This window comes from Musca autumnalis, unplaced genomic scaffold (assembly GCF_047663935.1).
Source record: "Musca autumnalis isolate F117 unplaced genomic scaffold, ASM4766393v1 scaffold_3, whole genome shotgun sequence".
NCBI classification, from domain to species: Eukaryota; Metazoa; Arthropoda; class Insecta; order Diptera; family Muscidae; genus Musca; species Musca autumnalis.
Genome location: NW_027411866.1, coordinates 146,928,583 through 146,989,530, shown reverse-complemented (window position 1 = coordinate 146,989,530; position 60,948 = coordinate 146,928,583). Strand labels below are relative to the sequence as shown.

The window sequence follows — 60,948 nt, the reverse complement described above, 5'->3', positions numbered from 1 at the left end:
TACTTTTTTTTGCCATAATGTACCTCATCGAAATAATGGTTTTAGGGCCAGAAAACTTGGAATCGATTTAGCTATGTCCGTTCGTCTGGATAGCCACCTGGAGAGCACGATAATTCTCTAACAGATCAACCAATTCGGTCCAAAATTTGGCCTTAGTAATATTTTGATCAACTTTCAGAGGCAAGTCTATATTTCCAGAGAAAATGGCCCGAAAGCTGTAAAGAACACCTAAGGCCATCTTATCGCAATTATCGAGCCTTATATATACAAAATTCGAAGATGTTGCTTTTCGGTCTACTTCTGGTATTTTCCCCCAATTTTCAAGAATTTCAGCTAAAGTGGTATGCGCGAGTTTTCTTCAACGGGGCAACAGATTTGGTCCAAACTTTGGATTTAGTAGTATTTTTTCCAAACATAGTTTTTGCTCGAAAATGGGCCATACTGGGGTACTTCCCTCACAAACCTTCAAAATAGTTATTTAAGTGCAGTTTAAGGTCTATTTGAGGATCTTTAGAAATTTTTACTGAAGGTATTCCTTGTGTTTAGAGCGGTATTATGTTTTTCGTGGGCAAGTCCATATTTCCAGACATAAGTGTCAAAAGGTGAAAATTATACTGTGACGAACTGAAATGACTAATGGGCGCAATATCTTTTAAAAGAAATCTCTCCCAAAATAAGATATATTCCCAAAATGAACTATGTCGGTCCGGTCCATTTCTCCATACCTCCTCCGCAACACTTGTGATCAATGATACAAATCCATATTTTGTTTGCAAGTTCATATGTACGTCCGAAAATGCCTACAAATTTCTGATAGGAGAGATTAATGCAAAGTTTTTGTGTTTTAGGATTTTGGCTGTGTAGCCGCTATTCGATCTGTCTATAGATGCGAGTTGCAATTCACACAGGCTCGGCGTATATTCCTATGCGCAAAGTCCAGTGGTACTTGTTAAGATTTTGACTAAGAAGAACCTTTTTCCGATCAGTTTTTAGATTTCGTTTGTCGTCACAAGGTCCTTTACCGAAGGAGGAAAAATTAACATTTCTAGAAATGTGCATCCATTGAAAGTACTTCCCAAAATACAATTGCTGTGGGTTTCTATGACGGTTTCTTCTGGTTTTATTCAAAGAGTAATCGACAGAAAAATCAATGAAAATGTAATTTCATTGTAATTTTGAAATATTGGAAATAATATGTAATAAATCAATATCTATATATCAGGAAAAATGCCTAAAATTGTCTTTTCAATTTCAAAAAAATCAAAAAAAAATTTTGGTACTACATCAATGATTTTTGGTACATAGATAAAAAAAAAATCTGCATTCCAAATCTGTTTTCGTTACTAACTTTGATCGTTGCGCGCAAAAGCTATGACCGTTTTAATTATGATAATTAGAAAAAATTCTAAAAAAATCGCGACTTAATATAGTAAGCTGTTATATCCTATTATCTTTAACTGAATTCGTAACCTTTGCGATGATGCAAAAAATAATCGCAAAATCTCAATGGATTCGCGAAAAATCAAATTTGTTAAATAATTTCACGTATTTACAAACATATTTTTGAAACAATAGCTCTCATACTTACGAAAAATATATAACAAAATTATAACAGCATCCAGACATTTTGAGGAATAAAATGAAACCTAAGTTGTGAAGGTTGGAGCTATAGTATTCATGTTATTTGCAAAAATACGAAGAAAATATTAGGGAAAAAATTAAAATCATATTATTCTAATTTTATTTTTTATGGTTTTATAGGCAAAGTTGGAGAAAAAATGTTTGAGTTCTTCGGCATTTTCGTGAAAATTTCACGCAATAATGATGATATTCCGTTGTAACAAATTGTTCGCTTATAGTTTTCCTATTGGATAATATTATTAGAACCTAATATTAAATCACAAGGAATTCCAGTTGTGGCATAACGTTAAAATAATGTTATATTGAATATTATAACATTTAAGACACATATAAACCGCGTAATTATGAAAATGACATGATGCGCATCCGATTTTCCAACACAGCGAATCAATTCCTCTTATTTGATGTACAGTTTGTCAAATTCTATTTGGCGGTCACGATGTAGCATCTGCTGCATATTAGGGTGCAAAATACTGTAAAATGGTCATAATTTCCGCGAAGTTCATTTACATTTTATGCGCATCCGATTTCAATAATCACCATTAAAAAATACATAATTCTATGCCCTTTCAAGAACCGTGGATGTAGCATCGCACTCAATTTTTAGAAAAAATCTATTATATCTCTGGATTTACGAGAGTTTTTAAATATCTGTTTTCGCACAGTTTAAACACGCATATCGATCTATTTATTTAAGTAGAACTGACACATCCAAAACGCGTTTTAATATGCGATATTTTCAAAATAATTTTTTGCAAATTTTCGAAATTTGAGGGGTATCATATCCGTCGATTTTACGCGTCGCGGCTTGTTAGATTCAGAACGTAAAAAAACTAAATTTACGCGGGTTTCCACGGAAATCGAATGACGTTTGTAAATTTTAAACCAAAAAAATAGGTTTTTGAGAAAAATTTACGCACAAAATTTTCGTGTTTAGGCGCAGATTACTGTGATCCTGTGAGGGCTACACCCTCATGTTATACATTAAAAAATGCGAAATCGCGAGTACTACAATACAATAATAAGCATTTAGGGAAATCCAACTGCGCGTCCCGATTAGAGCAAAAATTCAAAAAAACCCCATTTTTCAGGTTTCAAAATGTCAGCATCCGTTTGAGGTAGATACAGTGGATATATTAAAAAATCATACATTAGAAACTTCAACTCTGAAGTGTACTCTTTAACTTCTCCTTTGAGCATTAAGCTCTACATTGTGTTGTAAAACCACTAATTGGAAAATAACATAATGAAACTCGTTTAATTCAACGGTTTTTTCCGATTTTTTTACATTAATACGACCACAGCTTCCGCTCAAATTATTATTTTAAGAAACCCCTCGGTGAATCGGGCTAAAACAGTTTATTTTACCGAAACGCGGTTAAAAGTTATGGTATAGTAAAACTGATCGCGAGTTACAATACCCCATACCTCAGTTTCAACATAAGTTAATTTTCTACAAAAAGCTTGATATGTATGTATATAAAATTGAAATTTGTTTGTCTGTTTGTTTGTTTGTGCCTTATAGACTCGAAAACCGCTGAACAGATCTTACTGAAATGTTTAGGGTACATTGCTACATGGCCTGGAATGAAAATAGGCTATATCATTTTTTGAAATTTCGCGTTGATCTGGAGATATAGCATCAAAACCGGAGGAACCTCCAAAAAAATTAGATTTTGTATGCAAATATCTTTAGAACTGTTACAGATATAATCTCCAAATTTTGTATGCGTGACGGAGTTTGATGTAGAAGTAAATTTACCAAAATTATATTCAAATCGGTTCAGATTTGGATATACCTCCCACATACATATATTTTCGGCCGATTTCCTTATTTTATGTACCAAACATGCTATTTATGTCCAATTTCGATGAAATTTGGAATGTATGACGAAACTTGGTCTGGAAATAAACGTGCCAATTTATATCAAAATCGGTTCAGATTTGGATATAGCTCCCATACACATATATTTTCGGCCGACTTCCTTATTTTATGCACCAAACACGCTATATATGTCCAATTACGCTGAAATTTTGAATTTCTCACGGAATTTGTTCTAGAAATAAATGTGCCAGATTATATTGAGATTGATTCAGATTTGGATATTGCTTCCATACACATATATTTTCGGCCGATTTCCTTATTTTATGCACCAAACACGCTATATATGTCCAATTTCGCTGAAATTTGGAGGGTCTGACGGAATTTGTTCTAGAAATAAACGTGCTAAATTATATAGATATCGGTTCAGATTTGAATATAGCTCCCATATATATTTTCGCCGATTTCCTGTATTTTATGCACCAAGCACGCTATATATGTCCAATTTCGCTGAAATTTGAAATGTGTAACGGAATTTGGTCTAGACATCAATGTGCCGAATTTTATCGAAATCGGTTCAGATTTGGATATAGCTTCCATATATATTTTTGGCCGATTTTCCGCATTTGATGCACCAAACACGCTATATACGTCCAATTTCGCTGAAATTTGGAATGTGTAACGGAATTTGGTATAGGCATAAATGTGCCGAACTATATCGAAAACGGTTCAGATTTGGATATAGCTCCAATATATATTTTCGGCCGATTTTCCACATTTTATGCACCAAACACGCTGTATATGTTCAATTTCGCTGAAATTTGTTCCAGAAATAAATGTGCTAACTTATATAGAGATCGGTTCAGATTTGAATATAGCTCCCATATATATTTTCGGCCGATTTTCTGTAGTTTATGCACCAAGCACGCTATATATGTCCAATTTCGCTGAAATTTGGAATGTGTTACAGAACTTGGTCTAGAAATAAATGTGCCAAATTATATCGAAATCGGTTAAGATTTGGATATAGCTCCTGTATATATTTTCGGCCGATTTCCTGTATTTTATGAACCAAACTCGCTATTTATGTCCAATATCTGCGAAATTTGGAATGCGTAACGGGATTTGGTCTAGACATAAATGTGCCAAATCATATCGAAATCGGTTCAGATTTGGATATTGCTCCTATCTATATTTTAGGCCGATTTTCTGTATTTGATGCTCTAAACACGCTATATGTGTTCAATGTCGCTGAAATTTGGGATGTCTGACGGAATTTGTTCTAAATATAAATGTGCCAAATTCTATCGAGACCGGTTCAGATTTGGACACACTACATATTTCACTGAAATTTGGAAAGCGTGACGCAATTCGTTCTAGAAATAAATGGGACATATTATACCGAAATCGGTTCAGATTAGAATATAGCTCTCATATATATTTTCGGCTGATTTTCCGTATTTTATGCACAAAATGTGAATGTAAGACGGGATTTGGTCTAAAAATAAATATGACAAATTATATCGAGAGCGGTTCATATAGGAATATAGCTACCCATATATATTTTCGGTCGATTTAATGTTTTTGATACGTATGTTCAATTTCAATGAAATTTTGAAGACTAAGCAGTCAGTAAAAGTCATCATTATTTACAGAAGTACTTATAGTTGGGAAGGAATTGACCAAGGATATAGCTCCCACATATATTTTCGGCCGATTTTCCGCATTTGATGCACAAAACACGCTATATACGTCCAATTTCGCTGAAATTTGGAATGTGTAACGGAATTTGGTCTAGGCATGAATGTGCCGAATTACATCGAAAACGGTTCAGATTTGGATATAGCTCCAATATATATTTTCGGCCGATATTCCACATTTTATGCACCAAACACGCTGTATATGTTCAATTTCGCTGAAATTTGGAGGGTCTGACGGAATTTGTTCCAGAAATAAATGTGCTAACTTATATAGAGATCGGTTCAGATTTGAATATAGCTCCCATATATATTTTCGGCCGATTTTCTGTAGTTTATGCACCAAGCACGCTTGTATGTCCAATTTCGCTGAAATTTGGAATGTGTTACAGAACTTGGTCTAGAAATAAATGTGCCAAATTATATCGAAATCGGTTCAGATTTGGATAAAGCTCCTGTATATGTTTTCTGCCGATTTCCTGTATTTTATGAACAAAACTCGCTATTTATGTCCAATTTCTGTGAAATTTGGAATGCGTAACGGAATTTGGTCTAGACATAAATGTGCCAAATCATATCGAAATCGGTTCAGATTTGGATATTGCTCCTATCTATATTTTAGACCGATTTTCTGTATTTGATGCTCTAAACACGCTATATGTGTTCAATGTCGCTGAAATTTGGGATGTCTGACGGAATTTGTTCTAAATATAAATGTGCCAAATTATATCGAGACCGGTTCAGATTTGGACACACTATACACATATGTCCAATTTCACTGAAATTTGGAAAGCTTGACGGAATTCGGCCTAGAAATAAATGGGACAAATTATATCGAAATCGGTTCAGATTTGAATATAGCTCCCATATATATTTTCGGCTGATTTTCTGTATTTTATGCACAAAACACGCTATGTATGTTCAATTTCAATGAAATTTGGAAAGTGAGACGGGATTTGGTCTAAAAATAAATTTGACAAATTATATCGAGATCGGCGCATATAGAAATATAGCTTCCATACATTTTCGGTCGATTTCATGTTTTTGTTACGTATGTTCAATTTCAATGAAATTCTGAAGACTTAGCAGTCAGTAGAAGTCATCATTATTTACACAAGTACTTATAGTTGGGAAGGAATTGATCAAGGCTACAGCTATTAAGTATCATATATTTTAGAAATACTTCTTAAGATTTATGTTTTATTGTGATATATCTAAATCATTAGGAATACTTATAGGCGGAAAGGCTTTCGGAGGAGTGTTACCTCCTGAAACATACAAAAATACCATAGTAGCTCCATAACAACCCTGAATAGGTATATAACGCCTTCATATCTCCTATATTTATTCGTTAAAATATTAAAAACGGTTATATAATTATGGCATTCCATTATATTTTATCGTAGTCGGGGCAGCAAAGCGCACCGGGTTCAGCTAGTAAATATATAAAGTAGAAAAATGTTTGTACGTTTGTTGGTTTGAAATTTATGGACTCAAAAACCGCTGAACCGATCTTCCTGAAATTTTCAGAGTATATAACTACATGGCCTAAATGTAACATAGGCTATAAAAATTATAGCATCAGAATCGGAGGTACCTCCAAAAAATTTAGATTTTTTATGCAAATATCTATAGAATGGTAACAGATAATGTCTCCAAATTGGATGTGTGCAGGAATTTGTCTAGAAATAAATTTGCCAAATTATATTGAAATCGGTTCAGATTTGGATATAGCGCCCATATATACTTTCGGCCGATTTCATGTATTTTATGCATTAAACACGCTATGTATGTCCAATTTCAATGAAATTTGGAATGTGTGACGGAATTGGGTCAAGAAATAAATTTTTCAAATTATACTGAAATCGGTTCAGATTTGGATATAGCTCCCATGTATATTTTCGTCATGTATTTGATGTACCAAACACGCTTTATATACCCGATTTTAATGAAAGTTGCAATGAGTGACGAAAATCGGCCTACAAATAAATTTGTCAAAATATATTTAACCTTATTCGGGGTAGCGATGCCCACCGGTTTCAGCTAGTAAAATATAAACATTGACCTCAAGCTCAAAAATCTTGATTTTATTAACCTTTCGAACAAAACATAAAAATTCGGCAGAAAAATCCTTTTGTCAAATAGTACACGGGCCAGTGTACTATTCTATGGGTGCTATATGAAAACGTTAACCTATAAACACAAAATACCAACACAAAATACCAAATTGCAACCAATGCTGTGGTCAAATGAGACTAACACATTCAAAATATCCTTAAATGACGCGTACTATAAATGGGGCGTTATATGGGGGCTATACCAAAACGTGGACCTATATAAAAAAATTTTGGTAGTCAAATGGGACAAATGTCTTAAAAATTCTTTAAAACGGCGATGCTTCACGCGTCACTTTGTATGGGGGCTTTACGAAAACGTGGACTTACATAGCCCGCGTTGAATACCAAAAGTCCTTCGTACATACAATAGATTTGACCACAATTTCATCAACCTACTTCAAACCTTTTGGATGCTAGAGTGATTTCCACAGACGGACATATGGACGGACATGGCTATATCGATGTAGAATTGCACGCTGATCAAGAATATATATAGTTTGTGGGGTCTACAATGATTATTTCGGGTAGTTACAAACGGAATGACAAACTTAAGGTAGAGAGTATAAAAAAATAAAAAAATTTAAATTGGTTTGTGCATGACCTTTTTCAATGTTTGTAATGTAATAAACGTTATTTTAGTTATTACTCGTAGTAGGCTTAAGTTTAATCATTCGTGCAACAGGAAATAATTTTTGAGACATTTTTCCCTTTCGTTAATTTTTTCATAAAAATATTCTTTTAAATCGATTTTTGCGAGAACTTTTTTATATTTCAATGGAAACGTTATTTTAGTGATTAATAGGCAGAAATTCATTCATCCGTGGTACAGGAAATCATTTTTAGGTAATAATGTGGAAAAGTCATAACCCTAGTGTATATACCCAGCAAAAAAGTCCTCCCAAAATCATGGGTTTCGTAAGGGATTTTTGGCAGCCGTAACTACTCACAAACCCCCTTTCTTCCCCATTATTTTTACAAGGGCATGTCGCACTCAGTTTCTAGTTATTTTATGACCACTAGAATAACTAGTTATTCTGTGGCCAATAGAAGTTGAAAAGTAAGGTGAAAAAATTCTATTTTTAGAACAGTTGATGTGGAGAATTTGTTTTTAATTTGAACAGATTTCTTACATTTATTTTACTTTATTTCATTTCGCTCCCTGCCCGTGTTGAACACACGCACCCTCTAATTTCTAGCCAAACACACTACGCACTGTGCCACGCACACGAACATTAAGGGTTGCTTAAGAACTTAAATGCGCAGTGGACATTAGGGTTATGACTTTTGACATTTTTTCTCAAAAATGATTTCCTGTAGCAGGGATAAATGAACTTTTACCTAATAATCACTACGCTATCGTTTATTCTATTGAAGTATAAAAAAGTTCACGCACAAATCGACTTTAAAAATATAATTTTTTGAAAAAATGTATGAAATGAAAAAAACATTTTTTTTTCAAAAATTATTTTTTGTTGCACGAATGAATAAATATAAGCCAACTAATAACTATAATAATGTTTATTTCATTCAAATATTGAAAATGGTCATGCACAAACCACTTTGAAAAAATTTTAAATTTTTTGTTAAAAAATTATATCTTTAAATAAAAGCGTTTATGACATTTTTACGATTCTCAGAATTGAAGAAAATTAGTGAGAAATAAATGTTATGTCAGTTTAATTATCTCATGTGACTCTCAAGTTTATTTTCAATTGTATATCTGCTTACAGTGACTTCAAAAAATTGTCCATAATTTTTATAAATTCAAATTTTAAAATCATTTTGTGCGTGAGGTTTTTTCACCGAATCACCTTATATTTATGATTTTATGTAATCTTATGGCAAAACTCATCACGCTATGATGCAGGGATATGAGGTTGTAAAAAAGTCATAACCCTAATGAGCATACCATTTTTACCATTTTTTGCCACTGTTACCATTTTATAAAGTAAAGGAACAGACCAATTGATAGTACGTTTACATTTACGAAATCCAATCGTTTTTAACTTTACGTAAATGTCAATTGAAAACTCGTCTAAAATCCAGTGGATTTCATTTGACGTATAAGCAATGGAATTGGCAGATCGAGTGGATTTCGTAAATGTAAACATACCATAACTTTTTCTTTGTCAGCAGATGTTTAACAGTGGCATTTTACTCTCAAAATTTCTCTCTCATTTTTTTCTATTGCTATTTGTTTCAATCTTCGTAAGGGAGAAATATACAGATTGTCAATAAAACGAATACATTTCTTGTATTAGTTGTCGAAAAATGGCAAATAAGTCGAGTTTTTTGCAAAATATTGTTGGTGGACTTGTTTATAAATGAATTGTATGTGTGTTCCCCTACGTTTTTAATTGTAAACGTTGCAAAATGAATTCAACAAACATATTTGCCCAAAACGTATGGTAATGTAAAAATAGAAGAAACGTCAAAAAAATACATACTTCTTTGCCATCAAACATTTTTCTGGGTTATGTTTGATGCTATGCTGTTGATTTTGTTCAAAGCACAGTACAGCAATAGTTTTCGTTTTTGTTTTCTCGACTGTGGCTGTTTACTATGCTGTTAAAATGTCTGTAGCACAGCATAGCAATAGCATTCGTTTTTGATTTTGACGACTATGCTATGCTGTGTGCTTCGCAGATTTCAGAAGCACAGCATAGACCATGTGCTGTGCTACTTTTATGTTCGCAGCATAGCACAGCAACAGTTTTCGTTTTTATTTTGGATGACTATGCTATGCTATGTGCTGTGAAAATTTCAGAAGCACAGCATAGACCATGTGCTGTGCTACTTTTATGTTCGCAGCATAGCACAGCAACAGTTTTCGATTTTGTTTTTGAAAACAGCACAGCATAGCAATAGCATATTTTTAGTGATTTCAGTGCTGTGCTGGTAGCAAATTCAAACATTGTCTTTTATTGTTGCTATAATATGCAATTTATGTACCCAATCTCGATAAATTTGGTATCATATTTTTCTACGCATTATCTAGATTCCGCAAATATTTTTTAATTTATTTTTTGAGGGTTTGTACGGACTCTGGGACAGGATAATTTGGATTTACTTCAAATTTTTTTATTATTTGTTGATTTTCCGCGAAAATAATAATAAATTTAATAATAACTATTTAAACATCTACGAACAGATATGGAATTTTTTAATTTTTTTCAAATGGAATTGCAAAGGATTTTTGTTTTTCGCCATATACACTTTCATACGGGCAAAATGTGCCTCATCGAAATAATGGTTTTACACCCCAAGTATGTTTGGACGAAATGTGTTTCAGACAATTTGGAGTTGATTTAGCAATGTCCGTCCGTCTGTCTGTCTGGCTGGCTGGTGCGCACGATAACTCTCCAACGGATGAACCGATTCGGCGCAAATTTTGGCTTTCGTAATATTTTGTCCAAACTTAGTTTAAGTTCGAAGATAAGCAATATCGGTCCACTCCTTCCGGTACCTCCCCCACAAAAGTTCCAAAATATTCGGAAAATTTGTGGGCATGATACCTCTTGAAGGGAGTAACCGATTTGGTTCATACTTTGCACATCGTGAAATTTCTACAAGACTTAGATGAGGTTCCAATATGGACTTAATCGGTCCACTCCTTCGGGTACTTCCCACCCAAAATTTTGGATAAGTTCAGTTTAGGACCTGCTCTCGAATCGCTTTGATTTTTGTTGCAACAACTTGTATTCCCTGTCCCCCATACGACGGTACAAATTTCATCAGGGGCATGTCCATACTTCCTGAGAAAATGGCCGGAAGGTGCAAAAAGCCCCTATGACACCTTGTGTTGTGGTTGGAGCGCAAGATAACTCTTGAACGGATCTGTCGATTCGGTCCAAAATTTGGCCTTCGTAATATTTTATCAATTATGTTTTGTTATGTTTTAAATAAGCCCACAAAAATATATGACGATCGGTTAATTAGATTTGGAGGTAGAGTTGGCACGGTCATTTGCAACAAAAAAAACATATTTTTCAAAAAAAAAAAAAAAAAAAAATCAGACATTAGATTAAGGTTTGCTCTTCCTGATGAAAAAATCTACCAAAAAAGTTTGGTAGTTTTCTTGAAGAAAATCATGAAAAATTACCTTTTTAGGGCTTTACAAGTGAGGGTCACATCTTAATGGGGCAAAAATACAACGAAATTTCAATTTTTCTCTCTTGACTACTTTGTTTTCTATGGTTTCATGCTAATTATTTTTTGCAGTTTTTGAAAAAAAAACATTTTTAGCATTTCTGTCACAAAATATTGAAATTGGACACAATGCGAGCATTCATTTTGAGCTTAATGATATACATACATATGTCGACAGTCAGGCGGCCCTTGCGGCTCTCATATGGAAACATACTCATACTGATTACCCTTCTAAAATTAAAACACCTGTGTAAATTAACAAAAAAAAAAAAAAAAAAAAACTTTAAATTATGACCTGAATGGACTATATCAACAATTAAATAAATCAGTTGTTGTTACACCTTTAAGAAGCTAATCGGTAGTACAACATGAAGTTATTTATCATAAATTTAATTTACATTTTCTTCGGTAAGAAATATTTTGTAAAAAAACAATCGTCAATCTCCAATTTAAAGTTTTTTTCTCAATATAGTGTTGATTATCCTCTTGGAAATGATGTGGACTCAAAATGTAATGGATATGAGGGGAGTCGAGCTTCGAGTAAATAAGACAATTCGGGATATACTTTTAACATCTACTGAGAAAACTGTTAACGATACGACAACTCGAAATATACCTCACAACATTACGACGACAACAACAACGAAACCTCCATCGCACAAAAGTCAAGAATCCAAAATGAAAATGCATGCCCATCATGCCACCATGAAAATGATGTGCTCCAAGTGTATGTCAATGATGAAAATGTGAACGAAGAGGGGGAATAGTACGAAATCAATAAACAATAAAATAAGAAAAAAATCAGGCGAGAAGCGCAATTTTCTACTTACTTTCTTCAGTCTCCCATAATGGCCTGTTATTCAAGACTTCGATGAGTTGATTTTTATTCGCTTGAGAATTTAATTAGCCATACGCCACAACTTTCAACTGAGGTATAAGTCATGATTTTGCATTTTTCGATTTTCATCTTCTTTATTAATGACATTTAATTGCTTTGATATAAACATTATTTATAAATATGTAACTCTTCCATACATGCACAAACAAATATACAAAAATATCTATAAAAAACTTAATTATATTCTAACTACATACATACATACAAACAAATATATCACATATGTATACACTTGGGAGTATTTTTATTAACGACTTAATGATTTTGCTAATAACCTCTGGCATAAGCCGAAGATGTTGCTGAGGCACTTGCATAAGCTCCTGAATGAGCTTTTCCACCTCCACCACATTTGCTGCAGCTACCTGATGGCCCATGGCCACCATCACCTACCGCGCCTCCGGGAAATCCAAAGCCAAGAGCACCACTACCTGATGAGGCAAAACTTGAAGCACTGGCACCACTGAAGGCTCCTGCGCCACCGAAATTTGGTATTAATGCGTCAAGGCCACATAGACCGGATGTACAAGAACCGGGACCACCAATGCCCACTTCACCGCTACCGGGCTTACCGGATCCACCGCCGTAACCACCAGGACGACCAGAACCGCTACCAGCACCTCCTCCACCCCCAGCGCCACCGCCAAAACCGCCTTGACCGCCAGGTCCTCCTGGCCCGCCTTTACCACCACGACCGCCACCTGCACCACCAGCACCACCGCCATAACCACCTTGACCACCAGGACTTCCCGGGCTGCCACCATGATCGCCTGAACCACCGGGACCACCACCGAAGCCGCCAGGTCCTCCAGGACTTCCTGGACCACCGCCAAAACCTGCAGGTCCACTGGGACGACCTCCAGCACCATAACCACCTGGTCCACCAGGTCTTCCTGGACTGCCACCATAGCCTTCATGGCCGCCTAATCCACCAGCACCACCGGCTCCACCTCCGGCACCCCCTCCAGCTCCTCCTCCAGCACCGCCACCATAGCCTCCAGGTCCTCCTGGACTTCCGGGACTACCAGGACCATAGCCTCCATGGCCACCTAATCCACCAGCACCGGCACCTCCGCCAGCACCACCTCCACCGCCAGCTCCTCCTCCAGCACCACCACCGGCACCTCCACCATAACCACCTGGTCGACCAGGACTTCCTGGACTGCCACCATAACCGCCATGGCCGCTTAATCCACCAGCACCACCGGCACCTCCTCCAGCTCCTCCACCAGCACCACCACCATATCCACCAGGTCCTCCTGGACTTCCGGGACTACCAGGACCATAGCCTCCATGGCCACCTAATCCACCAGCACCGGCACCTCCGCCAGCACCACCACCACCGCCAGCTCCTCCTCCAGCACCACCACCGGCACCTCCACCATAACCACCTGGTCCACCAGGACTTCCTGGACTGCCACCATAACCGCCATGGCCGCTTAATCCACCAGCACCACCGGCACCTCCTCCAGCTCCTCCACCAGCACCACCACCATATCCACCAGGTCCTCCTGGACTTCCGGCACTACCAGGACCATATCCTCCATGACCTCCTATTCCACCAGCACCGGCACCTCCGCCAGCACCACCTCCACCGCCAGCTCCTCCTCCAGCACCACCACCGGCACCTCCACCATAACCGCCTGGTCCACCAGGACCTCCGGGTCTTCCGCCATATCCACCTGGTCCTCCGGTTCTACCAGGGCTGCCTGGTGCACCACCATAACCACCACCACCTCCAGCCCCAGCACCACCACCGGCACCTCCACCATAACCACCTGGTCCAATAGGTCCTGGACCACTTGGCCCACTGGAACCTGGGAAATGCACTGGTCCTTTACCACCTGGTCCGTTAGGTCCACCACCATTACACGATGGACCTGAACATGAGGGATTTGGATTTACACCTGGATGCCAATCCGAAGGACTTCCATCTGAATTAATATTTGGATCAGCGCCAGGTTGGTATGGAGGAACATAGGATAAATTTGGATTTTTGATTGGTTTTTGGGATTGACCAGGTCGTATAGGTTTTCCTGGACCACCAGTTAGTATACCAGCTCCCACTGAGGCTCCTGCATAAGTTCCGCCAGCACCGCCAGGTAGGAAAGGATTTCCTTTGCCTCCATTACCGCAACTGCCAGAAGTACAACCGGGACCGGAACCGCCAGCACCACCACCACCAAAGCCTCCACCACCACCAAAGCCTCCACCGCCACCAAAACCACCGCCTTTTCCACCACCACCATGTAATCCACCAGCGGCTCCATGAATTTTGCCAACACCATCCAAAATACCACCAATAACACCGCTAATACCCTGTTTAAGACCATTCAAGTTGATTTCCTTGTGGATGCTAACACCACCACCAGGTAGAAAGGGATTTGCACCACCACCACCTCCCGCTCCTCCTCCTCCACCTCCAGGACATCCACCATTACAACCGCCACCACCACCACCTCCGGATGAATAGCTGCTAGCAATTGCTGAGGCAGAAGCTGAAGCTCCACTATAACCTCCACCGCCACCATAGCCACCGGCGGATACTGAAACGAAATGATAATTTAGAAAAAAAAACCTCCATTTGAAAGGAGTCTGCAAACTTACCCATTTGCCTGGATCCAATGATCATCAAAAGTGTTGCTGTTTTCAGCCATGTTTTGTGTCTTGTGCTGATAGCACGTTGGGCACTATTTGCTTGTGCCATGTTCGAATTACAATTGCATTAGGCCACAAACCTGCAATTCTAATTTATAGTCAGAGATTCTAGACAATCGGTTTTTAGTCAGTAACGACGTTAATTACCCCTGTCTTAGTAGCAGTGTCGTTGCAAATGAATCGTCGTATTGATTGTTAGCAGTGATATCCCGACTCGGGGCACTCGTCATAACTAGACAAGTTTTGCAACAACGATGGCTCCACCCTTACACCTCTGACGAGTCAGTCATTTGGTGCCGTTTTGCATAGAAATGTGGGAAAACCCTTAAAAAATATTATTTTAAAATAGAAGTTACACTAACGTTGTTGGTTTTTTGTTGTAAAACAATTCAACACGATTCCCATTGAATAACGGCGTCACTGTAGAATAAAAATAATACAACAACACATGTTTTAAATATAGAAAAAAACTGCAGCATCTTCCATTTGCTGCCGCTAAAATTTCAATTTTGTTTTCACCAACACTGAGAATATTGAGTGTTGCAAATCCAAAAATTGCATTAAATGAATCATTAAAATATTTTTAGTTGTGGTTTTTCAGTTGTAACCGTGGATATGTTAATAGCAATGATGACGTCCGGGTCAATTGGGAAATATTGAATTTAATATTTTTACCCACTTTATGACGTTGCGTGCTGTGCTTATATGGGTGGATTTTAATCATTTATAAATTAATTAGTGGTAATAAAAATCCGAACGAAACTTAGTTCATTGTCCAATTGGGTGATTAATAAATAATATTTTGTCTTAATTCTATTATTTATATTAATAACATGTAATGGGATTATCCAATTGTTTGGGATTTTCTAGTCGCACTTATAGAAGATTTACTTCACCCAGCAAAAATTCGGATCCCTTGGTCACTATGCAACCCATTACAAAGTAATGTAAACAAAAATAACTACTTATATTGCTCCTTACTAAGTTATGAGTACGGTGGCACAGAGCGTGTCTGTCCGACTACAAATCCTAGGGTTGTGTGTCCAACGCTAACCGTCGTCACGCAAGCTTTTTGTTGACAAAATAAAGAACAGATGGTGGTGCACATGTTAGCGTTTAAACAACTCATGGCCGAGTGTGTAGTATGTTCGGCTACAAATCAAAAGTTCGTATGATCAAATCCAGCAAAAAGCGAAAAAAATAAAATAAAAATATGAAGTGAATAACTAGTTATTCTAGTGGTCATAGAATAACTAGCAATTCATTGCGAAATGTCTTTGTTAAAATAATGGGTAAGTAGGGGGTTTTGTAAGTAGTTACGACTACCAAAAAGTACTTTAACAAGTAAAAAAGTATCAGTCGGCTTTGTCGACAGAGGTACACCCTCAGACTATGTGAATTGAAACTTTCATCTACGGACAGATCGAATGAATTTAGAGTCTTTTCAGAATTTTGTGGCCCTGTTTGGACATTTAAACGTGCCGACAAAAATGTGGATAAGTATTAAAGTTCAAAAGTGTAACGGAGGAGGTAATTAGAGGAATGGATCGACATAGTCCATTATGGAAGTGGATCTTATTTTTTGAGTCGTATCTTTTCGACAGATATCGCGCCTACTAGTCATTTCAGTGGGTCATCATATAACATTTGGACCAGTATGCCAGAAAACATGGACTTGTCCACGGATAACATAATATCACTGTAATCAGGACCACAACGAACAGCAAGGGTATACATTTCCAAAGAATCATCGAACAGACCCTAAACTGCACTTAGACACAAATGTTGAACTTTTGTGGGGGAGGTACGATAAATGAATTTGGACAAAATAATAGGAGCTCCAAAGTTTGGACCAAATTGGTTGCCCCGTTCAAGAGATATCGTTCACACCATTGTAGTGACATTTTTTTAAATATTAGGGGGAAGTACAGGAAGATGTGGACCGATATTGCCTATTTTGAACTGAAACTAAGTTTGGACAGAATTTGACGAAGGCTAAATTTTGGACCAAATCGGTTGATTAGCTCTAGAGTTATCGTGCTCTGCATTGGGGTTTGTTTACACCTTTCGGGCTGTTTTCTCAAGAAGTATAGACTTGGCCCTGAAAAAAAACTTTTACCGTCGCAATTGAGCCAGCAAATGCAAGTTGCTTCAACAAAAATCAAAGTGATTCGAGAGCAGGTCTTAAAGTGAACTAATCCGAAATTTTGTGTGGTAGGTACCCGAAGGAATAGACAAATATAGTCCATATTCGAACCTGATTTATATCTGGTAGATATATTAGGATGTGTAAAGTATGGACCAAATAGGTCTTCAAGAGTTATCGTGGGCACAAATTTTCCGAACATTTTTGAACTTTTGTGGGGGAGGTACTTGAAGGAGTGGACCGTTATGGCTTATCTTCGAACTTAAACTAAGTTTGGACAAAATATTACGAAGGCCAAATTTGGGCCGAATCGGCAGACCCGTTCGAGAGTTATATTGCGCTCTAACCACTACACACGGTGACATAAGGGTTTCATTTTGCACCTTTCAGGCTATTCTCTCAGGAAGTATGGACTTGCCTTTGATGAAACTTGTACCGTCGTATGGGGGGCAGTGAATACAAGTTGTTACAACAAAAATCAAAGCGATTCGAGAACAGGTCCTAAACTGAACTTTTCGGAAATTTTGTGTGGGAGGTACCTGAAGGAGTGAACCGACTGAGTCTATATTGGAACCTCATCTAAGTCAGGTAGACATTTTACGATGTGCAAAGTATGGACCAAATCGGTAACTTCCTTAGAGAGTTATAGTGCGCACAAATTTCCGAACATTTTCGAACTTTTGTGTGGGATGTACAGAAGGGAGTGGACCGATTCGAACTTAAACTAAGTGTGGACAAAATATTACGAAAGCCAAATTTTGGACCGAATCGGTTGATCCGTTCGAGAGTTATCGTGCGCTCCAGCCAACCAGACAGACGGACGGACATGACTAAATCAACTCCAAATTGTCTGAAACGGATTTCGTCCAAACATACTTGGGGTCTAAAACCATTATTTCGATGAAGCACATTGTTCCGGTATGAAAGTGTATATACCCTCGTTAGTATAAATGCTGAATGTATAAAAAGTCATTATTTACGAGGGGAACAAAAAAGTTTCTGGCAGTGTTGCCACCCGCCATTTGACATTTTTTTGGAAAGTTTCACAGTTTTTAGGCTAAACAAACAAACGTATGTCAAACTGTACTGAGTCAGTTTGACATACGTTTGTTTGTTGTTTACTTGATTGAGACACCTCCAAAACATGGTTTTTGAACGCTTTTACGCTCTGTTATTTTTCGGGTTCATACGCACGCATAGTTTCATGATTCGTCAGCAGGATCCATTCTATAAAAGTCTTTTGAAGCAGCGCGATCGAATTTTTTTAGAAATTTCTGGCACAGATCCAACAAGAAAACCCCCATTTTTGCCGCCAAGTGTTTATGCAATATAAGATGTTAGTTGGTGGAATAAATGGCCAAGGATGCCTCCATCTCACGGTATATAACATGGCGATCTTGTATTATTCGTCACGCACGACCTATTTTTTTCTTGCACAGCGGCCGTTTTTGGGCGACCCTCACGCCCTTCGATATTTAGCGAGTGTCGGCCTCGATTGAATTCATTAAACTAGTTTTTCATAGTGCTATATGATGGTCCTTTATCGACATACAAAGATTTATATTGATCGATGCACGTGATTAGCCACGAAGAAAGTTGTGAAAAATGATCGGACGAAAATGTTCACAAGTAAATTCCATTTTTTTGCAAAGTGATTGTTTCAAGTTGCTGTAAACAACACGTGATCGTATGTCAAACTGTCTTGAGTAAGTCAAACATTCAAAAAAAAATGTCAAATGGCGTCTGGCAACTCTGCGTATTGTCTAGGCCAAAAACTTTTTTAGTTTTCCTCGTGTTAAGGATTTTTTTGCTGGGCAGTAGTGGGTTCTCTAAATCATTTCTTGGTTACCGAGAAAAATCAGTCAACTAAAAATTCTTATAACTTCTATAACACTGTGAACACAAATTTTGGGGAAGAGATAATTCCTCTTGGGGATGAAAGCCCTTGGTGAGTATGTTAAGAACCCCGAAGGACAGATCCGCCGTGAGTCGAACTTCTGCATTATGGCGTGATGAAGTTTTTCCTAGAGACCGAGTAAGCCATCAGGAATTAACGTTTTATCTTTGTTGACTTTTGCTTTAGCTTATTTTTGAGATGACATGTCTTCAGTCAAATCCAATGAGGATTATTTTCGTAGAGCACTTCGACATTCTAACTCGCTTCCTTCAATGTCCTTTTCGTCCTTTATTTTAAGAGCCGCTATAAAAGTACCACAACATGACCTTTTTCAGCTTCGAAAGGTTCTGCAAAAATGTCGCTCAGACAATTTTAGGTACGCCTCTCATTGACAACTAATCGGTTTTGTCGCGTTTTCATAGTAATTTTTGACATTTACCCCTGTTTGCTCAGAAAAAAAATTGTGTTTTTGTATGTTCTGTAACGAATGTACAAAAACAAAATATAGTCTTTTTCTGAACAAAAACAGGGTAAATGCACAAAACTACCACGAAAACGCGACAAAATCGATTAGTTGTTAATGAGAGCCGTACCTAAAATTTTCTGAGCGACATTTTTGCAGAACATTTCGAAGCTGAAAAACGTCATCTTGTGGTACTTTTATAGCGGCTCTTAAAATAAAGGACGAAAATGACATTGAAGAAAGCGAGATAGAAGGTCGAAGTGTTCTACGAAAATAATCCTCATTGGATTTGACTGAAGACATGTCATCTCAAAAATAAGCTAAGGTAACAGTGAACAAAGATATAACGCTAATCCCTGATGGCTTACAGGGTCTCTAGCAAAAACTTCATCACGCCCTAACGCGGAAGTTAGACTCACGGTGGATCTGTCCTTTGGGGTTCTTAATATACTCGCCAAGGGCTTTCATCTCCAAAAGGAATTATCTCTTCTTCAGACTTTCATCTCCATTTTGTTGCACAGTATAATTAACGAAATGTGTGGGTATGTTAGCAACCAAAAATAAAGTTGTCGCTATGTCCTGCCAATTGCATCAGTGCTGTCCACTTTTATTACTAACTAGCAGTCCCGCGTCCGCTTTTGTTTTTAATGTCAATTTTTATGCCTCGTATACTTTACAATTCAAAAATAGGTATTTTCTATCTCAATTGAGGATTTTTATTTCCTAACTAGATGTTATCGGTAATCTTTCCTTTCTTTAACAGACTTTGTCGGATTTTTCAGCCCAATGATGCTGTTTAGGATTGATAATCGTCCCTATCTTTATCGTAACGCAATCATTTTTATTTTAGTTTTAAAGAAATTGTTAAAGTGGTTTTTTCAGCATCGGCCATTTTAGAAGTTAAACCGAATTTTGACAAAATATGAGGAGATCCAATTTTGGACCAACTTGGTTGCCTCGTTCAAGAGATATCGGGCATATCATTTTATTAACATTTTTAAATATTTGGGGGAAGTACTAGTAGTTGTGCCCATCTTCGGAATGAAACTAGATTTGGACAATATATGACGAAGACCAAATTTTAGACCAAATCGGTTGATCAGTTCGAGAGTTATCGGTCTCTCCAGCCACTACGTATGGTGGTGCCATGGACTGTTTTCTCAAGAAGTATGGCCTTGCCCATGAAAAAACTTTTACCATTGTAATTAAGGCAGCGAATGCAAGATGCTTCACAAAAATTAAAGTGATTCGAGAGCAGGTCTTAAAGTGAACCTAACCGAAATTTTGTGTGGGAGGTACCCGAAGGAGTGGACAAATATAGTCCATATTCGAACCTGATCTATATTTGGTAGATATATTAGGATGTGGAAAGTGTGAACCAAATCGGTCACTCCATTCCAGAGTTATCGTGCGCAAAATTTTTCCGAACATTTTTGAACTTTTGTATGGGAGGTACCTGAAGGAGTGGACCGATATGGCTCATTTTCGAACTTAAAGTATGTTTGGACAAAATATTACAAGGGCAAAATTTTAGACCGAATCGGCAGATTCATTCGACAGTTAACTGGCGCTCCAACAACTACACACGGTGCCATAGGAGTTTTTTTGTAACTTTCGGGCTTTTTTCTCAGGAAGAATGGTCTTGCCCCTGATAAAACTTTAACCATCTTAGTGGGGGCAGTCAGTACCAGTTGTTACAGCAAAAATCAAAGCTATTCAAGAGCTGGTCCTAAACTGAACTTTTCCGAAATTTTGTGCGGCAAGTACCCTAATGAGTGGACCTATTGATTCCATATTGCAACCTTATCTATTCCTGGTAAAAACTTTACGATGTCCAAAGTATGGACCAAATCGGTCACACCCTTCAAGAGTTATCGTGCGCACAAATTTTCCGAACATTTTCGAACTTTTGTGGGGGAGGTACCGACAGGAGTGGCCCGATATAACCCATCTTCGAACTTAAACTAAGTTTGGGCAAAATATTACGAAAACCAAATTTTGGACCGAATCGGTTGATCCGTTCGAGAGTTATTATGCGATCCAGCCAGACAGACAGACGGACGGACATTGCTAAATAAACTCCAAATTGTCTGAAACACATTTCGTCCAAACATACTTGGGGTCTAAAACCATTATTTCGATGAGGCACATTTTGCCTCGTTAGCATAAATGCTGAGGGTATAAGAACAACCCAGCAAAAATCCTCATTACAAACCTCCTTTCCCACCCATTATTTTAACAAGGGCATGTCGCGCGATATATCTGGTTATTTTGTACCCACTGAAATAAGTAGTCACAATCTACTCAGTATCTACTTATTTCAGTGGTTACAACCTACTTTGTTCAGTGGTTACAAAATAACCAGATATTTCGCGCGACATGCCCTTGTTAAAATAATGGGTGGGAAAGGAGGTTTGTAATGAGGATTTTTGCTGGGAAGTAAGAAAGTATCACCGAAAAAAATGGCGCTGTCGTAACCGGGCTCCCAATAATACCTTTTTGTTAAAAATTTAAAAATTAAAGATGCGAGACGAGCAAATTTCTGTGGGAAGTACACGAAGACCGAGACCGATATTTTAATCTAATACATGACTATAAGAAATAATATGATGTTCAAATTTTGGACCATTCAGAAACTCCCTGCGAGAGTTATCTTGTGGATTTGTCATTTTAGTCCAAGAAACCATTTATACCATTATCTCAGGAAGTGTGGACTTGAGCCCGAAAAAATTGTACCGTCGTAAATTGTTGTTCTAGCGGCCCATTTCCAACGGTACAATTTGTTTCCGGATTAAGTCATTACTTCCTGAGATAATGTGCCAAAAGTCCTGCAGGACAACTATAAAACTTTTTCAAAAATGTATTTCAAACTTAGTTAATGTAATTTAATATTTCAAGTTCTTTATGAATCAGAAGTTTGGTTACATGTGTGTGGAAATTGGAATTAATGACAAAATTTAATTTAAGAATGAAACTCTTAAATTCGGTATAATATGTGAAGAATATTTAACTGAAATAAGATTTGTTTAAACGTATAAATAATTATTAGACAGCGGAATTTTATGCAACCCCTATTTTTGGTCCGATTCGTGTCAAATTTTGGGACTGGGCATATTTTTGGCTTCTGATTAAATTGCAATCGAAACATGTGACATATGCAAAATTATGCAACAAATATTTCAATAATAGTTACAAAAATGTTTGTATGTACAACTTTTCTGTTTAAAATTATTTTCAGACAAGTCAATAAAATAGAGAAATGTATAACCGCAGCCTCAACATTCAAAATACCGAAAATCGAGAGGTATCGTTCTATGGGGGTTATATGAAGACCTGAACCTAAACCGAAAAATTTTAGGTGGAAAGTTTTTTTACTCCAAAGGAAGACTTAATACCAAATTTCAGCCATTTCGGAGGGATATTGAGGGCATAACCTTCAAAATACTAGAAATCCGGAGGTACCGTTCTATGGGGGCCATATGAAGGCGTGGACCTATACTGACAAATTTCAGGTTGAACGTTTTATACCTCCAAGGAAGGCTTAATACAAAATTCCAGCCATTTCGGAGGGTTATTGAGGCCGCAACCTTAAAAATACCAGAAATCTGGATTTATCGTTCTGTGGGGCTATATGCAGATGTGGACTTATATCGAAAAATTTCAGGTGGAAAGTTGTATACCCACAACGAAGACAAAATACCAAATTTCAGTCATTTCGGTGGGATATTGAGGCCACAACCTTCAAAATACCAAAAATCGGGAGGTACGATTTTATGGGGGCTATATGAGGACGTGGACCTATACCGACAAATTTCATTTGGAAAGTTTTATACCTCCAGGGAAGGCTTAATACAAAATTTCAGCCATTTCGGAGGGTTATTGAGGCCGCAACCTTAAAAATACCAGAAATCTGGATTTATCGTTCTGTGGGGCTATATGCAGATGTGGACCTATATCGAAAAATTTCAGGTGGAAAGTTTTATACCCTCAACGAAGACAAACTGCCAAATTTCAGTCATTTCGGTGGGATATTGAGGCCACAACCTTCAAAATACCGAAAATCGGGAGGTACCATTCTATAGGGACTATATGAAGACGTGGACCTATACCGATAAGTTTCAGGTGGAACGTTTTATACCACTAACGAAGACTTAATACCAAATTTCAGCCATTTCAGAGGGATATTGAGGGCACAACCTTCAAAATACCAGAAATCTGGAGGTACCGTTCTATGGGGGCTACGTGAAGACGTGGACCTATACCGACAAATTTCAGTTGTAAAGTTGCATACCCCTAACGAAGACTTAATACCAATATTCAATCATTTTGGTGCGATATTGAGGCTACAACTTTCAAAATACCGAATATCGGTAGGTACCGTTCTATGGGGGCTACGTGAAGACGTGGACGTATGCGGACAGATTTCAGTTGTAAAGTTGCATACGTCTAACGAGGATTTACTACCAAATTTCAGCCATTTCGGTGGGATATTTAGACCACAAATATTTTTGCATATGGTTTTGCATATGCTCATTTTATGCAGATATGTCAAAATATGCACGATATGAAAAATATGCAAAAATTTCTGGGCCTAATTCGTTTTATTTTGTAATAAAACGAGTTTCTGTTTAATCAGATTTTCTCTACGACCATCCTAACCATATATGCATTTGCATAGGATTCCGCTGTCTAGTTATCGTGTTCGGGTTTTTGTCAGTGACCGAGGGTATATCTCCGTCAGCACAGCTGACTGATACTTTCTTACTTGTATAATCTACAATTGTTACTTTAGCCGTTTTTGTTAAGTCTTGCCGTTTTTAAGAAAAATCCAAACAACTGACCCCGAATAACTTTTTTTCGATTGATAGGGACTTTTAGGACATAGCTTCTAATAGCAAACCCTAGCTATCCACCAAAAATTCAGCTTTGTGGGAATTTTTGCTATTTTCATCTTATACGCATGTCTATTTTGACCGGATAAATACCACAGCTACAACATATTCAAAGTTAGAGACTTTGAAAAACGACCATAAAATTTTAACTTTTGAAAATTTTCTTCAAGTGTAAAAATAAAATATTTTACAATGATATTGATTTACTTGTCTATAATAGATACTCATTAGAACGTTAAGACATTAATCAAAAACAATCATCGAAATAAAATATCACGATGAACAAATGAGGTGCAAATAATATTTGAAACACTTCATACTGATGTAATAATGAATGAACGAACAAAAAATAATAATACTGCTGATTAACATATTAATTTTCCAAACGGAAGTAAGTCGTCGAATACGCCCTCTCTGTTCAATGAACATGCAGCCAATTATGGGAAATATCTTTATAAAAAAATTAAATTGTTATTATTGCAAGATACATCAGTGAATGAATGTTTGTCCCCTTTGGTCATAATTATTGCCAATTACACGTGGCAAACTGTAGTTAATGCTGCAATAAACATTAAATGAATATCTTAATGACTTGCTCTTAATCATGAAGTATAGATATTTTTTGAGTTTTTTTGTATTTTTTCTAATTTATAATAATATGAACGACAAAAGTTTTAACAACATTACCGGCGTACATCCTGGACATGAAAGGACATAACTTCGAAAAAAGCTTTTCAAAGTACATAATTCTACAATAGACACATCACCTGGAAATATTTCCACAGCGGCTATAACAATTCTTTAATTTAGATTTACATACAAGAATTCATTTGGTATGGCAAACCTTTCAAGAGCCTAGCATTGCACAGCACTTTTATAAGAATTACATTTATGTTTATTTGTGAGGGGTCCTACTGTAATTAGCTCCTTTAATATAGTCATTACCAATTTGTTTAAATACCAATAAACTTAAATTGTTATCTTATTAAGTTGTTACGAATATTTCAATAAAAGTTATTTAATCATTGGTGTTGTGGTAAATAAACACGAATTAGATGGAACTTAGGGTCGTCATGGCGTCTATTAGCCGGATTAATTAGAAATTATTTAAATATAAATATTCACCACAAACACGACAGTGTTGACATGAATTTCCCACTGACTATCGGCAAGGATTTCAAAGTAATAACAAGAGATATTCGTGAACAGATTTGTCAAATGAATTTTATTAAAATTCTAGAAATTTTGTTTTTTTTTAATCGGTTACGTTTATTCATCGGTTACGTTTATTCTTGAGCTTTGGTGGTCATAAAATTGGGGAAAGTTCTTTGTTTCAATACAAAGAATTGAGAGAACTGATGAGTCCAAGTGGCGTTGGACGAAACTAGTATTATTTGCCTTTCCCGAAATTAAATCAATTTTGACTACATTCCACTTTAAATAAAACTTGTTGTTTTAAAAATTTAAAAACAACAAAACCCGAGATTGTGCTGGAATTATTTTACAACAATAAAAAAGTCTGGCTTAATCCCATTGTTGTTGCTTTAATATTTTAAAACAACGAATTTGTTAGTGGAACATCAATCGCCGACTCGAGCGGCCAAAGAAACAAACTCAATGAGAAGGTTTTCTTTGGAAGTTTTAATCCTTTAAATTTTTAAAATTAAATTTTATATTTTTTTTAATTTTTTTTTTTAATTTTAAAATTTAAGTTTAAATTACCAAATTTTGAACTTTATTTTTTTAAAATTTGTTAATTAATTTTCAATTTTTATTTTTGATATGTTTGGAACATTGGTGACGTTTTTTATTAGGATAGCTTTTACAATCAACGACACATAACAGTGGAAGAAGGTTTGCTTTGGAGAATATCCACAAACAAGAAACAAGGGAACTGATGAGATCCTGTGGCGAGGATCGAAACTAGTCTTCTCTGCCTAACCCCTTGGCGAACAAATTTTTTGTTTTAGTTGTTTTAAATATTAAAACAACAACAATGGGATTGAACCAGACTATTTTGTAAAATCAAAATTTAAAATGTATGTTTATATTAAATTTTAAGTTTTAATTGCCAAAATTTAAATTTTTAATTTTAAGTTTAATTTTAAATTCTAAATTTTACGTTTTATGTTTTGTTTTAAAATTTAAATTTTAAAATATAATTTTATGTTTTTTATGCTTTAAATAATTATTTTAAATTTTTATTTTTTAATTTTAATATTTTTAATAATTTTCAATTTTTAATTACTAATTTAAAATTTTTTATTTAAAAATTTTTCATTTTTATTTTGTGCTTCTAAATTTTTAATTTTAAATTTTTATTTTTAATTTCAAATTGTAAGTTTTTAATATTATATTTTTAAACTTTTATTTTTTAATTTCATATTTTCAGTTTTAAATATTATATTTTACAATTTAAATTTTCGAAAATTTTATAATTTCGTTGGCGAAAAAATCACATTAATAGAAAAGGAATGTACATATTTTGAGCATTGAAAATTTATAAAGTAAAATATGAAAAATGTTTTTAAATTACCAAATTCCATTACTAACCTGCCTAATACTAATGGTAGAAAATGAATACTTTTTCGTACACTTATTGCGGGTTTCTGTAAGATTGGAATTTAAATTCGTTCGTATTAATACCAAGCACATCAACGGTGACATTCATTCCAAATTTCAGAATCCAAATTTGCAAATTTATAGTACCTATTTTCAAAATCAACCTCCTTATCTTAACCCTACGCACCAGCAGGGACCCTAATATCAGAATTCCAGCTTTATCCTTTCATCCAAGTTGTACCGAATTTAGTACCATTTTTTACATTCCGTACGCTTATGGTACTTATAGCTACAAAACGACCTCATTATCTCAATATCACTCACCAATAGTTACCATGTTACCACATTTTGGGAATTCCAGACATATTTCATTCCAGCACATTTTGGTACACTTATAGTTCCAATTTTCTCCTCACATCACCTGTGACCATAATGCAAAATTACAGGATCCCAATTCTATCCCTTCATCTAATACCAAAATTACTCCAAATGTAGTACCATTTAGCATGCATTTAGTATGCATTTACACAATTCACAAATCCAGAAAGACCCAATACCAAATGTTGTACAATTTATTACTTTTGTACCTTTATGTTACACATTTTATAACCTCCATATCTCAACCCCACACATTAACGTTGTATTGGGTGTACCATTTCGTACCTTTTGTAATATTATAGTACTTATTTCAAAAACTTTCCCTGCAACCAATACAAAATATAGTACCATTTAGCACCTTTCGGACACATAAGTACGAATTTCCAAAATGACCAGCTCTATCCATTCATCCAAATTCAAATTGCACCAAATTTAGTACTATTTAGTACACATAAGTACGAATTTTCAAAACTACTTCCATATCCCAATTCTACACTCCAACAGTAATCTTAATCCCAAATTTCAGGATTTCAGCTCTATCCTTTCTTCCAAATCCAAATTGTACCAAAATTTTTACAATTTCGCACTCATAAGTGCGAATTTTTAAAACTACCTCTATGTCTCAATCTTACACTCCAACAGCAATCTTTATTCCAAATTTCAGGATTCCAGCATTATCCGTTCAACCAAATCCAAATTTTACCAAATTTAGTACCATTTAGAACTTTTCGTACCCATAATTACGAATTTCTGAAACTACCTCCATATCTCAAACCTACACTCCAACACCTGTACGAAATTCCAAAACTAACTCCATACATTTATCCTACACTCCAACGGTTACCATAATTCCCAATTTCAAGGTTCCAGCCGAATTGTACCAAATTTAGTACCATATACTACACATTAGTACGAATTTCTAAACCTACCCCCACATGTCGATCCTGTAGAGTAATAAGATTCAAAATTTTAAGATTCCAGCTTTAACCGTTGATCCAAATCAAATTTGCACCAACCTTAGTACCATTTAGTAATTTTCGTATACAGATGTATGTACGAATTTCCAAAACTACCTTCAAAAACTACAACTACATCTGTCCTACACTCCAAAAACAATCTTTGTTCCAAATTTTAGGTTTCCCGTCTGTCTGTCTGGCTGGAGCGCACGATAACTCTCGAACGGATGAACCGATGAGGTTCAAATTTTGGCTTTCGTAATATTTTGCCCAAACTTAGTTTAAGTTCGAAGATGTCCGGTCCACTCCTTTCAGTACCTCCCCCACAAAAGTTCGAAAATGTTCGGAAAATCGTGAAATGTGTCAATATGGACTTAATCGGTCCACTCCTTCGGGTACCTCCCACACAAAATTTCGAAAAAAAGTTCAGTTTAGGGCCATCTGTCGAATCGCTTTGATTTTTGTTTCAGCAACTTGTATTCACTGCCCCCTATACGACGGTACAAGTTTCATCAGGGGTAAGTCCATACTTCCTGAGAAAATACCTTGAAAGTTGCAAAAAACCCCAATGACATCGTGTGAGGTGGGATAACTCTCGAACGGGTCTGCCGATTCAGTCCAAAATTTGGTCTTAGTAATATTTTGTCCAAACATAGTTTAAGGTCGAAGATAAGCCGTATCGGTCCACTCCTTCAGGTACCTCCCCCACAAAAGTTCAAAAATGTTCCGAAAAATTGTTCGTACGGTAACTCTTGAAGGGTGTGGCCGAATTGGTCCATGCTTTACACATCCTAATATATCTACCGGATATAGATCAGGTTCAAATATGGACTATATTTGTCCACTCCATCCGGTACCTCCCACACAAAATTTCGGATAAGTTCACTTTAAGACCTAAAATCGAATCACTTTGATTTTTGTTGAAGCAACTTGCACTCGCTGTAGTGGCACTTCCATAATGGTCAATGTCGATCCATTCCTTTAAGTATCTCCTCCGCAAAACTGTTGCTCTTTAATCCTAATCAACATTTTTGTCGGTTCATACATACAAAATTTTTAAAACCCCCTAAATGCATACTTTTTTTTTGGGAAAAAATTGCTTCAATATACACAGGCTGAGGGTATATCTCTTTCAGCAAAGCTGACTGATACTTTTTTACTTGTTTTGACAGTTTCTCGTGAAAATTGTATATGCACCAACTGTCAGGGTCCATTGTACTACTCTGTTTTCTGAATTTCTAAAAATTGTATAGACATTTTTTATTAACAATCAAATCGATTTTCATTTATTTTTAAGTATCTCAAAATTTAAAGGATAAAATTATTTTTTTTCGAAATAACCTTGTACTAAAGGTTTTCTAATTACATAAAAATTTGTACACATTATTCCCATAGAATGTGCTGGAAATCACATTTTTTATAATACTTTTTTGTGGATTTTTTTCCAAGTCCTAAAAATTGAAGTTAAGTTTTACTAACTTCGCCATCCTTCCAAATTTTATGAAGAATGTTCGAAATAGTGTCAAGTTTACAAAAAAATTGGTTCCAGCTACATATATTTGCATTTCCGTGTGTGACATTAAAAATACTGACGATGTCTCTGGTCGTTTCAGTGAATGTGCCGTTTTACTGTATTCTCAGTTTCTTCTTTGTTTTGTGTTTTAATTGTTTGTTTTGGTTTTTTCTTTAAAGATTTAAGCTCTGTTCCAGAACTAAAAAGTTTTTACAATTTTTACCACTTTTACACATTTTGCGTTCCCGAACACAAAATTTATATGAAAATCGTTTACGACTTTTACAACTTTTACGACTTTTAACACTTTATAAAGTACGGGAACATGCCATTAGACATTTTTGTTTTGGGATCTACTTATGAGGTTATTTTTATTATTTTTGATAAATGCATGTAATATGAAAAACAAGTAAGTTAGAGACGTTTTTTGACCACTAAGAACTCCAAATAGCAAATTACAACCAATTCGAATCGAAAATGTAACTGAAATAGGGAGGTACCGTAATATGAGGGCTATACCAAAACCTGGACCTAAGACTACAATTTTTGGCGCAGAAGGTTTTTGATCATTGAGAACTCCAAATGGCAAACTACAACCAATTCTGGCCGAAAATGGTGATAAAATCTTAAAAATACCTGAAATCGGGAGGTATCGTAATATGAGAGCTATACCGAAACCTGGACCTAAGACAACAATTTTTGGCGCAGAAGGTTTTTGACCATTGGGAACCCCAAATACCAAAGTACAGCCAATTAGGGCCGAAAATGTAGATAAAAGCTTCAAAATACCTGAAATCGGGTGGTACTTCTACATGGGGGCTATAGGAAAAACTGGACCCATATTGATGATTTTATGGCTAACGTATTTATACCCTACACCACTATGTGGGGAGGGTATTATAAGTTGGTTTTGGCCAAAAAGTTTGTAACGCATCGAAATAATGGTCGTAGACCCATACTTATATATATCAAAATGAATGTCTCGACGAGCTGAGTCGATCTGGCTATGTGTGTCCGTCCGTCCGTCCGTCTGTCCGTCTGTCCGTCTGTCCATCTAAACCTTGTAATCACGCTACAGGTCGCAATTTTGATCGGATCGTCACGAAATTTTGGGTGTTGATGGGGGTCCCAGAGGGGAAGAAGCCTATTGATTTTGGTGATGGTCGGATAATATTTAGGGGTCGGAATGGGCAAAAAACTTATGTGGATAAAAAGACAACGTTTTTTTCCAAAGCGAGTATCTCAGCTTCTGTATGGGGTATACCAAAAGCAAAACCTGACAATGAAAGTAGAAAATATTACCTTTCTAATGATGTAAAGTAGGTTCTTGTAGGTGATCAAACAACGAAGATATCACAATAGTCGCAAATAAACCCCAAATTTTCATGCTTGCGATTTTAGTTATAATGACGAATATCACAGCTTTGGCTGGGGACTTTCCAAAAGCAAAGCCTGACTATTGAAGTAGAAGATTTCACCTTTACAATGATGCAAACAAGGTTGGCGTAGGTGACCAAATAGCGGAGATATCACAATAGTCGGTAATTCATCCCATTTTTCCATTTTTTTGGAAATCACGCTACAGGACGCAATTTTGATCGGATCGTCACGAAATTTTGAGAGTTAATGGGGATCTCAAAGGGGAAGAAGCCTATTGATTTTGGTGAGGGTCGAATAATATTTAGGGGTCGGAATGGGCAAAAAACTTATTTGGATAAAAAGACAACTTTTTTCCAAAGCTAATATCTCAGCTTCTATAAGAAGTATACCAAAATCAAAACCTGACAATGAAAGTAGAAAATATCACCTTTCTAACGATGTAAAGTAGGTTCCTGTAGGTGATCAAACAACGAAGATATCACAATAGTCGCAAATAAACCCCTAAATTTTCATGTTTGTGATTTTAGTTATAATGACGACTATCACAGCTTTGGCTAAGGACTTTCCAAAAGCAAAGCCTGACTATGAAAGTAGAAGATTCCACCTTAACAATGATGCAAACTAGGTCGGCGTAGGTGACCAAATAGCGGAGATATCGCAATATTCGATAATACATCCCATTTTTCCATTTTTTTGGAAATCACGTTACTGGGCGCAATTTTGATCGGATCGTCACGAAATTTCGAGGGTTAATGAGGGCTCACAGGGCTATTGATTTTGATGATGGTCAGATAATATTTAGGGGTCGGAATGAGCAAAAACTTTATTTGGAGAAAAAGTCAATATATATAAAATATCACCTTTACAACAATGTAACGTAGGTTGTCGTATGTGGTCTAACAACGAAGATATCGCAATAGTCGCTAATAAAACCCAACTTCTTATTTTTGCGATTTTAATAATAATGACGGATATCACACCTTTGGTTGGGGACCTTCTAAAAGCAAAGCCTGACTAAGAAAGTAGAAAATCCCATCTTTGAAATTATGCAAAGTAGGTTGGCGTAGGTAGTCAAATAATAGAGATATCGCAATAGTCGTTAATGCATCCCTTTTTTCCACTTTTTCTGCAATCACACTATAGGTCGGAATTTTGATCGGATCATCACGAAATTTTCTCACAGATATAGAAGCCTATTGATGTTGGTGATGTCGACAGTAGTCAAATATAAAATTAAATATTAATTATTTTGGTTCAGTTCGCCTTAAGTCATTTGCTTTAAGGACCAGATAGGTGAAAACTTTCGTATCTCCATAAAAGAAATGTTTTCGAGTGAAAAGATTATTCACAGAGGTAGTGGTGTAGGGTATCACATAGTCGGCCCCGTACCGACTATAGCCTTTTCTCACTTGTTTTTACTTATTTTTAGCATATACAAAAAAAATCAGATTGATCCGACGATTATAAATATTTTTGTCGCACCTTCCCATACATGTGCGGTGGCACAGCCGCCCCATGTTACCATACATATGTATACTTTTAAACCGTAAGTAAAACATCTTCGAAAGATCAACTTCCGATTTATGTCGTATAAAATTTGAGCAGTACCAGATATATATTGATACTGTCTAGGTCCTGTCATGTTACTAACAAATTATATCCCCACTGAAAATCGGTTTAGTTCCCGCAGAGCTGGAACGCAATTGCAAATGGTCAAACACATACATATGCATGTATATCGAAAAAGTATGATATTCAAAACTGGAAAGAAACAAGTAAGAAAATATTAGTCAGCTGTACCCTCAGCCTTTGATCAAAAACAAAAAAAGGAGCAAACACAAATTTAAACAGCGAGTTTAAACCAAGTTTGGAAAAAAATGTTGAAAAATTTGAGAGTTATTCTTCATACTAGCAGTTTAAGCATGTGCCGGCAGGGTGTCATGGACTTACTCCGGAAAAAAATTGTACCGTTGTAATAGAAATCGTGAAAACAACCTTCTGGAAAAGAAATCAAATAGATCCGAGACGAGTCCTCAAAGTCCACTTTTCCCAAATATTGTGTGGGAGGTACCCGAAGGACTGGACCGACTGGACTGGGTGAAATAATACGATGTGCAAAGTTTGGACCAATCAGAAACTCCCTGCGAGAGTTATCTTCAGGATTTGGCAGGGTTTCTTGGAGTTTTTAGGCCAGTATCTAAGGAAGAATGGACTGCTAAAAAAAAAATTCAAAACTATCTGAGAGAAGCTCCTTAACTTAATTTATGGTGTGTGGTAGGTACACGAATGAGGATTGATATGGTCCACATTCAAACCCGATCTATATCCGGAAGGAGTAATGCGATTTGCAAAGTTTGAACCAAATCGATTGCGTCCTTTGTGGGAGAGGTACCCGAAGGAATAGACCAATATGGGTTAACTTCGAACTTAAACTAAGTTTGGGCAAGGTTTTACGAAGTTGAAAATTCGGTTCGGTTGATCCGTTCGAGAGTTATCGTGCACACTAGCCAGACGGGCGGACAGGGCTAAATCGACTCCAAATTGTCTGAAAGAACTTCGTCCAACAACCTTGGGCATCTGCGTCAGAGATCGTCCTAAATAGTTCAAAACAAAGAAATATTTGCAATTGAACTCGACAACAAAGCCATCGACTTCAGTAATACGACTTCTAACAGACTGCGAGACGAAGTTCGCCGGGTCCCCTAGTATTTTATATTTATATTTTATTTTTTATATTTTACATTTTAAATTTTACATTTATATTTTATATACAGTATAGTCTCGATAATCCGGACACCACATGTTTCGGCGATGTCCGGATTATCGAATTGTCCGGATTACCGAGTAGTATCAAAAACATAAAATTTTGTAAGCTTAAATCATTAATATCGGACGTTTACTATATAATAACCTGATATCTAAGGTAAACGAATTCATATTAAGCAAATATCACGGGTTGCGACCATTTTAAGCAGATTTCCTTGCTACCAAATTTACTTCTTAATTTTACTCATCCAGCGTAATTTAGATGACTTTTCCTGTGTATTTTTGTAGTCTGAAACTTCTCTACAGTTTGTGTACTGGTACATTTATTAATATTTCATTCAAGGATGTAAACATTGTTGTCCATGTACACATACACCGTGTGTAATTTTTTGAGTCATGGTTTATTTACCATATTCTGCCACCGCAGCGTGATAGAAAACCAAAAATAAGAAGATACGTGTCCCGGCGTTTTTCCGTATCCCTTCAACTTTCGCGGTTATGGGCCCCAAAGACCTGAGGCCTTGATGTCAAAAGGGATCATTTTGTCAAGCACATATCTTCTAAACCGCTAAGAGTTTATATTTACTCGTGGAGGAAAAGTTGTAGCTCTCGTCTTAAAGAATAATAATTCAAGGTCAAATCGTCAAAGTCAAATTTCCCTTTTAAATTTTTCGGATTTTAGTCTACAGATATCAAAACGATCAAAATTGAAGCAAACAACCAACTAGAAAAATTAACCTTAGATCTTAGTCAACAACTTTCTAGAGCATACGAACTCTGTTCTTAATGGTCAAAATAACAAATCAAATGCGAGTTTTATTAAACCGTTCAAAATTCAAGAAAACAATTCAACACAATAATGTAGCAAAGATATCAGCAAACAACTTTCGGGAACATACGAAATGTCTACGACCAGTCCTTAAATGTGAAAATAGCCAAAAAATTTTGAAAATATTCGATTTTTACACTTTTTTCTTCGATTTCGGTCGACAGATACCGAACCGCCCAAAAATTAAAATTACAGTCAACTACAAAAATGTACCTAAGATTTCAGTAAACAACTTTCTAGGACATAAAAAAATTCTGGCAACGGTTCTTCATGAATCCCAACGCTTAAAAACCCAGCAAAAAGTTTGCCTCCAAAGAGGCAGTTAAATCATATGTACAAGTGATCTGGAAGTGCATCAAATTATGCATTTTCACTGATGATTTTTACAAGAGCGTGACTACTGAAAGAAGCACTCCATTGCACTGCATTTTAACTGACCCTTTGGCACTGCATTTAAAGTGACCCTCTGGCATAGCATTTTAACTAACCCTTTGGGGTAGAATAGCAGGCAGTCCAAAGCACGCATTCTGCGGAAATTGTGCAAGCTATTACAAAATATCCCAGAACAAAAAAAAAATCCATTTATTATTTGTGTAAAACAAAAATATTAAGAACCTTATTACATTAACACAAATTATGAAAATTCTCCATTGAATTCAATCGCAAACATGCGTGTTTCCTCCGCTCTCCATTTAATCCAACCTGAACTGTTTTTGTTTCATCTGCTAAATGGGTTGTCTTCCCATCACCAGTTAAGTTTTCGACATGTCCTCCAACAGCACTCCATTCGGAAATTTTCTTCTCGTGAGTAACCGGAAAAATGTTCACAAATTAAATATTATTTAGTTTGTATTAACAAATGTTTGGAAATGTTAACACGCTTATCTCATTTTGTAAAATGTATACCGCTGCCTGTAGAGATGTACAAACTGATTTATGTACATGTAGGGATCTCTAACAACTGCTAATAAAATGTAGCGAACGGAGTGCCTTTTTCACGACTCCGTTTGGACTGCATCCGGATGCTGTTAAGTTGTGAGGAATTGGAGTGCCTTTTTCACGACTCCGCTGAACTGCATCCGGATGTTGTTAAAATGTGACAAGTGGATGTGATTCTTTGGATTGCATCGAAATGCAGTTAAAATGTGAGGACTGGAGTGCCTTTTTCACGACTCCGTTTGAACTGCATCAACACATGCCGTGACAGATCTATTCCACATTGCACTACTTCCAATTTATTTTGCTGGGAAGTTTTAGACAGTTCTAGGTAAAATATCGTTGGAATACATTACACATTTCCAAGGGATTTTCTTACTAATCGGAGGAACACTCAACATCGATTTTTAAGGAATCTTGGCTACTCCACACTAGGTTTAAAATACTGTTGCTTATCATAGTCAGCTATCGATGGTTGAAGGATAAAAAAATCATTCGACAGATTCAAATAGTTAATTCTATATTGATTGTATAACTGAGTCAACAGTGGCTAGCCAAAACGACGAGATGTGGACCGAAAACTTTGAAAAGCTTAATTTTTCTTATTTATGCACCAATTGCTATTGCTAAGAAAGAAAACATCAATGAAATAAATAAAAATTGAATGCTTAAGATAGGAAAAAAATTTGATGTGTAATGTATTCCAACGATATTTTACCTAGAACAGTCTAAAACTTTTTAAGCGTTGGGATTCATGAAGAACCGTTGCTAGATTTTTTTATGTTCTAGAAAGTTGTTTACTGAAATCTTTGGTACATTTTTGTAGTTGACTGTATTTTTAATTTTTGTGCGGTTCGGTATCTGTCGACCGAAATCGAAGAAAAAAGTGTAAAAATCGATTATTTTCAAAAGTTTTTGGCTATTTTCACATTTAAGGACTGGTCGTAGACATTTCGTATGTTCCCGAAAGTTGTTTGCTGATATCTTTGCTACATTATTGTGTTGAATTGTTTTCTTGAATTTTGAACGGTTTAGTATCTATGGAGCAGGAACCGAGAAAAGAGGATAAAAATCGCATTTGATTTGCTATTTTGACCATTAAGAACCGTTTCACAGAGTTCGTATGCTCTAGAAAGTTGTTGACTAAGATCTAAGGTTCATTTTTCTAGATGGTTGTTTGCTCCAATTTTGATCGTTTTGATATCTGATATCTTTGACTTTGACGATTTTGACCTTGAAGGTGAGGTTGAATGGATTTTATGTGCTCACAATTATTATTCTTTAAGACGAGAGCTACAACTTTTCCTCCACGAGTAAATATAAACTCTTAGCGGTTTAGAAGATATGTGCTTGACAAAATGATCCCTTTTGACATCAAGGCCTCAGGTCTTTGGGGCCCATAACCGCGAAAGTTGAAGTGATACGGAACAACGCCGGGACACGTATCTTCTTATTTTTGGTTTTCTATCACGCTACGGTGGCAGAATATGGTAAATAAACCATGACTCAAAAAATTACACACTGTGTATGTGTACATGGACAACAATGTTTACATCCTTGAATAAAATATTAATAAATATACCAGTACACAAACTGTAGAGAAGTTTCAGACTATAAAAATACACAGGAAAATTGGAGGAGTAAAATTAAGAAGTAAATTTGGTAGCAAGGAAATCTGCTTAAAATGGTCGCAACCCGTGATATTTGCTTAATATGAATTCGTTTACCTTAGATATCAGGTTATTATATAGTAAACGTCCGATATTAATGATTTAAGCTTACAAAATTTTATGTTTTTGATACTACTCGGTAATCCCGACAATTCGATAATCCGGACATCGCCGAAACATGTGGTGTCCGGATTATCGAGACTATACTGTATTTCTATTGATCGATGTAAAAGAATACAATTTGTTTGATTTTGTTATTTCAGAATACCAGAACCTCTAAGAGTCTTAAAATTTTATCATGGCTAGAGTTGGGTAATCTAGTTCCTAGTTCACTGTATGTATTTTCAAAACGTATGAGTAACGTGTGATATTACGTATGCGAAATTTGTTCATACAAATGATGTTGACCATTGGAACTGCGTAGTGAACGAGATAGTTCAATATTGTTCATTTGGCAGAATCATGACCTATAAATCAATTAATAATCTATATTATTTTGGATTTAAATATGATGATTTTATTGCATGTCCGGATCGCTGTCATTATTGAAAAATTATAGCACTCGTTATTCAGAACGTCAATTGTCAAGAAAAATGCATCAAAAGTTCCTTAAGAAAACCACAAATTTCTGAAAACTTGAAACTATTGAAGATTATTGAATTATACAATAACGACAACACATTGCCAGTTATAGACACACCCATTGCACAGTGCTCTTGAACCAAATTTAAATGGAAGGTGCTTACACCTGGGAAGTTTTTGCGGATTCTGAAACTACAATGTTCATAGATGAGAAAAATCAAAAAACAATTTTTTTTAGGGGTTGTTTAGGTTTTCACGATTTTGCTTGAAAACAGCGAGTCGTATGTAAATGGTCCTGAAGAAAATGTTGTAGCTGTGAAAATTCTTCACAAGACTGACCTTTCTGATATTTTGTAGGTTTTACCGTTTTTGAGATATAGAAGTTCAAATTGAGACAATGCACTGACTGTAACGTCCCTTTATAAAGCAATATCATGAAGGGTGCGCCTTAACTAACTTTTAATGATAAACGCTTACACAGGGGACATTTTTGTGAATTCTGAAACAGCAATGTTCATAGATGAGAAAAATCCTAAAACTAGAAAAAATTGTTGAAGGGATTTTTAAATAAATCGCGGTCAAAATTCACATTTTTAGGTGTTTTTTATGTTTTCACGATTTTGCTTGGAAACCGCAAGTCCTATCGGAATGAGACTGAAGACAATTTTGTAGCTGTGAAAATTCTCCACAAGACTGACCTTTAGGTCTTTTCGTAGGTTTTTCCATTTTTATACCCTCAGCATTTATGCTAACGAGGGTATATACACTTTCATACGGGCAAAATGTGCCTCATCGAAATAATGGTTTTAGACCCCAAATATGTTTGGACGAAATGTGTTTCAGACAATTTGGAGTCGATTGAGCAATGTCCGTCCGTCTGTCTGTCTGTCTGGCTGGAGCGCACGATAACTCTCGAACGGATGAACCGATTTGGTTCAAATTTTGGCTTTCGTAATATTTTGCCCAAACTTAGTTTAAGTTCGAAGATGGGCTATATCGGTCCACTCCTTCCGGTACCTCCCACACAAAAGTTAGAAAATGTTCAGAAAATTTGTGCGCACGATAACTCTTGAAGGGAGTAACCGATTTGGTTCATACTTTGTACATCCTGAAATGTGTACCATGCTTAGATAAGGTTTCAATATGGAGTCAATGGGTCCACTCCTTCGGGTACCTCCCACACAAAATTTCGGAAAAGTTCAGTTTAGGGCCATCTCTCGAATCGCTTTGATTTTTGTTTTAGCAACTTGTATTCAATGCCCCCCATACGAGGGTACAAGTTTTATTAGGGGCAAGTCCATACTTCCTGAGAAAATAGCCTGAAAGTTGCAAAAAACCCCTATGATACCGTGTAATGTGGTTGGAGCGCAAGATAACTCTAGAACGGATCTGCCGATTCGGTCCAACATTTGGCCTTAGTAATATTTTGTCCAAACATAGTTTAAGTTCGAAGATAAGCCATATCGGTCCACTCCTTCAGGTACCCCCCCCCCCCACAAAAGTTCAAAAATGTTCGGAAAAATTGTTCGTACGGTAACTCTTAAAGCGAGTGGCCGAATTGGTCTATACTTTACACATCCTAATATATCTACCAGATATAGATCAGGTTCAAATATGGACTATATTTGTCAACTCCATCCGGTACCTCCCACACAAAATGTCGGATAAGTTCTCTCTAAGGCCTGATATCGAATCACTTTGATTTTTGTTGAAGCAACTTGCATTCGCTGCCCCAATTATGATGCTGCAATTTTTTTCAGGGGCAAGTCCATACTTCTTGAGCAAACAGCCCGAAGGGTGTAAAAACCGCATAGGCACCATATGTAGTGGCTGGAGATCCACTTTCATAATGGTCAATGTCGATCCATTCCTTTTAGTATCTCCTCCGCAAAACTTTTGATCTTTAATCATAATCAACATTTTTGTCGGTTCAAAATCCCAAAAATTTTAAAAACCCCTAAATACATACGTTTTTGGGAAAAATTGTTTCAATACATACAGGCTGAGGGTATATCTCTGTCGACAAAGCCGACTGATACTTTTTTACTTGTTTTGTTAGGGTTTCGCGATTTTGCTTGAATACGGCAAGTCTTATCGGCATGCGACCTGAGAAAATCTTATAGCTGTGAAAATTCTCTGCAAGACTGGCTTATGTAATTTTTCCTAGGTTGTACCATTTTTTTAGATACATAAGTTTAAGTTGGGAAAATTGCAGTCATGACATTGTTTTATAAGGAGACGATACAGAATTGAATTGAATTTGAATTGTCCCAATTTCAACTTCTATATCTCAAAAGTTGTAAAACCTACGAAAATATTATTAAAGTCAATCTTGTAGAGAATTTTGATAGCTTTATTCCAATTTTGATAGGACTTGCGGTTTTCAAGCAAAATCGCAAAAACCTAAACAACCCCAAAAACTGTCAACTTAAATCGCGATTTATTAAAACAGCTCTCCTGCGATTTTTTTAGTTTTTTGATTTTTCTCATCTATGAACATTGCAGTTTCAGAATCCGCAAAAACTTCCCAGGTGTAAGCACCTTCCATTTAAATTTGATTCAAGAGCACCGTGATTGTTTGTTGCACTGTTTTTTTAATGTTCCATGCCTTTGTTATGGCTTCTTATCTGCCAAGTCATCCGATTATTATACATATTTTATGCTTCTACCTTTAATAAAAATTCAATAACTAGTTTTAAAAATTAATTTTCTAAATTTCTTGGAAATTTTAACCTGTTGTTCAAATGAAAACAAAAGAAGCATATTGCTATGCTTCCAATATATATTTATCTAGTATAAAAAAGCGATTATCTGTATATAAAAGCGATTAGTAATAGGTAACTGACTGGCATACATATGTACATACCAATACCCAGGTGTATGGTGTGTTTTTTTTAAATCGGCAGATTATTGAGAGCATTGATATTAAACAGTATTTCATTTATCACCGTTAACTGTCAGACGCATCTTGGTCGACTCATTCTCAATTTTTTCTTAGGTGGCTGTTACAACTCCCATTTTTCCTCCTATTATGTCGATTCATTAACATGCATCTGTAAATTGTGGAATATATTCCCATATAATAAACAAAAACAATCATAACTTTTAAGGAATTCCCTAAACTAAAACTGTTCTTAATTTTTATTAGACACATAAATCGATATGAATTAATCTAGTTCGAATGAGTCCAAACATCATTGACTAATATGGCTCCTCAGCATAGGAGAAAAGTGTCGATGACCTTTGGCTTTTTGTATTTTTTGTTTGTTTTGAAATGAGAAATTCTAACAGCTAAAATATTGGTTTATTTTTTATAAATGGGATTTCAAAATTTAGTTGTGGATTTTACGTTAACATGTAATCACGTAAAAAAAAAACGAAAATAACAAAACTACAACAAGTTTAGTAGTTTTGCAAATTCCAAGTTGTTATTTTTTTATTCCATCGAATGAAACTTGTTTTAGGGGATTAAACAAACAAATTGTTCTTCCAATTATAAATAAATCCCAGGCGACTTCGTCATCAACAACGTCATAATTAGCGTGTCAAGTTTCTCGTCTGCCTACCGTTCGTTACACTGAATAATCTCTAGGTAAAGATGTTGTGTTCTGATGATGAAGTGGTTGGTTTGAACATTTTGATTGTTCGGGTTTTACACATTGTTTTAGTTTAAGTCATCGATCGCATTATTATACTGTTTTATGAAAATGTTTAAATTGTTTGAATATCGCGTAGAAAAGCAATCAGTAGGAGTTCTAAAATCAACATAAATTTTTTTGTTCTGAAAGTAGAGAAAGTGGAAAAGAAACAAATATTAAGCATAAAAAATTTACTAATGAAACTGAACAGAAATTATTTTAAATCGAGGTGTATAATATACAAAATGTAATTTTGAATGACATCGATGGTAATATTAAAGTATGACAATTTTGCAACAAATGATTTTTTTTTTTTTCACAAGAAAATACATATTTTAAGCTATTTATCAATATAATATATGTTTTGAATGTTTCTTATTCCAGTTCTTTGATGTATTGTTTCCATTCTTCCCTATTTCGGGCTATGAATCTGAGTTCGTTTATTGATTTGGACGTTTCTTTCTGGATTGTTCGCTTCCATGTAACTTTTGGTCTTCCTCTTCTTCTTGCACCTTGCGGATTCCATGATAGAGCTGATTGTGGTATATCATCGGTGTGTTTGCGCAGAGTATGCCCAAGCCAGCCATATTTCCGCATTCGAATGTCTTTTTCAATGCCATCTTGTTTTGTTACTTCCCATAATCTATAATTTGTTATGGTATTAGGCCACCATATTTTGAGAATTGCTCGAAGACATCTATTCACAAACGCTTGCATTTTGCTCGTCGTTGCCTTTGTCACAAGCCATGTCTCGCATCCATACAATAGTACTGTTTTGACGCAACTATTAAATATTAGTATTTTGGTGTGCAGACGTAGACTGTTATTACGCCATACATTGTTTAGCATTCCGAAAGCATTTCTGGCTTTGCGTATTCTAACCTCCATATCCTTTCTTGCCCCACCATCCGTCGTAATTTGACTTCCTAGGTATTCGAATTCGCTAATATTTTGTAGGGTCTCGTCGTCTAAAAATATGCTTGTGTTAACTGCAGAGTTGATGGACATATTCTTTGTTTTGTTTATGTTGACTTTTAGTCCAACTTTACGTGCTTCATTTGCTAAACACGTAACTTTGGTTTGCATATCACTATGTCTGGCCGCAATTAATGCTACGTCGTCCGCGTATATTAGCTCTGAAAGCTTATTTGTAAGTCCCCAGGGAATTCCGAGTTGCTTGGCATTAACTACTTCGAAAACTATATCCAGGGCAGTAATGAAAAGAAGGGGAGATAAAGCACAACCCTGTTTTACACCACTTTTGGTACTAAATGGATCAGTCAAGTTTCCCTCATGAAGAACTCTGCAAACACTTCCTTCATAATTCTTTTTAATTAGTCGAATTATCTTACTCGGTATGCCTCTGGCTTCTAGTGCTTTCCATATAAAATCTCTCTTAAGGGCATCAAAAGCTTTTGTAAAATCCACAAACGTTATATAGAGTGTTGAGTTGAACTCTACAGACTGTTCAATCAATATACGGATAGTGTTGATATGATCTATACAGCTTCTATGAGGCATGAATCCGGCTTGTGTTGGAGATATAAGTTTATTCAAGGGCTCCGCAATTCTATCTAAAATAATCTTATTAAAAATGTTTGTGACGGTGGGTGTTATTGATATTCCTCGCCAGTTGTCACATAAACTTAGATTTCCCTTCTTCGGTAGTTTTATAATGATGGATTCTTTCCATTGCGTAGGAATGTCCTCTGTTTCCCAAACATGCTCAAACAGGTTGTGAAGTATTGTTGCAGTAGCCTCTGGGTTGACTTTAAAACATTCAGCTGGCAGACCATCGCAGCCAGGTGCTTTACCATTTTTAAGAGCTAGTATTGCATTCTTTACTTCTATCAAGCTAGGCGGTCTATCACTTATGCCTCTATTGGTATTGTGTTGCCTCCGTATGAGGATATCATCGATATTTTCATCATGAATTATGTTGAGCGTCTTTTCGAAATGTTTTTTCCAGACCACGAGTTGTTCTTCTTTGTTGGTTTTCAACATTCTATCGTCATCTAAAATGGGCTTTGTTTTTTGCATTTTTGACTTACTTAATTCCCTCATTATTTTAGATAGATCCTTCATATTGCCCATATTAGCAGCCAGCTGAGCCTCGCTTGACATTTTAATGTGGTGGTCATTTTTATCCTTTCTGAGTTGTTCCTTTATTTGTTTGGTAAGTAATTTATACTGGCCCGACAGTATCGCAACTTTATCACCCCTAGGGGCTTTTAGTTGCTCGAGTTTTACTGTTCTTCTAGCAGAAATGAGATTCCAGCTAGACGGTGAAATCCACTTGCGTGATTTCCTCTGTTGCACTCCTAAGATTTCTTCACATGCACATTGAATGTTGTCTCGAATGTTACTCCATTTCGAATCGCTGGACATTTGGTTTTGACTCTGCGATCTATTTTCATCGAAATGTATTGCGGCGATTTTTTCAGAAAAAGTGTTTCGTATTTCTTCGTTTTGAAGTTTGTCAACGTCATATCTTCTTTGTGTTTGGCACCTTTTCTTTTTTAACCACATATCAAGTCGGAGTTCAGCCACTAACATGTAGTGGTCACTGCCTATTTCAGCGCTTCGTCTGTTTCTCACGTCGCAGCAAATATTAAAAAAGTTTCTGGATATACAAATATGGTCTATTTGCGAGTGAAAGTTTCCAGCTGGTGATTTCCATGTGTACTTGTGGCAGTTTTTGTATGGGAAAACTGATCCTGCTATCTTAAGGTCGTAGTTGCTGCATGTTTCTATAAATAGCTCGCCATTATCATTGCAAACACCTATCCCATGTTTGCCCATAATATTTTCATAATCGGTATTGTCCGGTCCAATTTGCGCATTAAAATCTCACATTAATATAGTTATGTGGTTATTTGGTATATCATGGAGTGTTCGGTTTAGAAGGCTGTAGAATTCCTCTTTCTGCTCAGGGTCGCTATCCTCTGTAGGTGCATAGCACTGCACAATTGATATGATAAACTTTTTATTTTTTATTTGGGCTGTTATTATTCTTTCTGAAATGGGCTGCCACTTAATAAGGGATTGAGCTAATTGCCGCCTTAAGTAAATGCCAACCCCTCGTATATGTGGGTCATCTTCATTTCGCATACCTGAGTATAAAATCAGTCCACCTTTGTCATCTCTCAATTCACTACTACCATTCCAACGTACTTCGCTCAAACCTATCAAATCGATCTTCAATCTTTCACACTCGGCACTAAGCTGAGCAAAGTTGCCAAGTTGGTATAGTGTGCGAACATTCCACTGTGCAAATCGTGTCCTTTTCCGTAATTTCCTGGTCGTCATCTGATTTTCGGTTCTATTTTCATTTATTTTCCTTGTGAATACTCGAATCATTTAAATTTCGGCAGTTACAGGTGATTAGTCTCTAAGAGCCTAGCTTGGTGGCAGGTACGCTGCCTTTTCCACGATGCTTTGCATTTCACTTGACCTCCAAGCATGTCATGTGATATGCAATCTTTTACGGTGTCAATGTAAAAGCCACAATAGGTTATTTAAACAAATGAATATTCGATGTTAAAACATTAAAATAATTAATGTTAATATCGTAAGTATAAGGGAGCCACATTGGTGCAGTGGTCCGGTCTGCCATGCACTCAGAATGTCTGCAGTTCAATCCGGAACATCAGCATTTTCGGCTGTGGCAAATCCCCTCAGGGTAAAGCTTGCTTACATTTCCTGAGTATTTCAGCCATGAAAAACTTATCTACAAGTGGTGTCGTAAGACACTCCACGCTGCACAGTGGTTCAGAATCGTTTTTTCCTGGATAAAACTCTGTAATTTTTAATCTGTTGTTCGAATGATCAGATTAAAAATCAGTTTCCGATAAATTAAAGCTATCAAATTCGGTCTAGTACAGGGGTGAGCTCGCCTGTGTGCTAGCACACAGGCAAATTGTCAAAACGTACTCTTAGTTTTTTGTGAACCATAAACAATTAAAAGTTTATGAAATTTTTTATTTATATTTTTTAATAATTTGCATTGTGGACGATTTTAGACAACATTAATGTTTACAAAATGTTGAAATAAGTAATGAAACATCAAGAAAAATTAAATATTAATTCTCCCTTAAATTTGCCTCTCTCTCGATTTTGCTCAGCCTTGGTCTAGTAGTTGCAAAAGAATTCAAGGTCAATGTTAAAATGTTGAGTTTTTTTCATATTTTGCATCAAAATATGAGTGCTTATAATAGATTGGAACATATTAAAAACATATCGACGCCTCCAAACAATAGTATGCTAAATCGACTTAGCATGTTTTCAAGTTCTTTACATTTTTATATTTAACGTCCTTTAACTTAAATTCTGTCAAATTTTGGTAATGATCGGGCAATCCGAACAGAAGTTATAAACAAATATTTACTTAGCATAGTACTGAAGGTAAAAGAAATTTCCAAACTTTTAGAGCTTGTCCTGCAAAACTCGCTTTTCAGAATTAGCAAACTATTATTTGGAGGTGTCGAACGTCCTTTAACTTAAATTCTGTCTAATTTTGGTAATGATCGGTCAATCCGAACAGAAGTTATAAACAAATATTGACTTAGCATAGTACTGAAGTTCAAAAAAATTTCCAAACTTTGAGAGCTTCTCCTGCAAAACTCACTTTTTAGACTTAGCATACTATTATTTGGAGGTGTCGATATGTTTTTAATATGTTCCAATCTATTAAAAAAGGTCAAACACGAATAAACAAACCATAAAAATACAAAAAATTGATAACATTTTTTTAGTAAATTTAAAAAAAATCAATTTTTTTCAAAAGAAAAAAAACTTTCAAAATTTACCGTTCTATGGGGGCTATATGAACACGTGGACCTAAAACGACAAATTTTATTTGGAAAGTTTTTTACCCCCAAGGAAGACTTTATACCAAATTTTAGCCATTTCGGAGGGATATTGAGGGCACAACTTTCAAAATACCAGAAGGGAGGGATTGTACCTGAAGGAGTGGACCGATATGGCTTATCTTCGAACTTGAACTAAGTTTGCACAAAATATTACGAGGGCCAAACTATGAACCAAATAGGCAGATCCGTTCGAGAGTTATCTTGCACCTTTTTTGCGCCTTTCAGGCTATTTTCTCAGGAAGTATGGACTTGTCACTGATGAAACTTGTATTGTCGTATGGGGGCAGTGAATACAAGTTATTACAACAAAAATTAAAGCAATTCGAGAGCAGGTCTTAAACCGAACTTTTGTGTGTGAGGTACCCGAAGGAGTGGACCGATTGAACCTCATCTAAGTCTGGTAGAATGTGCAAAGCCACAAGCTTTTCAGCTTCTCTGAATCGTTTCATTCTCACAACCAAAACAAAACCACAGAATTTTCAATGTAAAAAGATGAAAATCGTACGATTGTTGAAATGTACTGTGAAAAAATAACATATTTTTCAAAATTGGGAAAAAATAACGTTTTAAGCAGCACACTACTTCCACACCTTCCAATAGTTTCACCTATTTATTTGATTTCCTTAGTTTCAATATATTTACTATTGAATCCCATATGGAAATAACCAATCGGTGACGACAACCAGTTCGGGTTTTGGCCAGGAAAATCGATTTCTGAATCACCGTGCGCAGTTCGGAAAAAAGTATATCCTTTCAATCAGCCTTATTCTGAATGAATATTCCCTGTGAATTTTGGGGATGTTGTAGGAACATATGTATGTATATATGTATTAGGCCGGGGCGATTTGTATGGAAGGAAAAAAGTGTTATCGGGCGCCTGGAGATTCTGATTCTTGGGATTGTACTGAGCAGAAAAGTCAACTAGACCATATGTCTACGGTGAAAATCGTGCCCCCGGATTTTGACTTGAAGTTTTTTTTCAAGGATTTTTGGATATTTTGGCATATAACAACCAAACCACTGAGATTTTCGATCCAACACAAAGACAACAATTATAGCGAAGACAATAATAAAGAACTCTCTAGTACATCGCAAAAGCATTGGAACGCTCCTTCAGGTAGTTATGGCCTCGAGAAGGTGCACATTTTTCGGAAAATATCGATAAACGACACTGTGCTACAAAATGGAACTCAAAGTTAGTGGGTGGAAAATTTCTTTTGGAGATGAAAGCCCTTGGTGAGTATACTGAGAACCCAAAAGGAAATTTTCACCATAGGTCAAGTTTCCGAGATATTGCGTGATTAATGGTTTAATTTTGGCCCCTTAATTTGTGATCAAATAGCTTTATATCTCTCTAAAGCGTTATTGTAGCTTCTTTTTGACATTACATGTCTTCAGTCAAATCGAATGGTGAACCTTTTTGTAGAATATTTCATCCCTCTAACTCAATTCCTTTCATGTCCTTTTCGTCCTTTATTTTTTGAACCGTAGTAAAAGTACCACAAGGCGAGATTTTACAGCATCCAAATATTCTACAAAAATGTTGTTCAGAAGATTTTAGGTACGGTTCTCATTGATGACCAATCGATATTTCCCCGTTTTCATGGTCCCTTTTGACATTTTATTTTCAGAAAACTATGTTTTGTTTTTATGTATATTCGTTATTGGTCTGTGGTGCTTCTGAAATACTTACCATAAATAGCTCTTGTAATGACGAACACGTTAATAACAAATTTTATTGGAGGACAGATCCGGTTATCTAAATTTTTGAACCGAATATTCTGATATTAAAACCGATTTTGGAACCGGTTTTAAGTAACCGATTAACCGAATATCTATATCATTAGAAAGCTAATAAAATGGTCAATCAAATGACAGCAAGTAGCTGATTACAACTTTGTCGGCAACTAAGCTTTTCAAAACAAATATTGAACAAAACAAAAAACATTATAGTTTTGGACAAAATGTAGGAAAAATAAGAAATATAACATTTTATAATTTTGCGCTATGGAAAAATTAAAATGATAAGGACAATTATTGACGTGGTTCAAACTTCTGAGTTATGGCGAAATTAATTCATTCTTTATGAACTTTAAGTGCATGATAAAAAAACAACATAACACAAATTCATCTCGCCATAACTCAGAAGTTTGACCTATGACATAACTGCCTTTCCAGATTTATAATATTATCTTAATCGACTTTCATCGCCAAATAGAACCCAGTGATATTTTACATCAAAATCGGTTTAAGAACGCGTTTTTTTTTGTTGTAATCAGCTACTTGCTGTGATTTGATTGACCATTTTATTAGCTTTCTAATGATATAGATATTCGGTTAATCGGTTACTTAAAACCGGTTCCAAAATCGGTTTTAATATCAGAATATCCGGTTCAAAAATTTAGATAACCGGATCTGCCCTCCAATAAAATTTGTTATTAACGTGTTCGTCATTACAAGAGCTATTTATGGTAAGTATTTCAGAAGCACCACAGACCAATAACGAATATACATAAAAACAAAACATAGTTTTCTGAACAAAAACCGGTAAAATGTCAAAAGGAACCATGAAAACGGGGAAATATCGATTGGTCATCAATGAGAACCGTACCTAAAATCTTCTGAACAACATTTTTGTAGAATATTTGGATGCTGTAAAATCTCGCCTTGTGGTACTTTTACTACGGTTCAAAAAATAAAGGACGAAAAGGACATGAAAGGAATTGAGTTAGAGGGATGAAATATTCTACAAAAAGGTTCACCATTCGATTTGACTGAAGACATGTAATGTCAAAAAGAAGCTACAATAACGCTTTAGAGAGATATAAAGCTATTTGATCACAAATTAAGGGGCCAAAATTAAACCATTAATCACGCAATATCTCGGAAACTTGACCTATGGTGAAAATTTCCTTTTGGGTTCTCAGTATACTCACCAAGGGCTTTCATCTCCAAAAGAAATTTTCCACCCACTGACTTTGAGTTCCATTTTGTAGCACAGTGTCGTTTATCGATATTTTCCGAAAAATGTGCACATTCTCGAGGCCATAACTACCTGAAGGAGCGTTCCAATGCTTTTGCGATGTACTAGAGAGTTCTTTATTATTGTCTTGGCTACAATTGTTGTCTTTGTGTTGGATCGAAAATCTCAGTGGTTTGGTTGTTATATGCCAAAATATCCAAAAATCCTTGAAAAAAAACTTCAAGTCAAAATCCGGGGGCTCGATTTTCACCGTAGACATATGGTCTAGTTGACTTTTTTGCTCAGTACAATCCCAAGAATCAGAATCTCCAGGCGCCCGAGATGGTGTTCAAATCGCCCCACTCTAATATGTATGTAACATAAATATAAAAATTAATAAATTTGTCAATCATTTAATATGATGATGATTATTATCGACTTGTTATGGCAGATGGAGGCAAAATAATTAGTTGCACATCAACACTTTGTCATTCTGTCATCGTTTCAGTCAGTATTGGTGTTGATTTTTAACACTTTTTCGTTTGTAATTTATGAGAATATCATGCAATGAATTATTTATTAATAAATCATTTGAGGCAAACCGATGTCATGTAAAGTTACATAAAATGGTATAGAAAAAACTAAATATTTTCAATTTATTTAACTTTACAATTTTACAAAACGTGATATTAGGGTGTTTTACAAAGCAAAGTCTACAACTTACCATAGATCTCCTTTATTTAAAGTGCGCACCGACCTTTCTGTGTTGTCTCCGTGGTAACAAAATGTTGACTCATATGAAGTAAGTAAAACAGACGATCAGTTCGACCGGGCCGAATTTTTTAATACTCATCACCATAAACCAGATTTCAAATATTTCGTTTGGATGATGTGAGTGAAACATTAACCCCCAGTTTATGTATTTCGAAACGAAAATGTGTGCGCATGAAACACACCCAAACTTTAGTTTTGGAAATATTATTTCCTTTGCTTTTGCTTCAAAACAAAAAACAAATTTGAAAAACACACTTAAATTTGGTAGTTTTTCTTACGCATTCATTTTCTTATCGACATACATAAACAAGCCCTAAAAATTATGAAAATCGGACGGTACCGTTCTATGAGGGCTATATATTATACCACTATTTCCTGCTTTGGAGGCCATCTATTATATATAAAAGACCCCTTCGGTGGACTTACATTATATAGAAGACCCTTCGGATGCCTTCCATTATATAGAAGTCCCTCTCGGATGCCTTCTATTATATAGAACATCCCATCGGATGCCTTCTATTCTATAGAAGACTCCTTCGCAGGACTTCTATTCTATAGCAGATCTCCTTCGAAGGCCTTTTATTCTATAGAAGAATCCTTCGGAGGTCTTTTATTCTATAGAAGACACCTTCGGAGGTCTTCTATTCTATACAAAATTCTTTCAGAGGTCTTCTGTTCTATAAAAGACTCTGTCGGAGGTCTTCTATTCTATAGAAGAGGCCTATGGGGGCCTTTATTACATATAAAAGACCCCTTCGGTGGACTTACATTATATAGAAGACTCCTTCGGAGGCCTTCCATTATATAGAAGTCCCTCTCGGATGCCTTATATTATATAGAACATCCCATCGGATGCCTTCTATTCTATAGAAGACTCCTTCGGAGGTCTTCTTTTCTATAGAAGACTCAGAGGTCTTATATTCTATAGAATAATTCGGATGTTTACAGAAGACCCCTTCGTCTATTCTAGAGAACACCTTGGACGTCTTCTCTTCTATGTAGATCTCGTTCTCTATTCTATAGAAGACCTTCTTAGAGATATTCTATTATATAGAATACCTTTTTGGAGATCTTATATTCAATTGATTACCCTTTCGAAGATACTCTGTTCTATGTAAGACCCCTTCGAAGATATTCTATAGAAGACTCCTTTGGATGTCTCCTATTCTATACAATACTACTTTGGATATCTTCTTTTCTATAGAAGGCCTCTGCGGAGGTCATCTGTTCCACAGAAGACCCTTCGGGGGTCATTCATTCTATAGAACACCCCTTCAGCAGTTATCTATTCTAAAGAAGACATTTGGTGAGGGCATCTATTCAATAGAAACCCCCTTCGGGGGTAATCTATTCTATAGACGACCTCTTCGGAGTTCGGAGGTGATCTATTCTAAGGAAGACCTCTTCGGACGGCATCTATTCAATATAAAACCCCTTAAGAAGCCATCTATTCTATAGGAGACCTCTTCGGAGGTAATATATTCTGTAGAATACCTCTTCGGAGGTCATATATTCTATAGAAGAACCCTTCGGAAGTTATATATTCATTAGACAACCCAATCGGTGGTCATCTATTCTATAAAAGACTCCCTTTTGGGTTCATCTAATCTATGTAAGACCCCTTCGGAGATCACTTATTCCATAGAGGAGCACTTCGTGGGACTTCTATTCTATAGAAGAGCCCTTCGTGGGACATCTATTCTATAAAAGACCCCTTCGGGGGTCGTCTATTCTGTAGAACACCCCTTTGGGTCATCTATTCTATAGAAAACCGCTTCGGCGGTCACCTATTCTATACAAGACCCCTTCATCTTTTCTATAGAATACCCTTTTGGAGGTCTTGTATTCTATAGATTACCCTTTCGAAGATGTTCTATTCTATGTAAGACCCCTTCGAAAGTATTGTATGACAACAAAGAGGAAGCAATCCCAAGTTAGCGGGTTCTTTCGTATTGGATTGACCCGAAACCATAGTGTTTCGGCCAGCGGCTGCCAACCCAGCATTAAACCTATGCTTGTACGTAGGTTTCTATGCTGCTACAACAACAAAGAGAAAGCGAAGATCGCGATCCAGCTCATGATGCTGAACTTGGGTGTGAGGGGACACTTATCTTTGAACATTTGAACAATATGTGCTTCGTAATTTTGCTTAAACTTAGTTTATTTTGGAAGATGGGCTATATCGGTCCACTCCTTCGGGCACTTCCTCCAAAGAAGTTCCAATTTTTCCTGTAAAATTTATTAGTCCAAACTTTACACATCGTATTATCCCTTCCAGATATAGGTTGGCTTCCTCACAAAATTCGGAATAAGTGAAGTTTAAGAGCTCCTCTCGAAACGTTTTTAAATTTTTCAGCAAGGCGGCCGCAAGGGCCTTTAAGACGGTACAATTTTTCTCGGAGGCAAGTTATACCTCACATTGAGTTTCTGACTGATTTGTGGGTTCCTGGCTGACATGCCAAACAGTTCAGTTCCTTCATTAAATCAACGTTTTGTTTGTATATGCTTCATAGGTCGGCTTTAAGCTTTAAATAATGACCGTTCATATGTGTGAATTCTGTAAGGAAAGCAACTAACTTTAATATATATCTCAAATATAGAAAATCGGATTCTGAATCGAGTTTTTCACAATTCCGACTTTAAGTATTTGCATGGACCGGATTACCTCTAACAAATTAGGTATTTAAATACGCCCACATTAGATAAAAGTTCTGGTCTTTACCATGTTTAGACCCAGTCGCTATCAACCCCCGCTACAACTGCCCCGCCTGTCGTATCATAATATTAATGTTGTATAGCGCTATTTCCACTTGTGCATTCAAAGATAAGAAATTTATTCGACCCAGATCTTGATCCATTTATTAGGAGTTTTTATTAGCATTTTCACACCGAACTAGAATTTTTATTCCAATTTTAAATTAAAAAAAAAAATCTCTCCAATCAAAATGTGTTGCCGTCTCACAGCTTATGCTGAGAAATTGTTGTTAACGTCACCCGTCTGCGATTTGCATTTTCAAGTTCAGAGAACTAAGAAGTGTGGATTGGAATTGTTGTAATTTGTTTTTCTAATCTATTATGTTTACATTTAGAACGTTTGATCAGAGGTGGTATGATCAAGCCTCAAGCATCTTCAAAAAGTAGCAGCCTAAGAAGACAAAATGAACAAAATAATAAAATTATCATGAGAAAATTGATCGAAATATGCTAATCGGAGATTCAATGAATTCACAAGAAGTAGAGAAAAAGAAACCTGTTTTTGGCCATTTACAGATGTGTGACAGAATGGTAGCTGAAGAAATACTATGGCAAAATATCGAAAAATATGCTAAAAATAATATAAAAACGCTGTTCTTTGCCCAATCTGTTTTTTGGCTCATAGAAATTCTATAAAAGAAGAGTTCAAATGGCCATGTTAAAACATAACAGATTAGAAAGCGATGAGAGGTGTTGGAGTTTTAGGTTTATTAACGATCGGGATTGCTTTGACAAGTGGTAAGTAGAAGAATACAACAAATATTGAATGGAAATCCTGAAATATAACCTGCGCATCATTTTTAGGCTACGTCCCAATAAGTGGCAGCCTTGGAGGTCTAGGAGCTGGTATTAAGTTTGGCGGATCTGGATATGGTGCTCCTGCTGGCGTTGGCGCAAATCTTGGTGGATTTGGCGCTGGTATTGGTGGTAATCTTGGCGGATTAAGTGGCAGTGTTGGTGGAGGTTATGGTGGCTCCAAAGGTTCTGCTGGTATAGGTGGAAATCTTGGTGTTTTAAATACAGGCCTCAGTGGTCTTCTTGGCGGATTGGGTAGTGGAAGTTATGGCGGCTCTAAGGGTGGCGTTTCTGGCAGTTCTTCTTCTACAGCAACTGCTTCAGCTAGCGTTGGTACCACAGGTGCATTGGGAGGCATTGGTGCCGGTATAGGTGTTGGCCACAAAGGTCCCCATGGAGCACCTCATAAGGGTGGTGTTGCTGGCAGCACTGGAGCTGGTCTGGGTGGTGGTCATAAAGGGGGAGTTTCGGGCAGTGTTGGAACTAGTTCATCCTCCTCTGCAAGTTCCTCTACCAGCGTCGGCGTAACAGCTCAAACTGCAGGAAACATTGTAGCCGGTTTAAATGCTGGTCACAAAGGCAGCTATGGTGGATCTCACAATGGAGGAATTTCTAGCGGCATTGGAGTTGGACTGGGTGGTGGTCATAAAGGAGGTATTTCTGGCAGTGTTGGAACTAGTTCATCCTCCTCTGCAAGTTCCTCTACCAGCGTCGGCGTAACAGCTCAAACTGCAGGAAACATTGTAGCCGGTTTAAATGCTGGTCACAAAGGCAGCTATGGTGGATCTCACAATGGAGGAATTTCTAGCAGTATTGGATCTGGTCTGGGTGGTGGTCACAAAGGTGGTGCTGGAAGCAGTGTTGGAACAAGCGTTGAATTCGGTATTGGTGGTGGTCATAAAGGCAATCATGGAGGTCCCAAAGGCAATCATGGAGGTCCCAAAGGCAACCATGACGGTCCCGGAAGTGGTCACAAAGACAAGCATGGCCGTCCCGGTGATGGCCACAAAGACAAGCATGGCGGTCCCGGTGATGGTCACAAAGACAAGCACGGCGGTCCCGGTGATGGTCACAAAGGCAATCATGGAGGTCCCAAAGGCAACCATGACGGTCCCGGAAGTGGTCACAAAGACAAGCATGGCGGTCCCGGTGATGCTCACAAAGACAAGCATGGCGGTCCCGGTGATGGTCACAAAGGCAATCATGGAGGTCCCAAAGGCAACCATGACGGTCCCGGAAGTGGTCACAAAGACAAGCATGGCGGTCCCGGTGATGCTCACAAAGACAAGCATGGCGGTCCCGGTGATGGTCACAAAGACAATCATGGCGGTCCCGGTGATGGTCACAAAGACAAGCATGGCGGTCATGATGGTGGTCACAAAGGCAATCATGGCGGTCATGGTGATGGACATAAAGGTGGCGTAAGTGGTAGCATAACTACAGGAACTTCTACATCCTCGTCAACTTCTGTAAATGCTGGTAGCACTAGCACCGGCAGTGCAAGTGGTGGCCACAAAGTAACTTATGGCGGCTCCTGGAATATTCATGGTGGAGCTTCTGGCCATAAAGGAACTCATAATGGATTTAACAAAGGTGAAGTCTTTGGTGGTGCTGGCCATAAGGGAGGTAGTTACGGTAGCGGAAACAAGGGTTCAACATCATCAATTTCTACTTCCACTACAAGCAATGTTGTTCATGGATCAGGCAGCAGTTCTGCAGGTTTATCCTCTACCTCATCGTCTTCATCTTCTTCCTCTGCGACAATTGTTAAGGTAAGTCTTACATTTTGAGATCAATGGAGTTTTAAAGTCATTATCCCTGTCCTAATTTCCTAAGGAGGCAACCACTTCCAATGTGCAAAGTAGTGGCTTAACACACGGATCTGCTTCAACTGGCGCCCACGCAGCTGGTAGTGGTTCTGCAAGCTCCAATGCTAATTCTCAAGCTGTTGCATCTGGCTCAGCTCATACTGCTGGATCTGGCACGGCTCATGGTTCGGGTCTAAGCTATGCCCAAATTGCTGCCGGAGCTGTATCTCAAGTAGGTTAAGATGGATTTACTTTTTTTAATTGATTTTAATTTGAATTTTCTATAAGGTTCATGGTTCGTCAGCTTCTAAGGGATCCGCCACAGCACAAGGTACTGCATCCAGTTCAGCTAATGCTGCCGCCAACGCTGCTAGTTCTGCCACAGCCAATGCTAATGGTGTTGCATCCGGATTAACTAATGCTGCTGCCAACGCTGCTACTTCTGCCACAGCCAATGCTCATGGTGCTGCATCCGGTTTAGCTAATGCTGCTGCCAACGCTGCTAGTTCTGCAACAGCCAATGCTCATGGTTCTGCATACGGATCAGGTAACGCTGCCACCAATGCTCATGGTGCTGCATCCGGTTTAGCTAATGCTGCTGCCAACGCTGCTAGTTCTGCAACAACCAATGCTCATGGTGCTGCATCCGGTTTAGCTAATGCTGCTGCCAACGCTGCTAGTTCTGCAACAGCCAATGCTCATGGTTCTGCATACGGATCAGGTAACGCTGCCGCCAATGCTCATGGTGCTGCATCCGGTTTAGCTAATGCTGCTGCCAACGCTGCTGGTTCTGCCACAGGTAATGCTCATGGTGCTGCATCCGGTTTAGCTAATGCTGCTGCCAACGCTGCTAGTTCTACTACAGCCAATGCTCATGGTTCTGCATCCGGTTTAGCTAATGCTGCTGCTAACGCTGATAGTTCTGCCACAGCCAATGCTCATGGTGCTGCATCCGGTTTAGCTAATGCTGCTGCTAACGCTGCTAGTTCTGCCACAGCCAATGCTCATGGTGCTGCATCCGGTTTAGCTAATGCTGCTGCCAACGCTGCTAGTTCTGCCACAGCCAATGCTCATGGTTCTGTATACGGATCAGGTAACGCTGCCGCCAATGCTCATGGTGCTGCATCCGGTTTAGCTAATGCTGCTGCCAACGCTGCTAGTTCTACCACAGCCAATGCTCATGGTGCTGCATCCGGTTTGGCTAATGCTGCTGCTAACGCTGCTAGTTCTGGCACAACCAATGCTCAAGGTGCTGCATCCGGTTTAGCTAATGCTGCTGCCAACGCTGCTGGTTCTGCCACAGCCAATGCTCATGGTTCTGCATACGGATTAGGTAACGCTGCCACCAATGCTCATGGTGCTGCATCCGGTTTAGCTAATGCTGCTGCCAACGCTGCTAGTTCTGCCACAACCAATGCTCATGGTGCTGCATCCGGTTTAGCTAATGCTGCTGCCAATGCTCATGGTGCTGCATCCGGTTTAGCTAATGCTGCTGCCAACGCTGCTAGTTCTTCCACAGCCAATGCTCATGGTGCTGCATCCGGTTTAGCTAATGCTGCTGCCAACGCTGCTAGTTCTGCCACAGCCAATGCTCATGGTGCTGCATCCGGTTTAGCTAATGCTGCTGCCAACGCTGCTAGTTCTACCACATCCAATGCTCATGGTGCTGCATCCGGTTTAGCTAATGCTGCTGCCAACGCTGCTAGTTCTGCCGCAGCCAATGCTCATGGTTCTGCATCCGGTTTAGCTAATGCTGCTGCCAACGCTGCTAGTTCTACCACAGCCAATGCTCATGGTGCTGCATCCGGTTTAACTAATGCTGCTGCCAACGGTGCTAGTTCTGCCACAGCCAATGCTCATGGTGCTGCATCCGGTTTAGCTAATGCTGCTACCAACGCTGCTAGTTCTGCCACAGCCAATACTCATGGTGCTGCATCCGGTTTAGCTAATGCTGCTGCCAACGCTGCTAGTTCTGCCACAGCCAATGCTCATGGTTCTGCATACGGATCAGGTAACGCTGCCGCCAATGCTCATGGTGCTGCATCCGGTTTAGCTAATGCTGCTGCCAACGCTGCTAGTTCTGCCACAGCCAATGCTCATGGTTCTGCATCCGGTTTAGCTAATGCTGCTGCCAACGCTGCTAGTTCTACCACAGCCAATGCTCATGGTGCTACATCCGGTTTAGCTAATGTTGCTGCCAACGCTGCTAGTTCTGCCACAGCCAATGCTCATGGTTCTGCATCCGGTTTAGCTAATGCTGCTGCCAACGCTGCTAGTTCTGCCACAGCCAATGCTCATGGTTCTGCATACGGATCAGGTAACGCTGCCGCCAATTCTCATGGTGCTGCATCCGGTTTAGCTAATACTGCTGCCAACGCTGCTAGCTCTACCACAGCTAATGCTCATGGTGCTGCATCCAGTTTAGCTACAGCCAATGCTCATGGTGCTGCATCCGGTTTAGCTAATGCTGCAGCCAACGCTGCTAGCTCTACCACAGCTAATGCTCATGGTGCTGCATCCAGTTTAGCTAATGCTGCTGTCAACGCTGCTAGTTCTGCTACAGCCAATGCTCATGGTGCTGCATCCGGTTTAGCTAATGCTGCTGCTAACGCTGCTAGTTCTGCCACAGCCAATGCTCATGGTGCTGCATCCAGTTTAGCTAATGCTGCTGCTAACGCTGCTAGTTCTGCCACAGCCAATGCTCATGGTGCTGCATCCGGTTTAGCTAATGCTGCTGCCAACGCTGCTAGTTCTGCCACAGCCAATGCTCATGGTTCTGCATACGGATCAGGTAACGCTGCCGCCAATGCTCATGGTGCTGCATCCGGTTTAGCTAATGCTGCTGCCAATGCTCATGGTGCTGCATCGAGTTTAGCTAATGCTGCTGCTAACGCTGCTAGTTCTGCTACAGCCAATGCTCATGGTGCTTCATCCGGTTTAGCTAATGCTGCTGCCAATGCTCACGGTGCTGCATCGAGTTTAGCTAATGCTGCTGCTAACGCTGCTAGTTCTGCTACAGCCAATGCTCATGGTGCTTCATCCGGTTTAGCTAATGCTGCTGCTAATACTGCTAGTTCTGCCACAGCCAATGCTCATGGTTCTGCATACGGATCAGGTAACGCTGCCGCCAATGCTCATGGTGCTGCATCCGGTTTAGCTAATGCTGCTGCTAACGCTGCTAGTTCTACCACAGCTAATGCTCATGGTGCTGCATCCGGTTTAGCTAATGCTGCTGCTAACGCTGCTAGTTTTGCTACAGCCAATGCTCATGGTGCTGCATCCGGTTTAGCTAATGCTGCTGCTAACGCTGCTAGTTCTGCCACAGCCAATGCTCATGGTGCTGCATCCGGTTTAGCTAATGCTGCTGCCAACGCTGCAAGTTCTGCCACAGCTAATGCTCATGGTTCTGCATACGGATCAGGTAACGCTGCCGCCAATGCAGATGGTGCTGCATACGGTTTAGCTAATGCTGCTGTTAACGCTGCTAGTTCTGCCACAGCCAATGCTCATGGTGCTGCATCCGGTTTAGCTAATGCTGCTGCTAACGCTGCTAGTTCTGCCACAGCCAATGCTCATGGTGCTGCATCCGGTTTAGCTAATGCTGCTGCCAACGCTGCTAGTTCTGCCACCGCCAATGCTCATGGTGCTGCATCCGGTTTAGCTAATGATGCTGCTAACGCTGCTAGTTCTGCCACAGCCAATGCTCATGGTGCTGCATCCGGTTTAGCTAATGCTGCTGCCAACGCTGCTAGTTCCGCCACAGCCAATGCTCATGGTGCTGCATCCGGTTTAGCTAATGATGCTGCTAACGCTGCTAGTTCTGCCACAGCCAATACTCATGGTGCTGCATCTGGTTTAGCTAATGCTGCTGCCAACGCTGCTAGTTCTGCCGCAGCCAATGCTCATGGTGCTGCATCCGGTTTAGCCAACGCTGCTAGTTCTGCCACAGCCAATGATCATGGTTCTGCATCCGGTTCAGCTAACGCTGCCGCCAACGCTGCTAGTTTCGCAGCAGCCAATACTCATGGTGCTGCCTCCGGTTTAGCTAATGCTGCTGCCAACGCTGCAAGTTCTGCAACAGCCAATGCTCATGGTTCTGCATACGGATCAGGTAACGCTGCCGCCAATGCTCATGGTGCTGCATCGAGTTTAGCTAATGCTGTCGCCAACGCTGCTAGTTCTGCCACAACCAATGTTCATGGTGCTACTTCCGGTTTAGCTAATGCTGCTGCTAACGCTGCTAGTTCTGCCGCAGCCAATGCTCATGGTGCTGCATCCGGTTTAGCCAACGCTGCTAGTTCTGCCACAGCCAATGCTCATGGTTCTGCATCCGGTTTAGCTAATGCTGCTGCTAACGCTGCTAGTTCTGCCACAGCCAATGCTCATGGTGCTGCCTCTGGTTTAGCTAATGCTGCTGCCAACGCTGCTAGTTCTGCCACAGCCAATGCTCATGGTGTTGCATCCGGTTCAGCTAACGCTGCCGCCAACGCTGCTAGTTTCGCAGCAGCCAATACTCATGGTGCTGCCTCCGGTTTAGCTAATGCTGCTGCCAACGCTGCAAGTTCTGCAACAGCCAATGCTCATGGTTCTGCATACGGATCAGGTAACGCTGCAGCCAATGCTGTTAGTTCTGCAACAGCCAATGCTCATGGTGTTGCATCAGGTTTAGCTAATGCTGCTGCCAACGCTGCTAGTTCTGCCACAGCCAATGCTCATGGTGCTGCATCCGGTTTAGCTAATGCTGCTGCCAACGCTGCTAGTTCTGCCACAGCCAATGCTCATGGCGTTGCATCCGGTTTAGCTAATGCTGCTGCCAACGCTGCTAGTTCTGCCACAGCCAATATTCGCGGATCTGCATACGGTTCAGTTAACGCTGCAGCCAACGCTGCTAGTTCTGCAACAGCCAATGCTCATGGTGTTGCATCAGGTTTAGCTAATGCTGCTGCCAACGCTGCTAGTTCTGCCACAGCCAATGCTCATAGTGTTGCATCCGCCACTACATCGACAAGTTCTGTGAACAAGGGACAATATTCTTCTGGTATTGGTGGATCACACATGGGTGGATATGGCGGTCCAGGAGGTATTAGTGGCTCACATGGTGGATTTTCGGGTTCTATTGGTCACTCTGGGTCATATGGACCTAAGGGCGGTGACAAAGGTGGCGCATCAGCCAGCGGCTCACTTGGACTCGGTGGATTATCCGGTTCTTATGGTTCAAAGGAAACACATAAACACAGTGGTGGTTATGGTGGATCTGTCGATACTGGATCTGCACATGGAGGATTAAATGCTGGCATTGGTGCCGGAGGTGTTGGTCTTGGCCTTAATCTGGGTGGTCTGTCTGCTTCAGTTGGTAGTGGCAGCAGCCATGGATCTAAGGGAAGTAGTTATGGTGGT

At 37.9% G+C, this 60,948-nt stretch overlaps 2 protein-coding genes across 7 annotated transcripts in view; one reads left to right on the top strand and one right to left on the bottom strand.

The window, feature by feature from the left end:
* Positions 1-12,371: 12,371 nt before the first annotated feature.
* LOC141397874 (uncharacterized) lies at positions 12,372-15,140 on the bottom strand. Of its 2 annotated transcripts, XM_073974694.1 has the most exons (3): positions 14,929-15,140; positions 14,085-14,867; positions 12,372-13,949 (listed from the first exon to the last, which is right to left on the bottom strand). In XM_073974694.1, the coding sequence occupies exons 1-3, from the start codon at positions 15,026-15,028 to the stop codon at positions 12,592-12,594; spliced, it is 2,241 nt and encodes a 746-aa protein (XP_073830795.1). In that variant the 5' UTR covers positions 15,029-15,140; the 3' UTR covers positions 12,372-12,591. The 2 variants fall into 2 exon arrangements, with proteins under 2 accessions (XP_073830795.1, XP_073830794.1); XM_073974693.1 differs by having other exon boundaries at positions 12,372-14,867; positions 14,929-15,138.
* Positions 15,141-41,349: 26,209 nt separating this feature from the next.
* Positions 41,350-60,948, top strand: part of LOC141397882 (uncharacterized) — a 19,765-nt gene continuing 166 nt past the window's right edge. Inside the window, exons 1-5 of one of the 5 annotated variants that reach the window (XM_073974725.1) lie at positions 41,350-41,373; positions 53,465-53,686; positions 53,753-55,515; positions 55,580-55,783; positions 55,840-60,948. The exon at positions 55,840-60,948 is cut by the window's right edge and continues 166 nt beyond it. In XM_073974725.1, coding sequence (XP_073830826.1) covers positions 53,632-53,686; positions 53,753-55,515; positions 55,580-55,783; positions 55,840-60,948 — 7,131 coding nt within the window. In that variant the 5' untranslated portion in view covers positions 41,350-41,373; positions 53,465-53,631. Of the gene's footprint in view, positions 41,374-41,469; positions 41,572-41,608; positions 41,868-53,283; positions 53,687-53,752; positions 55,516-55,579; positions 55,784-55,839 lie in introns of those variants that run through there. The other 4 variants (XM_073974723.1, XM_073974724.1, XM_073974721.1 and 1 more) reach the window with 4 other exon arrangements.

Coding starts and splice junctions, on each gene's coding strand:
- LOC141397874 (XM_073974693.1), bottom strand. CDS start 15,028: ATGGCACAAGCAAATAGTGCCCAACGTGCTATCAGCACAAGACACAAA. Junction 14,868..14,928: donor CATTGGATCCAGGCAAATGG/GTAAGTTTGCAG, acceptor ATTTCGTTTCAG/TATCCGCCGGTGGCTATGGT.